Source organism: Ptychodera flava, chromosome 1, assembly GCF_041260155.1.
Source record: "Ptychodera flava strain L36383 chromosome 1, AS_Pfla_20210202, whole genome shotgun sequence".
Taxonomy (NCBI): domain Eukaryota; kingdom Metazoa; phylum Hemichordata; class Enteropneusta; family Ptychoderidae; genus Ptychodera; species Ptychodera flava.
In genome coordinates, this window is record NC_091928.1 from 61262273 (window position 1) to 61334361 (window position 72089).

Below are 72089 nucleotides of genomic sequence, written 5' to 3' on the forward strand. Positions count from 1 at the left end.
ACAGCCAGTGTACTGGTACATTGTGATGTCATAGTGGCCATTGTGAATGCGTCACATCACAATGTGCACTGTGACATCACAATGTACTGGTACGCTGTGGCTGTGACATCGTTTAAAGAGTCGGATATATGATCAAATTATGACATGAAGTTACAAAGAAGAAGTTAAATGCAGAATTCACTTCTCAATAATTGCCTGATGACTGCAGCATTGAGATGCTGACAGACTCTTGTTTTAATCTGTAAACATGCAATGTAAGTTTCTTTGAAAGAGTAACGTAATGTTAGTGTCAAGACTGTCTGCCCAGGGTTACTATACAACATTTCTTTATTTTATTAAACGTATAGTTTGCTTTAAATTTATTGTTAAGTTTTCAGAGTTTAACTGGAAACATTTACTTGTAACAACAAGTCAAACTGTTTTCTGCATTTTTTTGTTTTCTCGAGGTATTTCTAGGGAGTGTTTGGTCTAATTTGAAACTGATAGACTGTCACCAGAATGTGTTCACAGCAATGATCTGTGTTCCAAAGTTAGACATACCCAGAAGTCTTTCAAAAATTTCACAAAGATGGTATACTGGTGTTTTGATACACAGATATCTAGTCCTTTAGTTGATGAACGTAAATATTAAATATTCCTGGCAACTATTCTTCAGCTGTTTTACAGTGTCTAGAGCTGTTTTACAATGTCTAGAGCTGTTTTACAGTGTCCAGAGCTGTCTTGCTGTGTCCAAAGCCAAAGCAAGATTTTTAACCCTTTCACCACCATGGTTTCTCCCAAATCCATTGTTTTCTATGGTAAAGTTGGACCTGTATACAGGGAACTGGGGGTGAAAGGGTTAAACCACTCTGTGCAAACTTAGTGCAAAGAAAATACATATCAGATAATTTGGTAAAAGAAAAATGGTACTGACTGAAGACAAAATTCCTGCTCCCCTTTTTGAAAAAAAATTTGTCAGAGCCTCAAAGTCTACACACACCTCAAAATGACTATTGCTCAAAGTTAGATACAAACACATATATGAAACATTCCTTGGAACTACCACCACTAATATTAACAGTGGCACCCACAATGCTTTGCACCTAGTGCTATGCACATACTGCCTTGGTACAGCTACTCATACAAGGCATTACAGTCAGGCTATAGTTACCACTGATAGAAATTATCTCCAAATATTAAAATAATAGTTCATTAGCACAGAGTCTGTGCTTCATGGTAGCTTAGCTGTTGACTATGTAATTTGCATAATTGATTTTGATACACCGTGATGACATTGTAGTTCACAGTGTTTAGATGATAGAAGAACCACATTTAAAGCTAATCATCTGTGTGCACAGGGTACCATAGGGAAGCTAGCCATCTGGGAGATTCCATATGTGAATAAGACTTGCATGTTGAAATAGTGACACTCTGGTAAAGGCAAGAAAAATCTGCAACATCATAAATGATGATATTTATTTGTCAGGTCTTGTAGAGTGATTTTAAAATTTGACATAGGCACAATAATATTTTGAATAAAGGTCAAAGATACGATGGAACTGTCATGGTCGGTATGAGTGTACATACACAACTTCAATTGAAATATCTAGATTGAGGTACCCCATGGAAACTTGTATGACTGTAACTCACAGACATGTCTAACATTTTGCACCTCAGTAGCAATAGTAACAGTATGTTCCCAATTACTGCCTTGCTACACTATCATACCTTGTATTATGTATGATGGCTATTAACCAGACTGGTGAATTTTTGGCACAACGCAAAGCATGGAATTTTATTTTTTTACAAACCATTACATTTTTTCAAATGATTTTAAACCATTGACTGGCAAGACACTGCCCATATTAAATGGGGTAGAATCAAATACAAAATTTCATTTCAAACAAATTTTACAGTATTCACTGTACAAGGAAAGTGATCACTGATTAAGCAATGATTATTAGGTTTTAAAAATCCAGACAAGTAGACTTTGTGATCCTGTCGACCAGTTCTGAAACTCTGTCTGGCTATTTCATCTATCTGTGATATTTTATCTTTGCATTTCATTTTGTTTCATTTTCCATTTCAATAATAAGTTTATCATGAGTAAACAATTTCAAATTTGAAATGTAGCAACAGAAAGTTAATCAGCAGCAGTTACGGTGGTCAGATAGTAGCTTATCCCAAGATGTTTGGTTTTGGCAGAAATTTCTCTGACATGCTAGGTAATAAGGCCAATAACAGCAAATGGTGACAAATTTCCCAAATGTGACTGGAATGTCAGTCATTGTTCTGTATTCCCAGTAAATTAAAAATCTATGTTAACTCTTTTCCTGCCAAGTTCATATTGCACCATCAGGTCAAGTTGGTTTAAACTAATGAAGCAAAATATGTCCCATATGGTGCAATTTAACAAAGATTTGAAGATTTGAAAGTCCCTGAAGACAGAATACTATAAACATGATTTTTACAGACTAAAGCTCCTTTAACACACTTTTGAAGCCAAGTGGATGAAAATACATATGGTTTTGGCTCAATACCACTTTTTACTGACTTGGCAGATGGGGAAGTGATACTGTCTGGCAGGTAAAGGGTTAATGGCTTTTGAGGTAATAGGTGACAATTTTTAGTTGTCTTGTCACTGTCAGACATTGTTGATAGATATTAATGTCCATGTTCAAATATAGTACCAATAGAATAGAAGACAGTGACGTGAAGACATGCAGTGTGGGTGCCGTCATTTTGGAATGGAGTGAAACAGTTGGATACCTTACAGTCTATGAGTACAACAGACACTTATGGAAAATGTTTCCGTCTCCAAAAGTCATCCTGTGTTTTGCAATAAATATTTGTAAACAGTAGGGTGTAGTTAAATTTCTTTTCCCTTGGACCTCAATTTTTTCAATAAAAATATTGATATTTTTGTCAGATATCTGGGTGAGACCTGTCATTTCATTTGTAACAAAAAGCTGTGTTAGGTCTTTTCTCAAGTACATGTACTTGTCCACAATAAAATTTCTTTCAAAATAATGTCAGAGATGATTTTTTTGAGTTATATACTAGTAGCTATGATGATTTCTGCCAAATTTAATCAGTAAAGTATGAAATCTCACAGCCTATCAACTTTCATGTCAACATTTCAAAAGTTTTGCCACGAATGACAAAACAAGGAGACATTATTTTGAATAAATATAGAATGTTCTGGGATGTGTCATAGTGTCTGTCTGTGTGTCTGTCGATCTGTATGTGCGTCCATGAATTCGTGGAAAGAAAGTTGAAAATGACATACATTGGTGTGAAAATGACAATTGTAGTATCGGTATGTTGGCTTTCTGATGAAAATCAGTTTGTCACAGTATTCATATTCATATTATCATAAAATTTTACATAAACTTAGAGTAATGTTCAAATTTAAACTTGAAGACATGCTAGCAGCAATTAAATTACATGTGAATACAAATTATTATATTATTATGACAATATTACAAGACAGACTCTTAGAAAGCTATTCCTGGTACAATATATCCAGACTGATTATCATCACAGAAGTAGCAAATTACAATTATTTATGTGAATAAATATATGAAAGACAGAAAACAAAATTGTCACCAACCTGGAATTACATGTACTCATCTGGTACTACTGACATTTTTATTGGAAAACCATCAATGCAGACAATATTTTACAACGTGTGCAAAAGTGATTATCTTGGTACCTATGGGTATAGTATACAGTAAAATGTCAGACACTATCAAAAATGAAATGTGGTTAGAAACTGGTAATTGGAATATTGCATTTTAATCACACTGATAGTGATCTTCCTCAGTGCACAGGTGCATTGCCTCAGACATTTACAACTTCATCACAGTGATTTTCTGTCAAGCCTTACCTTATAGCGCCCTCAGTAGGTGAGATCTCAGTCTGACAGGCCAAGGAGGACAGTGTTGCATTGCTGTGTTTCGAGCATTAAACCAAACAATAGTTTTAAAGCCCTCTTCAAGTTCATACCTACTAATAGCTTACCTGAAATTACTGAATTCATGGCTTTTTCAATTTCTGTGAATTGAAACAACTTTTTGCTTCAACCCATGCAAAGATGAATTTTTTCCCCTTTTTATCTTTTTGCTTGTCCTATGGTCTCCTTCTTCATTTTTTTTTCAGATAATTCAAATGATGCATCAGAAAGCCATTCTTGTGAGCCAGAGTTTTTTTCTGCTCCATGAACCTATGCAATAGTCAGTGAACAGTATAGTCAGTGAACAGTATAGTCAGTGAACAGTGTAGTCAGTGAACAGTATAGTCAGTGAACAGTATAGTCAGTGAACAGTGTAGTCAGTGAACAGTGTAGTCAGTGAACAGTATACCGTAGTCAGTGAACAGTATAGTCAGTGAACAGTGTGTAGTCAGTGAACAGTGTAGTCAGTGAACAGTATAGTCAGTGAACAGTGTGTAGTCAGTGAACAGTATAGTCAGTGAACAGTATAGTCAGTGAACAGTGTAGTCAGTGAACAGTATAGTCAGTGAACAGTATAGTCAGTGAACAGTATAGTCAGTGAACAGTATAGTCAGTGAACAGTATACCGTAGTCAGTGAACAGTATAGTCAGTGAACAGTATAGTCAGTGAACAGTGTGTAGTCAGTGAACAGTATAGTCAGTGAACAGTATAGTCAGTGAACAGTATAGTCAGTGACAGTATGTAGTCAGTGAACAGTATAGTCAGTGAACAGTATAGTCAGTGAACAGTGTAGTCAGTGAACAGTATACATGAGTAGCAGTCGTTGTAGAGAGGCCTGTGATTTATGAAGATATAGAAAGCAGTTTTTGTAACAATAACATCCATTTTGTAAAGTCTGTCATCTTGAAAAGAAATTTTCCATGTAATTGTACCGATGTACTAGAGAGATCTACAATTGTTACCAAAGATCTCAACATATTGACACCATTGAGCATTTGTTGGACAGCAAACAGATATATGTAAATTTGTGTTACATGAATACATTTAACGATGTATGTTGATTCAGAAACTTTGAGACAGATAAAGAACAATTTCACAAAATTGATTTTAAAGTAATGGTTTGAAAATTGAAGGTTTTATGGCACTGCAGCAGAAAAAGTGGAGAATTTCTCAATTGTTGTTAGATCATTTAGGACCACAGTTTGGCAGATGTTTGCTTCAATAGAACTGAAGTTACTGTCCTTCCAAAATACAACTCTGTGTGTGTGTGTGTGTGTGTGTGTGTGTGTGTTACGATTGTGGCCCAACAAGTTTTATGTTGTAGGAATGATTTGGTATAGTAGTACGCACCTCAGAAGTGAAAGACTTAAACTTTTTCTCAAATTTTCCTCAAGGAATCTTTCAACCATACTCTTTCAAAATCAAGAATACAAGAATACAAGTCGAGGGTCTCCGCACAAATTTTGGCCCTTGACAAACAAATTACCCATGATATAACCTATATTTCAAATTCAAACTTGCCGCAAACTCTGTGTTCACTCTATGGAGAAAAATAAAATTTTCGATTTTTGAAAAACAAAGACTGTGAAAAGTTTTTATACACAAAGAGCTTTAATATGAACCCCTTCAAGTGGTTAATCAGAAAAGAATTGTAAAAGTTTGAGAGTCAGAATATCTGTGCCTGAGGTGTGTTCTACCTCACGTAGTCTCTACATTCTCTGTCCAAGAATTGTTGTAAAGATAATTAGCAACATAAGCATGGTCTGAAGCATCATGGTCTTTGGAATAACATCGACTGTAATAATTAAGATTTCATGAGAAGCTTTGGACAAAATCACTATCTTTTCAAATTATTTTAGTTGTTTTTGTTTCATATCAGCAATATTTTTCTACTAACAGAAACATGCTTAATTGTCAATCGTCCAATTATTAAATTCACTGAAACATGCTAAATTGTCATGCAGCCAATTAAGGTAGTATGCACTTCTGAAATGAAGGACTTAAACTTTTGCTCAATGAATCTTTCAACCATTCTCTTTCAAAATCAAGATTAAAAATCGGGGGTCACCTTGCAAATTTTGGTACAAGAGAAACAAATTACCCAAAATTAATCAATATTTGAAATTAAAAATGGCCACCATCTCTGTGTTAACTCTATGCAGAAAAATAAAATTTTTGATTTTCTAAAAACTAAGATGGTAAAAAGTTTTCTTACACCAAGAGCTTTAAAATGAACCCCTGCAAGTAGTAGATGAGAAAAGAATTGTAAAACTTTGAGAGTCAAAGTATCTTTTCCTGAGGTGTGTTCTACCTTCAATCCACTGAAACATGCTAAATTGTCAGCCATCAGATATTAATCCTTCCTACTTGCAGATAAAAAAAATGCTTTCATGATATAATTTGAGGTAAATACAACAAATTAATCATAAGCATAGATGTATACGTCATGTTTATATGCAAGGTATGAGTAAAGCTCTGGTGATTGATAATTCAACAGGTTTCAGTGAGTAGAGCATCATGAAACAAAAGATTATTGAAATACTTTGAAAAGATAGTTTGTCCCTTTACTGTAATTGGGTGCAAACTTGTTCCTAGTCAAATAAGTAAATAAATAAATAAATAAATAAATGTCATGCTTGCATTTTGTTAATAAGCATTGTGTTGATGTTCAGAGTAGATCACAGAAATGGTCACACATCTGAAGACCGCTCACATTCCCTCAGACAATTGTGCATGGGTATAAAACCAAGGACAGCTCTCACCACTCATACCTGTCATCTGTACACAGCCTCTTTTAATGTTAAGTAAGAACAAAAGCACTGAATATTCAGAGACAAAAAATACAAAACTTTATTTCCACTTGGTAGAACATCATATATTTGTGAAAAAAATAGAAAGCTAAAGACAACTTGACACCATGCTTCTAAATACCTGACAGCCAGGTACAGGATGTAGACAACTTGACACCATACTGAAAACCAAAGATACATCTTGATGCCATACTCTGCTAAACACCTTACAGTCAGGTACAGGGGTAAACAAAAAGATCCTCTTAACAATTTGATTGTTGATTGTACCTGTTTGAAACACCTGCTACATCTTGATGATATCTATAAATACAAACTTTTGTTTCTTCATCAATATCTCGTCTTAATATTTTCTATAAAATGCTGTACCGTGCAAAGATATAATGGCAGAGAAACAAGACTGACGGCATTTGTACTGCAAGGGAACTAGACGGACAGAATACATAGTCTGCAAGTCAAGGTTGTAATTGTGTACTTTTTACAATTTACCCAACTTAAAATACTTTTTGCTCTCACTCCAGTGACTCATGTACAGTACTACAATGCATGTTCACATACACGTTGTAAAAAATATAACAAAACTTCCAATGGTTGAACTAAGCTTTGCTTCTGGGATAGCAAACTTTGATACTGTGCTTCATAACACAGCAAATCTTTCCTCAGATTACCATCAGGATCTAAAATGAAATATAAATCACTAAATCTAGCCAGGTTGTCTGAGTTTTATCACGGCTGCAGAATTGCCAGCCATGTGCTAGCTGTTAAACACTGAAGGGGCTGACGGTAAGCTATGCCCTACCTATCAAATACTGAAGGGGGCTGACGGTAAGCTATGCCCTACCTATCAAACACTGAAGGGGGCTGACGGTAAGCTATGCCCTACCTATCAAACACTGAAGGGGGCTGACGGTAAGCTATGCCCTACCTATCAAATACTGAAGGGGCTGACGGTAAGCGATGCCTACTATCAAATACTGAAGGGGGCTGACGGTAAGCTATGCCCTACCTATCAAATACTGAAGGGGGCTGACGGTAAGCTATGCCCTACCTATCAAACACTGAAGGGGGCTGATGGTAAGCTATGCCCTACCTATCAAATACGAAGGGGGCTGACGGTAAGCTATGCCCTACCTATCAAACACTGAAGGGGCTGATGGTAAGCTATGCCCTACCTATCAAACACTGAATTGGCTATTCCCCTGATGGAACATTATCCCATCATGCAACTGCCCAATTATATTACAATTATTGTCTTTGCCCTTAATTATTCCAAAGCTTCCTTGAAATTAGGATATAAATAACGTTTCTGCAGCAAACTAGATGAAATGGTTTCTCTGCAAACTTCTTGATATAAAATATCTATAACACATGATTGCATTTCCAATATGTATGACAATGAGAAAACTTTCCTTGGAAAACTATGAGCAGAAATACCACACAAAGAAGATAATAGAACCTATACTTCTGTGCTACACAGCAGCACAGACTGCTAAGCTATGTTGGAAATACATGTACTACAAATTCAAAACTGAATATATGCAAAATGCCTATTCAAAATGTCAGTTTTCCAAGTCACAAACAGACATCATAGAGACAAGAGTCATGAACAATGATGACAAGGAGAATTTTGAAAGAAGTTGAGAATAAGCTGAAACATGCAATATACTGAGAAATGTTTGTGTACTTGATTTACAAATGTTGACAGTTAAAGAAAGGACACAATATCAAGATCAAAATTGTAAAAATAAAGATCATGTACAATTAACTGTCTGATGTTGCTTTCCTTTTTTTAAGACGCTGTCTCCAATTACCATGAATCTCAGTAAAGTTAGGATTGTGTGCAGATATTCCACTGAAAACAAACAAAAGAATGAAACGGTTAAGATTGCATGAAATTATTGACAGAAAATATTGGAATTTTTATCAGATCATATATACAATAAATGTTACATACTGTATTTTCAATAATAATTAGTTACAAGGTGAAAGGTTTCATAAAATAAGGTATATTATAAGTGAAGCAGTACTGCTATCACATCTACATTTATTGTAAATCATCATTTGTCACTGATTTAAATTAGTTGATATTAGTTACAGTTTCAGTTCATGATAATCATTGATAGCTAAAATCAGATTGATAACTCATCAAGCCATTCATTCTTACCTCATCAACTGTTCTTTTTTCCATTCTTCAATTTGTCTCTGTGCAATAACACCTTTATCTTCCTCTTCCGATGAGCTAGCTTCATCTTTTTCAACTTCTTCTTTGATTTGTTGCCATTTCTTCACTAACTGTGGCATCTTTTTACTTGTCAGACCTTTCTTGATCTGGAATCAAACCATTTGTCAACAACCCATGAATTCTCATGCAACTAGGTACATTTGGCAGCAATACATTTATGACATGGCTTGTCACAGACATCAATACAGGATTGCCCTATTGACCAACAGTTGTTATGCAAACTACAAAAATCAGCTGTTTAGGGGGTCTTGGTGTAATTGACCATTGTTGTTCAAAGACAGTATGTGCCTCTAAAGTCTTAGACTTTTGTTCAAACTTTCCTCAAGTAATCTTTCAACCATTCTTTTTCAAAATCAAGAATACAAATCGGGGGCCACCATGCAAATTTTGCTACTAGAGGTATAAAATACCAAAGAATTACTGATATTTGAAATGACTGCCATCCGTGAGTCAACTCTATGGAGAAAAATAAAATTTTGGATTTTCTGAAAATCTGAGAAAGTATAAATTTTTCTTACACAAAGATCTTTAATATGAGCACCCCCCCCCCCCCCCCCCCCCCCCCCCGAGTGGTACATCAGAAAAGAATTGAGAAAGTTTGAGAGTCTGACTCTGTCCCCAAGGCATATTCTACTATCTTAAACACTTATCAAATGCTGTTCTTGGTCTATCACATGATGCAGCAATCAACACAATGAACTTCAGAAATTTGTCATAATTTTGTTGGCAGTAGTAACTAAAGATTATGTGTGTGTGACTAGTCTATACATTTAGATACAATCACTGATAGTCCTTTTCCATTGTTTTGAACAATGAATGACACGGTAATTTGAAGGTAATATAGTGTGTACATATAAGAGTGGTGAATATTCAAATTGGTCGTACTGGATTTACTTACCTTCTTTGTCTTTTTTGTTTTGGAAGTTGTTACAACTGTTGATGGTTGTGATGTCTCACTACTTAATGCAATATTTTGTAGAGTAGTAAATCGTATTCCAGGGTCCACAGCAGGGAATGTTTGCTGTGGTTGACTCACACTGGACCCTGCATTGCTACTATCTCCAGATGCACTGACTGCTGGTACAGACCTCACTGGAGGTGCTGATATGACAACGGACGTTGTGCTGTGAGGTGGTGATGTACCAGGTGGAGGAGGAGGTGGTGAATTTGGTGGTGGTGGTGGGGTTCCAACATCTATGTTCACATCGCAAATATCCATTTCAACATCTACTATTTCACCATCTTCAGGAGACTCTGGGGTGGGGGGTGGTGGTGTGTCTGGAGGTGGGGGTGGAGGTGGTGGGGGAGGTTCCAAATCACCGTTGGGTGGCAATGGAGGTACATCCATGGGTGGCAATGGGGGTACCTCTGTACCAGGAACTGGTGGTAATGAGAATTCAACAACAGGGTCTTGTTTTAGGCACACTGGGAATATATCCTGCATCAAAGAGACAAGAAAAACATAAACTGTCTATAAGCTTCTTAAAAGAGCTATTATGAAAGGTTCTTTCTATCAGACATCTACACACGTCATCACTGTCTTTCCAGAATAGTTAGTACATGATTTTTACAAGAGATTTTGTTATAATTGTAAGCTTGGCACAACAATATTATTGTTATTTGACATTTCATTACATTTTTAGAACTTGATAGAAAACATAGTCATAGCACCTGTAAACTTGAACAAACTGGGCCCAGTCTTCACTAAGAAAGCAATCAGATTTCTAAGGGGCCCTTTATAAACTAACTTGACACTCTAGGATTATGGTGATATGTACATTTTTTTAGAGAAGGCCACTATTCTTTAGTCTCACCATTTCAATGTTTTGAGCTGTCCACATTTTAAGTTATGTAAATCAACCCAATTGCTTCAATCTGTGGATATTTAAGTATATAAAATCAGAACAATCACGTTTTTATTCAAAATTTAGAAATTTTGTTAAACAAATTTCATATTGCCAAGTCTATGAAACAGTAAGAATCTTGGAGAAAATAAATGACTTTCAACTCTGACCTATTGTCTTAAAAAGGATTACATAATGTGGAATCTTGATGTGAATATCAATGATGAATAAATCAAATTTACATGCCATGTCACTAACATAGATTTATTGTCACTGTTACTAATGACCCTACAAAGGTTATCTATACACCAAATACTAAGATGGTTGGTGCTGTGGTTTTTGAGTTTTTCATGTGGACGTACAGACCGAACAATTATACATACATACATACTTACTTACATATATACGTATGTATGTACATACATACATACATACACACATACAGTGTTCTCCCCAGGATTTTGTTAAAAGAGGGCGAAGACGTGGTGCGAAGCACCACAAGCGACCGCGTAAGCGGTCGCGGGGGGGAGGTCAGGAGGGGGGTGTCCCCCCTCCTGCCATTGGAGCTTTTGAAAAACAGAGATTAAAATAGTGTTATTTGGTGGCACTTGGGGAGTATTTTTTCAGATTTTTTTCATATAAAAAAGCTCAAAGGAAAAGAAATCTGAGACAGTGTTCCATAACTTTTATTCCAGTTCACTGATTTCAATGAAGATTATATTTTTTGAAAACGAAAACATAGCGACAGACATACATTTATTCATCGATGTCAAAATTATCACCATAACACTTACGCTTATGTGTTCTCAGCCTGATACATGTACACGTCCGACCCAGCCTAAAAATAGGTAGTTTTGCTTTGGGAAGGAATACACAAGCAAAATTCTAACCTATAAAAACTTCAGAGTACTCTGCTGTCCTTGGTTACCCTCAAGTTCCTAGGCATGTTTATACAGCTAAGTCGGTTACCTAATGCACGGCCCCTATGGAGGGACCGACCGTGGCTAACGTTACGGCCTGTGCCATGCAAATATGGCTGCCATCAATCACCGTCCCTCCTCCCTCACGGTGCATCAATGAATGAGTTGCAATTGGGCATATGGTCTCGGATGACATCACAAACTCAGATTTGCAAGATCGATGAGAATTATGTTTGCAGCCTGCAGGATCGACGCTCAAGCTTGCATTTTGCTTGTAAATCACTGTCAACTTTTTTCCCCCGTACATTTTATTGTTTTATTTTTCAAAAAAATAAATCTTTTTCATTTCTGGCAAGGGGGCGCTCGGAATTTACAAGAGGGCGCCACGCCCCTGTTACCTTATTCAGGGAGAACACTGTACATACATACCGTGTTCCTCCGATTCTAAGACCCCCAGGATTATTTTATCAATTCGCAATTAGCTGTTAGTTCGTTTATAAGACCCCCCAGGGGGTACACCCGAATTTTGACTGGAACAATAGAGCCATTGTCATGTAATGAGACCAGAATATCCACAACACCTACGCTGCTTATCAAAGTCACAAACAAGTGTCAAAGTGAAGTATCAAACCTCACACACACACACACTATTTTTTGGGGTTTGGAACATGTCAATCGGGAACAGTTCTATAATTTCCTGGCGATAAAACTACACTTGGATTTCACTACCTAAATGAACAATATAAAAGAGTTGGATTTTTTAGCGTCTCGATCTAGTACAATATCGTCTTTTCGTTACTGTCATTTTGCTACCATCAAAATAAGCAGATTTTTCAACATCTGATTATGTACGAATCGAACATTTCGATGCAATTTGGCTACCACGAAATGAACATTTAGGATCATCGGGTTTGCGGACTTGTCGATCAAGTACGATTCGCTCATTTCATCACGATCAAACAAACACAATTTACACTCATACAAACACAAAAAAGTTTGGGTATCAGTTCTCTTTTTGGAGACTGTTGTGGCCCTTAAAAGGACAGTTTCATTTTTTTTGTCAGCGGCATGATTTGGTCTGTTTTAGTGAATATGTACAGTGAAAACAGTACCTCGGACTGATTGCTTTAGCAGAGGTACAGCCGCATTATTTGCCAAAACACCAACGTGACATTTCTCTGCCATGCCAACTCTTGGAGAATGGATGAATGCTTTCTTCTTTGCCTTCAAGTAGTATTTTTGTTGACTGACACGTCACGATCGATGATATTCGAAAGTAACCGTGCCGGTATGAGTGCTGCATCTCGCTTCAAACTTTCAACTTAATTTGCAACCATCTTGAACAACGGCTACAGCATTTCGATCGTGTATGTTGTCTGCATCTCGGCGAAGTTCATACGGCAAACCAAGTTCTAGCTGATTGCGACGGTAGTTAGGCATGCCGACAGCGAGAATGTTTTTAATAATTACTTTTTTTCTTGCCCATGACGACCGTGCACTGTCTTATGACTTTTCAGAAAATAAAGTCTACGATAAATCGACGCATTTTTATAGGATCTTGTAATGATGTCGGGAAATCCTTTTGTTGCCGTTATCGATAGAAAATTTGGGACGTGTGAATGACACGAGCTTTGAACTTGCTTCGCTCAACTTTTACACTTTGTTTTCATACTACTGAGGCAAAAGACTACGGCACATGAAAAAGTTGCTATTTAAATGGTGTGCTTATAAAGATTTTTTCAACAGTTTTCTATCAGGTAAGGTATCTTTTGTGATCATTGTGAATAGCTGCACGTTTTCTCTTACGTTCAAATTTACCATTAAAGTATAAATAGATTTTTTCAACAGTTTTCTATCACGTAAGTTTCCTTTGTGATCATTGTGAAGCGCTGCAAGTTTTCTCTTACGTTCAACTTTACCGTATAAGCAACCAGTGAAAATAGAAATATCATTGGCATCGTAAAATCTTTCAAAAAGACAATGACGACGATATCGACTTCGACTGGTTTGACTTAGATGAAGAGGGCAATTATTGTGTTGACAATGAAACGCGATATCCAAAGTTTCTTCCGCGCATGACCTGAAAATTCTTTGAATTTCTTCCGTTTATGTTTCATCAATTTTGTAGTTTTTCTCATATAATGAAGGTATTTATTGTTGGACGGCATTTGTTTGTGTCCTTTCCTGAACTAGTCCCAGCAATGAGTAGAACGATAGTGTAACAGATTTTCAAGATTATGCACGCTTTCGAAGTCTTGCGAGGGAAAAAATACCCAACTTCATAAGCTTAAACCACAGTTGCGAGTGGAGTGATACGTACCGGCCGCCGCGTACTATGCATAGAATGCATAGTACGCGGCGGCCGGTACGTATCACTCCACTCGCAACTGTGGCTTAACGGCCTATACACTTACACAAGTTACAGTTAGAACAAAAACGTGCATGATCGTACGATATCCGAACAGTTGATCATAAATGACTGAATTCCACATCAGGAGATATTTCGGTCATCGATACAAGTAATAAAAAAACTTCAGGGTGTATTGCCAAAAAATCAACACACATCAAATATAAAGCAGATTGGCCCAGCAATCTTTCGTCTCGGCCAGCCGATGCCTCAACATACGGTACTGTTCGAGCCTGCCTGTTCGTAAGATCACATTTCGTTTCGAGATACGGTTAGACTTTTTGAAACTAGGAGCAAAATAATAAAACTCACGACGTGTAATTGATTGTTTATTTTAAGGAGTACAGTAAATGAAAATCGTACATAGAAAACATCGGACGGACACCAGCCCACTGAACAGAATTTTACCTTGACCTCATGCACTGACACTTTTGACCTATTGCGTAAATTGACCAATTACAGCCAGCGGAACTTTAGGGACTTTCCCTTTACTCATTGTCTGACCTTGTGGCCATGCTATGGGGAGCTAGCTGCTGCTGAGGAACGTACTTGTTGTACAAAGTTTCGTGGTGATTATCTATTCACGAAATACAAAGATTTATTGCTATCGAATTGTTTAGTAAAAGAAGGTATGGCAAATACGTTATATTTCAAGACTTGTGGATCTCCATTAATTTATATTTGTACAGATTCGACTGCCAGTATCTACACAGCATGGCCATGAGTCGATATCACAAAGTATGAGTTGTCTGTAGCGTGAATCAAAAATACCGCAATTATACGGTGTCGCTCACATTTTATCAGAATTGGTACATATTACCAGTATGGGTACCAAAGATCAACCAGAAAAACAAGAATGACAAAAGCAAATAAGGTCTGCAACTTAGGTACTGGAGGTCATCTTTAGGAACATGCATATCAACTTCTATAGCAATGGGACAAGCAGATCCTACATACATAAGCAAATGTCAACAAAAAATTAGCCAGAGAAGCTTGACAAAAAGAAAAGGTGGGAGAGTGGGGGAAAAAAGAGTACATGTAGGAAAAAATATAAAAGGGATCTTTTAAAAAGGAATGCTACCTCATCAATCTTCTATCCCCTACTCCCTCCTGAATGTCAAATGTTCCACCCTTGATTATGTTTACATAAGACCAGCTGGCAGTATATTTACAACTTTGCAGATGTTTTAATTAATACTACGAGTGCTATCATTCAAATGTAAACAGCACTTAAATCAGTTACAGATAGTGAAATTCCTTCCACTGTGGGGAGGATTACGACATCTGGAATTATCCTGGATCCAAATTTCTCATCAGTTTTTGTGTGTCTTACATGCGAAAGTTGCAAAAATTGATTCGCAATGAAAAAATTTACCTCAGCTCTGTTTTCAGGATCAAATTTTACTACAAATTGATATTAAACAAGACAAAATTATGTTCACAGCCTTCGAAACTGTCTCACAACAAATCTATGGTTGGTGTAGGTCATTTAAGGTCACAAAAAGAAAATTACCTAAAATATAAATATTTGGGGGTTTCACAACACTTTGAGCAGAAAATTTATCTAATAACATCCCTTGGGACTTTTGTACCAAATTACAAAGCTATCAGACAAGTAATTTTGAGAACAAGTTTTCTTGACCAAATATGACAAAATTGTCTTAAAAATACAAATTTGTATATTCACGACAATTTCCACATATCTTACTATTGTCATTCCTGGACATCTGTACACCAGATGTAAAAGCCGTCTGTCCAGGGGCTTTAAAATGAAAATATTTTTTACGATTTTTTGACCAAAAATAATAACAAAATTGCCCCAAAACAGTTACATTCCAATTTTGTCGTAATTTCAACAATTAGAAGGGTAACACCCTTGCAAACATCCAATCCAAGTTTGAGAGCATTGGGCTAGCGGTTTCAGAGAAGAAGAAATTTTACTTGTATTGAGAAAAATAACCAAAAAATTCAGCAAAAATATAAAATTCAAGATATCTTCACGATATTCATCAAACTGATTTGGATCAACCTTAGTAACCTGTATACCAAATATCAAAGCTATCAGATTAATTCTTCTTGAATAAAAAAAATTTTGACCAAAAATTCAGAAAATTGCCCCAAAATTACAAATATAAAAATTTCAATTCAATTTGTATACACTTGACTGATGTCATCCTGAGGAACATGTATAACAACTTTCAGAGCAATCAGATGAATGGTTTCAGAGTTAAACATTTTTTACTAAAAACTGAAAAAATTACCTGAAAAATAGGAACATGCAAATTTCATCCTAAATTTTACACACCTGCTTTAGAATACCTAAAGGAACCTGCACACCAAGTTTCAACCCTATCTGACCAACGGTTACAGAGTTTTAGCAATTTGCAGGGTTTTTCCTTTTTTCCCCCTCATTTGCATATTTTTGACACTGACAAGTTCATTTGAACAAATTCACATCTCCACCCCTAGGTGCACCTGTACACCAAATACTAAGACAGTAGGTTCTGCCGTTTAGCTGTTTTTGATGTGGACGGACATACATACATACATACATACATACAGACATGCAAATGGGATGCAATGAACTGATTCAGCTTATACGATTACCTCACATTGGTATACCAAATGTGAGCTAAAAATCATTGGCATAAAAATTTGCATAACATTGCTTAAATTAGCATAAATTAACTTCGATGTTCGATTTCGCGGTGACATCCGTTTATTAGACCCCCCATATCTTTTTCGTCATCTTGGTTCTGAAAAGGGGGTCTTAGAATCGGAGGAATACGGTACATACGTACGTACATACATACATATACATACATACATACATACATACATACATACATACATACATACATACATACATACATACATACATACATACATACATACATACGTACATATGTACATATATACATCTGACATACGCAATACTTACATATATATGTACATACAGACACTGCTAACCTACCAAATATGCTCTTTTTGGTATATAGACATACCGGTATACCTAATGTGAGCTAAAAACACAGATAGAGGAGAGAATGAATACCTTGTGTTTGCAATGATGTAACAGTAGAGTTTGTCACTTTGCTGGTCTGAAGTCCGATAAATGATTTACTTGTGTCTTCATATTGCCTGCTATCCTTTCCTGATTCTCCAAGTTTTTCCTTGTGCTTTTCTAGCTCTTCCATCGGATAATCCCATTGTGACTCTCCGGTAGAATTGTTTGTGTAGTAATACTGCTTGTGTGTCCTACAGGTCACGCCACACAGGGAATAAAAACACAAACAAAAAACACATGATAAGAAACAACTAATATATCATTGACTGAAGTCGTATATTAACGACTGAGGTGGGCTCTTGATGACATCTTATATCTTCTCTATAAACTTGGTTTCTGAAATAAAGTGTGAGCCAGACATCAAGGATTTACCAGGCACAGAGTCTGATATACTTTATGTGCAGCAATGCAGCACACAACTAGTTTGACTGTGCCTGGAGTGTCAAAGACAGACCAACTACCAGTCCTTTTGATAAGACACTGTAGATACACTCAAAGTATAATGTATGTATGTATGATTATTATATATCAAATAATGACAACCATTTTGAAATGACTATTTTGACTGTAATCCAAAAGGAAACTGTTGTGTAGAGTACTGACAAATAAGGGTTGTACTAAATGTAAGCATAAGATGGTTTTAATGCAAACAGTAAGACTAGATTTGATTATGTAATTTGATGACACACAATACCGTGGTGTTCTACAGTGTCTTATCACAAGTTACAGAACCAGCAGCTCTTGTCCTGAAAGGGAGAAAACATGTCAATGATTGAAATTTGTGTCAAGTTTGTAACATCATTGAATCATGCACCCAACAATATCAATATGCTTTCAAAATATAAATAAAAGAACCACACAGAAAATAGGTTTCACTAACCGCACCATAGCCCTTGTTTCTTCACCATGTTCCAGAGGCTCATCTCAACCAATCCCATCATTCTTCTTCTGCATGGCATGTTGGGAAGATTCCACATTTTGAAGAGCAGCATGGTACATTTCTTCTCAAGCACTTTGTTTTTGAATAAAGTCTCTTGCAATGTTCTCTCAGCATTTTTATGGTGAAACTGCATTTTTTTTCTTTTATTTTTTTTTCATTTTGTGTTGGCAATTTGGGAATGTTTTTATCCTCATATCAGAATGAGCAAACATAAAGCAGTAAAATTTTTTCTGAACCCAAATGGAATTTTAGTTTACACAAATTCAAGGAATTGCACTTTTTGACAGAAGATTGGCATTGTGTCATCGGCAATTAAGATGACGCAGATGAGTTTCTGCAGATAAACTAGATTCAGTGGGACATATAAACACCATTCATTATCACATTGTATACAATTCATTACATTGTATACAATTCATTAAAAGTCACCAGGTGAATTGTACGGTCATGAAATTAGAGGAAAAGATAAAAAGAGAATGACCGTACCTGTCCCAATGACAAGACCAACCACGTGGCATTGATCTCATTTCATGTTGTTGTAATTCCCATTCTGCATCTTGTAGTTTACGGATCAGGTATTTGCTATCCAAGGCTCCTTTTTTCCAATCAAGAATACGGGTCTGCAAAAACAAACATAAAAGAGTTTTGTCAAGTAAAATACTTTATTACCACATTTCAAGATGTTACATTCTCAGCAAGATCACCAAATCATTATTTCATTCAATTTTACATAACAAAATTTCTATAAAAATAGCACCAATGACATTTTGCTAACATTGCATTCGATGTGGTAGGCCCGAGTGAGTGTACATACAATATTTAATAGCTTCTAAGGGACTTTGTTCGTAATGCTAAAGATGCTACTGCCTTGATGGACGCCACCTTGCACAAAACAGTTTAAAGTCTGCTGTTATTAATAACATACATATACTGATTCTCATCACTGTGTTTGAGTCTGTGGCATCAGATATCTATTTTATGGCCCTGCAAAGCAACTTTACAAGCATCAAACCAGGGATTGGAGTGAAAGACATTGTTTGACCTGAAATTCCATAAAATTACTGTATGAAACCGGAAAATACCAAAAACCCTGCAAAACCATGATAGAAGCACTGTCAGCATTTTTTCTAAACAAAATTGACATATCTACATCCACAGATGTAAGATTTGATGATTTATAGACTGACCTTGCTGGATTAAGGGGCAAAGTTTGCTATCTGTACAGATGACATTTTTATTTGTGTGTACATATTCATGTCATCATCCATATTTGTAAATGATAAAAAGTTGGCTTTTTACAAGATCTGTACCCCACAACTTCTTGTAAAATAAAATACATGTGTGTCTACTTGCATGCTACACTTTTTGTTAAAAATGGTGAGTCAGCTGCCCCGGTTACAATTCCAGATATCAGCTAATAAATGGCCAATACGACTGAGAGGTCTATATTAAAGGCACTTGAAATTATCTTCAAGGCACTCTGACCGGCACTTATTTAGATTTCCACAAATTTTACACTTTTCCTGCTTATCAGCATACTTTTGGTAAATGATAACTTCATCTGAACAAATGCCCATTTAAAGTTGACATGCATTTACACAAATAATACACGGGTACAATGTGCAGCCGTTAGCTATTATTTTGATATTTGAGACTGGAGTTAATAATGAACTATTTCCTCTAAATTCACATAGCAACACTTGCAGTATTAGTTGATGGAATAAACTTGTACAGTAAACACAAACAGCAGTAAAGTTCAATTGCATTATTTACCTCTGTTTCTAGTAACATGATTTGAAATTTTGTAAGGGACGTCTTCTTGATGTCCAAAAATTCCAGTTTATTGGTGATCAGCAAAGATAGTTCCACAATTTCATTCTGTGGAAAAAGACAAGAGTCAATGTCAATAATAATGATAACCAGAAAATGCAAATATGAACAAAGTGCATGTGTGATAAAATGAACGTACAGGATGTCATCATCAACACATTTGACGGTAATATGAACGCAGTGCAGGATGATATGAATACATGTGGGGTGATATGAACACAGTGTAGGGTGATATGAATACATGTGGGGTGATATAAACACAGTGCAGGATGATATGAATACATGTGGGGTGATATGAACACAGTGTAGGGTGATATGAATACATGTGGGGTGATATGAACACAGTGTAGGGTGATATGAATACATGTGGGGTGATATGAACACAGTGTAGGGTGATATGAACTCTGTCTACGGTGAATCAACCCAGTGCAAGGTGATATGAATACAGTAAGAGGGATATAAACAATACAGCACAGACTGATATGAACACAGAATACAAGGCAGGGTGATATTAACTCTGTTTAGGGTGAATCAACCCAGGGCAGGGTGATATGAATACAGTACAGAGGGATATGAACAATACAGCACAGACTGATATGACCACAGAATGCAAAGCAGGCTGATAATAACTCTATTTAGGGTGAATCAACCCAGGGCAGGGTGATAATAACTCTATTTAGGGTGAATCAACCCAGGGCAGGGTGATATGAATACATGTGGGGTGATATGAGCACACTATATTACAAATGTGTTTCCTGCTTTCTTTTCACTGTCACTAAGTATAGGCTGACAAATGATTCAGTCAAAAGCCTGTTATTTTCCAATAAAAATGTTCTCAAAATCATGTACGTTGATTAGAGTTAAATGAAATCAGTCAGCATTCCAACCTTCATGTCTTCTTCTTCATTTGCTTTCTGTTTTTCTCTCATTTTATTTTCTTCTTCAGCAGATCTGTCAAGGTCATCATCAACTTGTGTTTCAGCATTGACATACTTGCATACTTTCTGTCGTTTGAAAGGGATAATGGACACTTCTCTCTTTGTCTCTGAAATTATTACACATAAAAACTGTTTACGTAAGTTTTAGTCAAATTTAATGCCTCTGCTTCATAGATTATGATAGATTTCTTAAGATGAAGTGTTATAAACCGGACCAACTATTTTCAATTACTGTATTTCTTCGCGTCACCACCCTTCCCCTTTTGTGATTTATGTCTATTGGGGTCATATCCAGTGAACCACCTAGCTCAGTTTTATCAGGTTGCTGTATTTCTGTATCTTGTGGTTTGGCTTTGAAACTCTTGTTAACTGTTATTTCAAATTGAAATAAAGATGTTGAAATAAAGATGGCAGATTTCCACGTACACAGCAATACAAAACCATTTTTTGTGTGATACCACATTGGTGAACAATCTCTCCGCTTGCACATTCAAAGTTCATGAGAAAGATATAGCACACCATAGCTGCATAGGTCTCTTCCGTATGCCCATGGCTACGCCTGGAGACATTAGCAACACCCGAAAGGTCATGAATATTGAAGCAAAATTCTGCACTGTCATTATTTTTTCAGCTTGCAACAACAATATTTCAAACAGCTTATAAAATTTGGTACAACAATATTTGAATAATGGTTTTGATGAAAACATTTTTGACCAAAAATGACAAAAATTGCCTTTAAAATTTCATTAAATATATTTTATCACAATTTGAACAAATCTTAACAAGGTCATCCCTAAGGATGTTTTGAAGAAGCAGCTGAGCTAAAAAGTACCTATTCATTGTTGGATGAAACTTGCAATAAATAACATGGTATCAGTTCAATATCTGTCTACATTATTTCCTCTCTTTGACATTGGAAGTTTTTCAATATAAAAAGGCACAATTTTCATGCTGGTGATACCATCAATCAACAAAATATGAATCATAGTGCATACTTTGAATGACAACACCTTACCTTTGTCTTCCGTTTCATCGCCAGATCCTATTGGTGTAGCAGTGGTTGATGATGGTAATGAAAGCATCTTTCTCTTTATACTATCACCATCTGTTACCTGAAAGTCATGATGCAAAATGCTTGGTAAATATATTGGTAGAGTAATTACACTTTTTAATTGTCCGTGTTTGGGAAGAATAAAATTCTTCTGAATTATTGAATTGAATTAATTTCATTTTGCATCTAACTACTGCAAGGATGACATACGATCAAGAGTTCAGTTTGCTTTGCACCATTCAATTGTCAAAAGTTTTATATCGTTTTTGAACGACAAGAATCAATTTCAACCTCCTCCCAAGACTAGAATCACTCAAAAATCTTTCAGAGAACGTGTCAGAGTGGAACCAGACACAACACTGCGATCAATGTCAACAAGTTGTTAAACATGGCGGCCAACATGGCCAGCATGGCTGCCGCCATATTGGAATGCAACGTGAACTCGATCGCGATCGTACTCGGTCCAAAAAAAGATCATCATTGTAAAATCACAATCAACCTCACAAATCAACCACTTCTCTTCTTTCTTTTGCAGCCCATTCTGTTGATCAAAGCACGGGAATGTGATCAAAGGCCTTGCTTGTACACCATCTAACTCTGTGTATACTTATCGGCGATGTATACTGACTATCAAAAGGCCCTGTCTTTGTTGGTCGTAATAGTCATTGTAGAATGAAAACTTGTGAACAACCCAGCTGATTCTTCTATTGTTTCAACGTTCCTCTCAACACTTATGGACAATTTATCTGACGCATACCATACTTCACACCTTCCACTCTTTCACAAGGTGGAAAGTTGCAGTGTGCGCTGATGTGTAGAAAAACTGTACTTTGCATGCAACGGCTGGTAGCTATGCAGAGTGTGTGAACTAAGGATGGCGGGAATATTTTAAAGCATAGCAGGGAGAATTAAAGCGTAGTGGGGAGAGGCGAAAGCGTAGCGGGACCGCTATGCTAAAATGGCCTGGGGGGAACACTGTATGTCCTTGTAAGCTGTAGCACCTTTGAAACAAATCCAGTCCTTGCATGCTCTGTCACATCTTTTGGCATGAAAAACAACAACAAAAATATCCACATGGCAGCCATATTGGATTATATTGCAAGACAAATCATCATTCACATATATGACATATGGCCATATCATTTTACCACTTTTGAGACAAATTGGTCCGTACATGTGAAACAAATCTACATGCGTATGTATGACATTAAGTTATTTCCCTGTATGAACTTCGAGAGAATAAGCTTGTGGCTAGCAGGTCATCTGCAATCACTAATTAGTGAGTTTATCTGACATTCCATCTGCCAAATTTGTTGATTTGTGATCGCACTTTGATATGAGATATTTTAAGATTTAAAGTGCACACTGTTGAATCAATGACAACCTTGAATTTGCAATTTGCCCTCAGTTACAGTGTAAGTCAAGAACATACAGTTAGTTGCATTACAGGACTTACGGTTTTTCTCTCCAGTGCAAGCTCCAACTGTTGATCAATGTCGAAATCTTCATCGTCAATATTAGTGTCCATTTCAAAACCAGCTGAACCTGAACTTGTTACCATTTGCAGAGACATTCCACTGATGTTATTGTCTGTACTACTGACTCTACTAGACAATCCTGTATCAGCAGAACTTTCCGTCTCATTCTGACTGGATTCTGATGTTCCTGGTAACTTGTCTCCTTTCACAAATTTCTGTATCTGCATTTTAAACTTTGCTCTCCGGCGTTGCTGTTCATTTAACTCATTGTCAATATCATCAAGACTAGGGTCTTTCTTTTCAGCAAATGGATTGCTAGGACCAAATACTGGCAACTTGTCAGGTTCACTGGTCAGCTTTGTTTTCCCAAACACAGGAATTTCAATCCCATCACCCTCAGCCGGTAACTCTCTTTCCATTGGATCTTCACTTACTTGGGTCAACTCTGGAAGCATATGAGGGCCAATCACGGTTTGTCCTTCATCTTCTGTACTGGTGACAGCTGCAGTCTGCCTACCATTGCTGTCACAACTAAACATTTTATAAAAATATTAAATGAATTTTAATTGACTCATTCACGGACACAATCTCACACAAAAGCAATCCTGGGAGAAAGATTTTGTCACAAATGATTGTTTCATCCAGGATGCCATAGTAAATGGTGTTGTGTCCTGTTGCCCCATATTTAGGGAGAGGAGGGTTGACATGATTCAATGGGCTGAAATTCTCTGTCTCATCATGACACATGCCCTGTTTGATAATTTAGTGAAAGTGCACGGAGTGAAATAATGTGTTACCACTTTAGGTTCAAAATAGTACCTGACAAATGTCATCTACAAAAATATTGCGAAATAGCCAAGACAACAAAGTTGGTTTCAATCAGAGGTATAGCAGACTTTGTAGTGGCACATCATAAAACTTGACTAAAATATTTATGTTTGGTTAAGGCTTTTTAAAATGTGAATTTAATAATATTGATAATAGGCACCAGCAAATTTAGATGATAAGGGAGTAGCTTCCAATGGTGTTACAGCCAGGGTATACCTTGTCACATTTCAGGGATCACATGATGTACCAGCCTGCATGAAACACTCATTGTAATGATATTTTCTTGAATAATGGAAAGGTTTACAGTTTCAGCTGATTAGTAAGAAAGTACTGTACAATCATGAAATTAATAAGGGAGCATAGTACCTGGAATCACTGTCTGCAGCAACTATTGGTCCTGCCATTGGTCCTACAGTGGGTCCCATAGTGGGTCCTACAGTGGGTTCCATGATAGTGGGTCCCATAGTAGGTCCCATAGTAGGTCCTATTGTAGGTCCTATAGTGGGTCCTTCTGCAGGTCCTATAGCAGGCCCAATGGTAGGTTCTTCCATAGGTCCTACCAGGGGTTGTTGTGGTCCGTATGTCTTATCATCATTGCTGTATTCTGTGACTACTTCAGTGGTTGATGTAGATTGTTTTATAGACTGTGGTATATCCCATGATACTTCATTAGTGACTGTGTTCCAATAGTAGGTACAATTTGTATTGGCATCAAAGACTTCCTGCCACTCACTGCTTCCTGTAACCAAGGTGATTAAGCCATCATACAAACTCCCTTTAAATGCATGGCTAGATCAATTAATCATTTGAGCGCGAAAGTCCATTTAATCGCCTTCACAAAATATGCCCAGGCAATTTTTCCCCAATGAAATGTGATGTCCATTTGGTCCAAAATTGTCAAAAAATGACAGAAAAATTCACAAAAATTGGTAAAATTTTACACAAAAATTATGTTGGGAAAAATTATAGCACTCAAAGGGTAATAAGGTTGTACTGATGATGGGCAGGGCCTATAGAATACACATAATGAACAGATTCATCATATAGCTTCTTTTCCTACATGTTTACATTCACTGCAAATGGAAGTTAACGTCTTGGAATAGTGCTGTTCATGGTTACAGGTTTGTTACTTAATATAGCTGCAGGTGTGCAACATCAGACACTACTGTTTGACATGCACACAATTTTATCAATGTTGCATGCATGGCTGACATTACAGCTTGTACTCTGAGTCCTCAATATGTCTTTTAGTATTCATTGTTGCACTAGCAATTGCCTACTAAGATGCATTTTCCTCATTCTTCTGTACATAATTTTCAAAAGCATGATTTAAAAATGCAGACAAATGGTTTTTTTTGCATATTAATAAGATAACAATGACACCAATCATGAGCAGCCCTATTTGGAAGAATGACAGTTACAGACAGGTTTGGTTTTACCATAAAATGTTTAGTATATTCTTTCACATACCTGAGATAGAATCATTAGTGTCCTCAGTAGTGGAATCTGCTGAACTCTGTGGTATGACTGTACTTTCCTTGTCATTTGTCTCTTCATCTTGTGGTGCCAATGCATCTATTTCCTGTATCAAACACAAATACACCAGACAATGAAAGCAGAATCTTGTTGTTCTGTGAACAAACTCATAGAAAACGTTAGCAGGCTCGTGTGAGACAAAATATCCCCAACTTGTGTGAGAAATCTGATTCTTTTTCTCACATGACCAAAAAATGTGTTAAATTCACACTGGAAACCTTGAATGTTTAACTGTATCAGCGACTATCCTACTTCAAGGCCATCTAGAATTCCATGTCATTAACTGAATTGAGTGGCTAGTTCCAGTTGTGAGTCTGTCATCAACGACGTACAGCATTATCCAAAATCGCGACAACGCTGTCATCTGCCCCCGTACTCTGACCCGCTTACTCTGTACTCAGTGTGTTACGGTACTCATCGTGCTATTGAATGATATTTTGTATGCGGGACGAAAAGCTGTTTATCATCCCATCAGAGCTTGTGTAATATTTCTGAGATTTCTGATTTCGGAAAAAATTGAGCCACCGTCGATCCCACACTCCCAGTGGCCAGGAATGTGAGAAAAAGCACTGACATACATTGTAACATGCCCAAGAATAAAAGAGATCAGTAGATCTGAAGACTTGACATGATTGAGTTGTAAAACTCCAAAGGAATGCATGCACTGTAACCTCCATCATTAAGTGTCTACTTACAGCCAGGAAATCTGCAACTTTTGAATCCAAATCACCAGTTTGTTTTGTTGATGACTTGACTGTCGAAGTTGATATATTAGAATGTCCTGCTGAAACATCGCCTGAGCTTTGATAGGACGTGCTATCTCTATTGACATTATCTTCTTCATCGCTGTCAGCATAGGCACCAAGAAGACCAATACCTACATGTATGCAAAACACAGAATTTCAAAATCAATACATTTCTTACAGAGAATCAGAAAGACTATCTGAAAGTTTGTTTTTGACAGCATGTGTGAGACGTACTGTATGAACTATAGGGAGTTCACTGGTAACTACGGTTTTTATCACATTATATTAATTCAGAGATTTCTAGCACATACTCTGGTATATTGCACAAACGTATTTGACCAAAAGATGGATTTTTACAAAATCTGGAATATCTAAACCTTTGCATAATTTCTTGAAAAATGATACATTTTCCTTGCTTTAAGTTTGCTACATGGTTGAAACAACATTGGCAATATTGAGTTAGATAAGTAAAAAAGAAAATTTGGTAATAAATATGTTTGTAACGTACCGGTTGTTGGCTTTGTTCCTGTTGACTTCAATGACCAATGTTGGATATTTTCACTTCTACCGGAGCTGTGAGGTGAATTATCACCTAAAAATAAAAAAAAAAACAGATTTAAAAAAAAGGAATATCTTCTGCTCACAACATGACAATAGTAAATCATACTAAGTTAATATCATAAAAGCAGAGCCATAATGCATTTTGAAGATGCTAAATTTCCAGGTTTTGTCTGCGGAGCTTTTATACTTGATTTCTACAGCCACAAAATCACACATCCCTTTATTTTCATCAAAACAATGTAATAATAAAATGAAGCCATAATATACTTTATAGTTAGTGTCTACCAAAAGGAAGATATCACAGGAGTTAAATTTTCTCTGCAATATATAGCTAAGTACGTCATTCAAATTTTGTATTGTTTTTTCCGTATATGAGAATTTGCCATAGTAATTTGACAATACAAGGTATACCATGGACGTACAGTAAGTGGTATGTCCATGGTATAACGATACCTGAAGGTTACACTATGTCGTGAACAATCAGCAACAACCTTTCAAGATGCTAGTCCCTACAAGAAATAACATGCAGAAAAGGAATTTCAGAGTACAAAACTGACCCTAAATTCGACCCTTGGATTCACCATGGAACTACCATAGATTCACGAACTTTTTCCCTTGCTCTGCAAAACATGCATTTACGTTGAGGGTAGAGGACCTTAACCACGAATATTAAGAGAATTAGTTACTTCGATGAGGGCTCTGTCTTACCTGCACCATCCTTTTCTTTACTAAGACTTGTACTTCCAATTTGAAGAACCGTTCGTCGTTTCCCAGCCTGAGCAAGGCCTTTGTCTCGACGTCGACCCATCGTCGTAGTACTACTACAACAACCCAAGTGATTTTCTACTGTTTAAGAATATTTGAAAGAATCGATGATACGAACATTTTATCGGTAAAGAGTCCGTAAGGCTTGAGTGGTAGCAAAAAACATACGAGTAGCTGGTATTTCTAGATAATGTTGATTACTAGTGGTGGAAATTAGGCCCACTCGTACTCCGGGCACTCGTACTCCGTAACTAACTCTCTTCGATGATATTCCGATGTCAGTCAGATACGTAAAAAGACGCGTAAATTCTGGGTAATGTGATACCTCTAAATGCACTTTTCGCGCCAGTTGAATATCTGGTGTAAATAGATGAAGACAATGACAATAATGTCGGCGATAAGTCAAATTTTGTCCAATGAGCTTAGTTTTTTTGCTTCTTGAGAAAACCACTTAAAGTAGAGCAGCCATTTTGTCGCAAAGCATTGTGGAAGCAAGCATGGGCAAAAATGTTAAATTAATCCTGATTGGTTCATATTTCTGAATCGTTGAATGATTAGCCAATCAACTACACCCATGTAACACCTAAACAATACGCTATGCTCATAACATAGAACAAGCTCATGACATCAGTGGAGTAGAGAGCAAGGTGTGTTTTGTCGTCTTTTTGTAAATTTCAGGACGAAGATCGTGTGCTAAAAACCTAAAAGTTACTTAAATATCAAAAACCGCGTGTAAGACGAATTTGTGTGTTCCATAGTAGTCTATAGCAACCGATCGGCGCAGTACATGATAAATCATGGAGGAACTAGTCCGTTCCATGTTATCTGTGATGCAGACTGGAAACGAAGAAGATATCAGCGCCAAATTCCAGGAATTCAATAAAGAGGTAAGGTCATCGATGCGTCGATTCGAGCGGCAGAAAGCCTGCATTACAATTACTGTATAAATTAAATACTGTGTTTATCATTATTTTTTCAACCATTATCCAAAGCAAACAGTCTGTGGATCGGTGACGATGCATCTTTGACGATGATGATGATGATGATGCCGATGATGGGTGGTGATGGTGGTGATCCCGTTGAACGACGAAGCGATGATGATGATGATGATGATGATGATGATGATGATGATGATGATGATGATGATGATGATATGCATTTCCAGTGTACAGATCCTGTCAGAAAGTACACGCGAGTCTACCGGTATAACAAAGGCCTAGATACAATCTCGGTTTACCGACACAGAAACACACCCACTGTACTTTACCGAAAGCAGTAATTCTTTTTTGATACTCTTAACTGGGGAATTATCTGTTCTGTTGATTTTTTTCTGAATTCTATGTGTCATTCCTGCTAAATAAAAACAGCATTGACATTTGTAATGCTGGCAGATGTTGCCAACTTGTGTGATACACTGAGCTGTTTACATCTGAAGTTATTAAAGCATAAAGTTGGCATCATCCTCATCCTCAGCTGCATGTCTGGCAAAAATTATTCTGAGAATAATAGTACTAGTGACTACAGCATAAGTTTCACCAGTTTCAGATCAGACTATTCCTGACTGTGTCTGATGACATTTTTCCTGAAGCATACATTTCCAGCACCTGTAAGAAATGCATTTTACCTTTTTTGTCACTTCAGACATTAACTGAAACACCATGGCCGTTGTCTATACAGCAAGACACACTAGACCAAAAGGGGGATTTTCTCCCTATCGGGAGACAATCTCCTGATCAGGAGAAAAGTTGACCTCCTGATCAGGAGAATTTCTCCCGATATAGAGACTTTTTTGATAGAGTTTAACTCTATCACAGTAATTCTGCGCAATTTTATAGAGATTTGCGCATTTAGAAAAGTGTACTGTTCATTATCAACTTTGACAGTGGGTTCATCATTGTTCCAAAAAAGTTCACCATTGCTTTCTTTGTATATTTTCACATTTATTCAATAGTAATGATACCCTCTTTAGAAAAGGCATACAGCAGTGGATCAACTCCATTTGTACTTGTCAATGTCGAAGTCATGTCCCAGAATTCATTCATTAACATTTTGAAACTGTTACACATTTTGACAAAGTCTCCCAATCAGGAGATTTCTGTCATTTTTGAGAAAAACTGCCATCAAATAGCTGTATCTAAATTCATGTAACATCTCTTGGAAGTCTCCCGATCGGGAGATTTTCTCCCGACTGGGAGAGAATCCCCACTTTGATCTAGTGTGCCTTGCTGTATAGCAATATTGGATAATTTCAGATATTTATTGTCTGTGTATTACGATGCATTTACAACACAACATTCTTAGCCATATATTTGAATGCTGTATGTTTGTTGTTCCTTGAAGCCTAAATAACGTTGGTTTTTCTGGTTGTAGGTTACATTTATTGAGTGTATGGTTTTTACGTATAATTAATGGTCAGTAAGGTGATTGTGAAATGAAGCAATTTACCTTGGCACACTGTCATATTGATGTTTGCATGCAGGGTTGATATTGCCTAAATATGTGTTAAAGGGCAGATAGTTTTCCAAGGAGTTTTATCGATGATAGAATGACATGCTATTGTTCTGATCACATTCCCTCCGTATGGAGGACTGTATTCTGATTTTACTGATTATGGAAGTTTTATTTAAAAATATTCCATTTGGCAACTTGAACTCTTGTTTTTCAAGTTGTGGGTAAATTATCAACTTGCTCAATTTGAATCAGGGCCCATAGTAGAGGCCTACTTATTATACTGCAGTAATGAGTGTATATCATTGCCAGTCTACTTTCCCGATCATTTTCTGAATGCTAATGCTATGTCACCAAAACAAGAAAACCACCTTAATCAAGTTTGGAGAACTATTGGTGCAATTTTATTCCTTGTGATAGAACTGATTGCATTGTAGGTCTTTGTCAATAATTTACATACCTACCCATAGTATGGTGTAATTGCTTATGGTCTTTTGTCTCCGTATTTTGTCGTCATTCTGTTCTTGATGAACGCAAAGGTAGTATTGCGTTCTCGCTGCAAAGTTGCACTTCGAAAACAATAGACAAAAATCCTTGTGCGATTTTGACGCACACAAAACAAAATGAGTTTTTACCCTCTCCCCCCTAAACGAAAGAATTACGTTTGTCGTGCGTCAGCTTTTATTATTGACGGCCCCTTAAGACAGACCTGTGAAGTCCCACCTTATAGTATTCATCTTTAATGCTGAGGTCACTGCTTACAAATTACTTTAAGTGCTTACAGTACTCATTGTTACTGTCTTTCAGAATGCAAGTACTTTCACCTTTGATTTCAATGAAGATCTTAAGAAGGTAATGAACTCAATAGGAATTGTGTTTCTTTATGTGGAGATTGTTGTTTAAATTTGGATTGCAATATTGAAGGATCATTTAATGTGAAGTATTTCTACCGGTATACAGTGCCTTGTATCTGCTTCATTTAAATATGCCAGTAATGTACACCTGCTGAACCTGTATCCAATTACAATATCTGTCGGATGTCTCTATCGTTCAAGATCTCTCTGTTCATTTTCACAGACGTTCTCAATATTAGTTAAGATAAACAAACAGTAAAACGATATCAATATTTGAATGTGTAAAGGCATTCCACAGAAAGAAGTAAAAAATCTCCAGCTTGGTTTTTTAGTCAAAGATAGCCTAAGTCTATAGAAATTGAAGAATACAAAAGTCTTCAATAGTTTACCATTCACTGAATTGAAGTTATGTTAAAAAAATACATGATTTCAATCCTTGATGGAAAACCGTTCATACAAGTATTAACTCCTTTGATGACATTGAATTCTATTCTATTTGTAAATTCAATTCTCAATTTGACAGGGTTTAATTCAAGGCATTTTAGACAGTCTAACCTTACAAAGAAGCAGTGAATGTCATGCCCAGTGTTTGGAGACATTACGGATTTTCAGTCGGGATAAATTCAGACTTCATCAAATGACTCAAAGAGAGGGAGTCTCCATATTGTTAGGACACGCTGGTTTGGATCAAGACGGAGTCGCTGAAGTTGAAGATAAAGGTGAGTGTTGGCCGGCTGTCAAGATGACAACAGCCTACCCCGGTAGATATGAGATATCTCCAGTCACAGAAACATGTAAAGTTTGTCCTGACTAAAACTGACATTGAGATATGAGATATCTACAGTCACAGAAACATTTAAAATTTGTCAGGGACTAAAATTGAAATTGAGATTCTCAAACGGAAAATTTTGATCAAAATAAATGATAACACAGTATATATGACAATTTTGAATGGGGAGTTGAAAAACTGCAAATCAGATTGATTTGAAAGTTTCTTTCCATGTTTACTTGCTGTGCAACTAGTATGTCATAACTTACTGTATTCATGTTATTTTTTCAAAAAGCTTAATGTTATGTTTTCATAAAGCTTACATGATATACACACATATACCATAGATTGTGATTTTCACAGGGACATGTTGTAGTTTTGCAAAGCTTGAATTTTTCAAATGGTGAAAGTTTCTCATGATTAATGAACTGAACAGTTCTGTCTACTGCAGTGTTAGTCTGAGTATGAGTCCCCAGTGTGACAATACAAATTCCATTACCCAAGGGCAGGGGCTCAGTTTGGCAACACAATATCCATTACCCAAGGGGAAGGGTTTATACCCAAGCAACCCAATGCTTTCTACCCTACATGCTTAATTCATGCCAACTTATGCAGTAGTACTAGACCACTTGAAACTTCAATCTACCGGTATGCTTTCAAACATCCATTTACGTCTAATATGCTGACAAGATTTCATCCACTATTTCTCACAATCTCCTGACCTGGAATGACACGATCACCTTGATACTGATTGACAACCAAAGTCAAAGGTCAATAAAAGTCAGCATCAATTTGCAAGCTTAACTGACATGGTATTTTATATTGCTGTTCCAAATCTAACCGATAATACATTGCCTAGATTCACAAGTGACTATTTGGTAACATTTCAGTGTGAATTAGTTCTTGAAATATGAAGAAAACTCAGAGCAAAGACATCATTTATGCTGTCGCTAAGCATTGATTAACACTAAACATGCATAAACTACAGTACATGTAAAAGCCACTGAACTTCCAAGATCAAACAATCAGTTTCTTGTAAAGAACTGACATAGCAGTAAAATTCAGAATATTAATAAACCTAAACTTCAAAGATAAAAAACAATTGCTTCAAACGATGAAATTGCACATGGGGTGAAAACCGATGTCATGAATCTGAATAAACAAATAGGGGTGTGTAGTGTCAGAGTTGGACTGTTCTTTTAGGTAATAGGAGCCATGGAGGTGTGTGTGAGATCAGAGTTGGACTGTTCTATCTAATCATGGAGGGGTGTGTGATATCAGAGTTGGACTGTTCTATTAGGTAATAGGAGCCATGGAGGTGTGTGTGAGATCAGAGTTGGACTGTTCTATCTAATCATCGAGGGTGTGTGTGATATCAGAGTTGGACTGTTCTTTTAGGTAATAGGAGCCATGGAGGTGTGTGTGAGATCAGAGTTGGACTGTTCTATCTAATCATGGAGGGGTGTGTGATATCAGAGTTGGACTGTTCTATCTAATCATGGAGGGGTGTGTGATATCAGAGTTGGACTGTTCTATTAGGTATTAGGAGCCATGGAGGGTCACACAATCATAAGTAATGGAAAAATGTGCAATTTTCCAGACTCTATCAAAATTGTAACTTCAATATATGTCGCATTGTTTTAATACCTTGTCCTAGTTTTGTGGGTGTGAAAAGTCATAGAACTGACTGGAAAGACTTTACTTTCCTAATCCTTCCTGTATTTGAATTAAACAAGGGTAGGACTGTACAGATGAATGTACAGCATTTTCAAACATCCTCTAAAAGTAGTGAAGGGGCTCACACATGGACAGGGATTATACTTGGATGAGTATGGTATTATCAAAACAATACACAAAATCAGTGTAGATATGGTAAATTTCCTAGCACTATCCTTAGTCTTTCAAAAAATTATGTGATTTTAACTTCTACATGTATTTGCATCTATTCACAGTCAAAATTGAAGCTCAGAAGTGTTTGTGTAATTTAGTTTACAATAGTTCACAAGTACAGAAACTTTGTAGGTAAGTCATGTTTGCTGTGTTTACTGGAGTTGATGTCTGTTGCTGATATAGTGTACTTGATAATATAGTTATTAGAGTTGTGCCAACTTGATAATATAGATTGTGGCTGGAAAAGTGTCAACATGAGAGAATACTGTAGATCTGTAGATTGTAGGGTAATGATGAAACTATTTCTACACATCATACCTTCCATTCATATTTTCCTGTCAAAATTCCAACTATACTGTTGAATACATTTGCACAACTCCAAAGCATAACTATATATATGAGTAACTGTCACAAAAGAAAACACTAAGAATGAAACCACGTAACTTGACACAGATTTGCTTTCTTTGTTACAGCAGTAGTATGTGTATTGATGCTATCTTGAGAAGGATGACGTCATATAAAGATCCAAAAATTAACCAGCAGATAAAGGTATGTGTTAGTAATGGCAGAGCCAGACTGATTCTGCAGTTTTTGTAGCACCAGACTGATTCTGCAATAATTGTACAGCCAGACTGATTCTGCAATAATGGTAGAGCCAGACTGATTCTGCAATAATGGTAGAGCCAGACTGATTCTGCAATTATGGTAGAGCCAGACTGATTCTGCAATAATTGTACAGCCAGACTGATTCTGCAATAATGGTAGAGCCAGACTGATTCTGCAATAATGGTAGAGCCAGACTGATTTTGCAATTATGGTAGAGCGGGACTGATTCTGCAATAATGGTAGAGCCAGACTGTTTCTGCAATTATGGTAGAGCCAGACTGATTCTGCAATTATGGTAGAGCGGGACTGATTCTGCAATAATGGTAGAGCCAGACTGATTCTGCAAGAGTCAGACTGATTCTGCAATAATGGTAGAGCCAGACTGTTTCTGCAATTATGGTAGAGCCAGACTGATTTTGCAATTATGGTAGAGCCAGACTGTTTCTGCAATTATGGTAGAGCCAGACTGATTCTGCAATGATGGTAGAGCCAGACTGAATCTGCAATTATGGTAGAGCCAGACTGAATCTGCAATTATGGTAGAGCCAGACTGATTCTGCAATTATGGTAGAGCCAGACTGATTCTGCAATTATGGTAGAGCCAGACTGATTTTGCAATAATGGTAGAGCCAGACTGAATCTGCAATTATGGTAGAGCCAGACTGATTCTGCAATAATGGTAGAGCCAGACTGATTCTGCAATAATGGTAGAGTCAGACTGATTCTGCAATTATGGTACAGCCAGACTGATTCTGCAATAATGGTAGAGCCAGACTGATTCTGCAATAATGGTAGAGTCAGACTGATTCAGCAAAGAAACACTACATCCAATAATAATATCTATTGTACCGGTATATAATCAGCAAAGAAACACTACATCCAATAATAATATCTATTGTACCAGTATATAATCAACAAAGAAACACTACATCCAATAATAATATCTATTGTACCGGTATATAATCAGCAAAGAAACACTACATCCAATAATAATATCTATTGTACCGGTATATAATCAGCAAAGAAACACTACATCCAATAATAATATTAATTGTACAGGTATATAATCAGCAAAGAAACACTACATCCAATAATAATATCTATTGTACCGGTATATACATCCATTGGCTGAAAATATCTATCGTATCTTATTCATACCCAATATGATTTCAAGTTGGTATAAACAAAACATTGCTCATCTAATTGTTAATTCAATTATTTTTCTTTCAGTTTTTTGACATGAGAATGTTATTTCTTCTGACAGCTCTTTGTCCAGAGACAAGGTAAGAATTTATCACTCTGATCAAATTGTTTATATCGTATCTTTCTGTCTGTTTGATGAAATGCTTGTCCACCATGCCTATAACAGCAATTACAGTTTCTTAAACCAAGTGACATATCCATCCTGTCATGTTCTCTAATACTCCATTCAGTATTGTTTTATTGTCTTAGTTATTCATAAACATACCGGTATCTCTTGTCAAATAGTTTCCCTTCCATTCAATTCCAATTATTCATCTTGACAATACACTATAATGTGACATTTATATCAGGGTGCTTAGACCTTTTCAAGGAGTAGGCTTAGGTCAAATATTACTGTTAGAGTCAGGACAAATATGACTCTAAGGGTTAGGTCAATGACTGCTGTCAGGGTTAGTTCAAATATTAGGGTTTGGTCAAATACTGCTGTTTGGGTATCGTGAAGTACAGATGCATGTCAATTGTTGTGTGTGGTATGATCCAATATGGCTGCCTGATGGCCATTTTCTTTTAGTGTTGTCAGACTGGCTGAATTATTCAGACATGGCAAGACGAATTTCATTTAAACTTTGTACAAAGACAAGGTGCCATAACAGAAAGCCAAGATTGTATAAACCTATGCTTATCAGTCACATATTCTAGTTGGTGCAAACTTCAATTCAGTTACATCAAATCACTACAAGACAGTTGGGGACTGTGTCATTTAAAATGACTGGTTTTCTTGCAGGAATCAATTCAAACAGACATTGTCATCATTAAGATTACTAGTTGATGCATTGGATGCTACTGTCCATGGTGATGGCGTCGCCAATGACAACATTACAGAAACAGAGAGTGATACAGTGTACATAGCTATTGATGATAGTGATGCAGATTTAGCCATGGAAATTCTCAAGACATTGTTCAATGTAACAATGACAGCAAAGAAAGGAAACTTGGATCAGGTAAGTTTGATGTGAGGTATTTCGGAGTATCAAAAACTGATAAGTGAGGGACCAAGTGCGGGACACGCAAACTGCAATATATACGGCACTCTGAGGGACATCCCGCACTGTGTAAAATAAAGGACTTTGACGGAACGTCCCGCAGAGAGTCCAATATCAGACTCTGCGGGACGTACGGGGCGCCCCCAACGATGTGAATGGTAATAGCACAAAATCACAATATCTAACGTAACAAATCACGATGTTTTAGTACGATCGGGCCCATGCAGATTAGGCCATTGATTCAAGAGTTACTCTGCTGGTTTTACCCTGACTGTATAGTGTTTTCAAACACTCACAACATATATGAGGAAAAGAAATAAGTGAGACGCCTCTGGTTTTACCAGACATAGTCCGATGTTCTCAGTACTTTTTTTCATAACATGCACATAACTTCAAAGTAAACATAAAGACGTGACGATAAACCCCATCACATCCATAAACCTGTCAGTCAAAATCATGTCAACACCTCGTCGAAGAAACCCGACAACAATGTTACAGTTTATCAACGAAATCAACGTCTTCGAGTGCCATGGTTACATCGCAGAAATGTTAGCGGTGACTAAGTTATTTTACGCCTTGTATTGTAAAGAAAAGTATGCCAGGCTCTCAGAGTTCCAGAGAGCATCACCTATGGGCCTGTTTACGCTTAATACTATTAAATTCTGGACAAATCATCAAAACGCGGTGAGTCTAATAACGTAGAAACAGAGTCTGCCTGCAACCATGCAACGTACACAAATGAAGCCTACTATTTACTGTTCGGTAACTGCCCTGGGCATATCAATAGTCGTTTTCACTGTTTCTAAGAATAAAACAGTGGTTATATCTATGTCATAAGCGTCTTCAGACAGATTTTACAAGCATTTTGATCATGGGTGTCTTTTTTTATGTCCATGTTTCGATCAACTTCGACGCACGATATGCTCTTGATGTTGTACCATTTCTCGCCATATCGACAGTGGTGGCAATTTTAGCGCCATGTCAGACAGGACCCGTGAAGAATTGACTGTAAAGAAATTTATTTTTCCTTATCATTATTTTGCTCAAAACGAAATATAGAATATTCGTAAAATACAGCTGAATATTCATAAAGTAAGGCCCATTCACGTCGTTGGGGGTGCCCAGTCCCTCAGAATCCTGTATCCTGTATATTTTTATTGCGGGACTTTCCCTTAGAGTCCCATATTTTACACAGTGCGGGATGTCCCTCACAGTGCCGTATATTGCAGTTTGCGTGTCCCACACTTGGTCCCTCACTTGTCAGTTTTTGACACTTCAAAATACCTCTGTGAGGGCGCTGTTCAATGGCATCAGACAAGTTTGATGTGAGGACGTTGTTCAAAGTCATCAGGTGATTTTGATGTGAGGGCATAATTCAATGGCATCAGGTGAGTTCAATGTTAAGGCGTTACGTTGTTCAATGGCATCAGATAAGTTTGATGTGAGGGCGTTGTTCAATAGCATCAGATAAGTTTGATGTGAGGGCGTTGTTCAATGGCATCATGCAGGTGAGTTTGATGTTAGGTTCGGGAATTATACAGATTTTGCATAAGTGTTGGTTGTCCTACAATCTAAACAGAAGCCTATAGGACACCCTACACGTTTTAAAGGACAATGTATGCCCTATAAGATGCCCTACATAACTGATATAGTAAAGCCTATCCTACAATTATCTGATATCAGTCCTATATAGAGATTTTGTATGTGTAACAATTGCTCATATAATTTCATAATTTATAAGAAGGTCATTCATATTTCAGCAGTAAACCACACCCAGTGATGAGATTTTTACCAGTTCATGACATATATTCATTAGGCTGAAGTGATTAAATTCTTTGTTTTGCGTCCCCACCGCTTAGGTTTTTAAGGTTTTCATGGAAAACACACACAGTGTATTTGAATAGGAAATTTTAGGACATAACCGCTTAGCTTTTCTGAACTAAAATTTTGTCACAATTTTTTATTTGCTGCAATCAAATTACATTGTGTTAATTTTCTTGTGTGTGTTTTTCAGCCGCTTAGACGCGTACCTTTTCCCATTTAGAGTGGACGCAAAACAAAGAATTTAATTACTTTGGCCTTAGTGAAGTGAGTACATAATGTGACATGGAACTGTTCAAAACCAAGTGGTTTGCTCATTGCATTGGTGGTTTATTGGTATTATAATGATAACGGCATGTATGCTGATATTTTGGATTGAAAAGTTAAAAAGAGGGTTTTGTGTGATGAGAGCTTGCACCTCCTCCAACTATGTGCTACAAATATAGCATTGTTATTTTCACATCTTGACCTATCAGATTACAGTGTTTGTACCAGCAATTTACTGGTACAACATAATTTCCTTATAGAGCAGGGGTTCATTAACAGCCGGCAGCCGGCGAAATTGACCGGTTACTCTCATGATTTCGCCGGCTACTTTTTCGGAAATTCGAGCTCTTTCATAGCTAAAATATTTTTCACCTTCTGAAATGATACGGACAAGTTTCACAAGCTGTGTAATCAAACTTTTTAATGGCTTTTATGTGAAACAAAATTTAGAAGACGAGCGACTACTATGATCGCCTTGTACTACGATGCAGCACGGTCTTGCGTATACTGCCTCAATAAAAATCGGAATTGCAACGGACGATTCTATTGGTTACCTGAATTGCTGATTCCTATGTGGTGACCTTTATATACGCCAATGAAAACGGGCATACTTCACCTGTCGCCGTTTAGCTTAATCAAAATGGTCGATGAACAAATGAAGACGGAAGCGATCGCAAGGTCAGGCTTCGCTGTACGATCCTCGGTTTTGAAGTTGACCAAGAAACAAGAGAAGGATAATTACGTGGATTTAAACTGTTTTTGAAGGCAGTGACCTGATTTTTTTCTCACGTAAAAACTTCCCGATTACAGTTCGAACTTTAGTAAGCCGACGTGCGTTGCACTGCGGTACGCTTAAATGTGAAGGTATATAACCAGCTGGACGTATGATATGTACTGCTTTTCGGTCTATCGACGCCAATAAGAATGTCGCCCAGAGTGGTTTAAACACGATCAGCTCTAAATTCACTTCAAAAACGGTCGTCAGGTTAAATCCAAATGTGAGTTTCTGAACGTACAAATTTTCATATCCTATATCAAGGTTCTTGCTTAGCATACCCATAGGCCTATAGTCAAATAACCTTGAGGGTCTTTGATTCTATTTGCGAAATATGGTAATCACTGTCAGTTTTTATCATTATCGTTATATAAATTATCCTTTTTACCTCCCCAGTGGTATAAAAGTTCTTCATCTGCAGATTTTCATACCAAACATCATGGCTCTTAATTTTAAGCATAACATTATACATTAATGAAAAGTTTCTCATTTACTGTGCTTAAAATATGAGTTTTCATCCAGGATGGCATCAACAAGGGGGATTTTTCCCCTTCACCAGAAAATTTCGGGGGCATTTCACCAGTTCATGTGTTCTACTTGTACCTCTAAGGTGTGACTGGCACCATTTCATTGGGGGAGTGGTCCCCCTTGACAAATAAATTGGGGGTGCCAACATTTCAACAGAGCTAGAGGGGAATCCCCTATCCCCCCTGTCTAGATGTAACACTGTATAATATCATCTACACATCAAATTTATATCATTTATAATGATGAATTATTATAGTTTACCTCCTAAAAGCATAGAGGCTCTAAAAACGTCATTTTCTTTGTTCAAAATATCGTCAACATTACCACATTTTATCATTTTTAAGTATGAATTATGATATTTAGGCCTTATCTTCCAGGTAAAATGGCTTTTATGATATGAACACAAATTGCCCTGGAACACTGCTGATAATTCTCCTGAAAAAAACTAGAAATTCAAGTGACTGTAAGCTGTAAAAAGTGAATTTTAGCTCATTTTGCAGAGTTTCCGGCCTTTGGCCGGGAGGGGGAACACCGCAAGCCGCCTACTTTTCCATCATGGCCCCCTACTTCAAAACTTAATGAACCCCTGTAGAGCCTAATAACTATCTCTGCGGGCGACTTGATATTTTGTTATCATGATATTTGTGTTTGTAATGCAGTATGCTATGTGCCTTTCCTGTCTGTCTGTTTTAAATGTATTCATATCTGCTTTGATCAGTGTCATACAAATTAGGATGTGATGTCACATCAAAGGCATTATCAAGATAAGTGTTTTTTGACAGAAATCCCCATCTCCTAATTAAGCTTTATTTGATAAACTAACATTATGATATCATAATTGGTTTATGTTTAGTAGCGCTGGAAGCATGGCATATGTACCGGGGGTATACTTGGGATTTTAAAACAATCCTTTTTTTCTGATATCAATCATGGATGTACATGTAAATTCCCTAATATTATTGATATCATTTTGATATGATCAAATCAGTTCTCACTCAAGAGTACAACTCAATGAATTTGAAGTGACATGAATTAAAAGCAGAGTACATTGTCTTGTATTATTGCCACACAGGGAGAAGAAATGCTCTATGTTGACCTGGGTGCAATTATCAGAAGATTATTATTAAGTAAAACATCAACCGAAGATAAAACAGAAACTCTACACAGGTAGATGTCGAGGTTTTTAGGTATACAAAGATTATAGATGGACTGTTGATGGTGCAAGTGTTATAGATGTACTCTGTATACTACACAGGGATGGTGGCCATTTTGTATATTCTTGATTGTAAAAGAGAATGGTTTACAGTTTTCTTGAGGAAAGTTAGAGTGAAAGTTTTAAGACTTTGCAATTCAAGGCACATACTCCCTCAAACAGTCCTGGTTATTTAATTTCATGAATAGAGCGTAGTTACACTTTACAACTGTAGATTGTTTTTAATTGTCATCGGACTCTCTATCATAGCCATACAGTTAACCTGCTGACAAATATGCCAATGTGTGCAGCACTGGAACTTACACCAAAATGTCCTGAAGAGGGCGCTGTTGGTGGCAAAGATATCCATGAGACATACAAAGGTCATTACATCGATACAGCCGTTGTTCTCAAACAGTTTCTTGTGAAAAGAGTTGAAAAGGTGAGTCACAAATCTTTTCTTTTTTGAAAAATATTAAAGCTGTCAAACTTATGAGATAGGTTGAATTTTGTACTGGAAATGACAAGATGAAACTTTTCTTTGCAAAACCTAAAACACCAAATATGAAGTCCCTTCCCATGAGATTTGATGGAAATTACTTTAACATGAAGTATTGCATTGTCTTCTGAGTGAATTGATAGTCTTGTAAGAATCTAGTGTCAGTTCATTTATTTAATATGTCATCCTATTGTTTACATTTTGTTGTTTGATTGACAGGGTGGCAAAGGTGGTTATTTGGTGGAAAGTTTATCACCAGTGTTAAGTGCATTGCATACAGTTTGTAAATACAACAGGATTATAAGGAAATATCTTCGGTCAGAGGTCAGTATCAGTAGAATGATGCTTTAAATAGCATTATCAAACTACAGCATGACACAAAAATTAATTGATATAAAGTTTTAAAAAAGTGAATTTATTATTTTATGTGATGCCCTTATGTTGACAATATTCTTTAGTAATATGTACCAGGTATTTCTTTGTGTGTGTGTGTGTGTGTGTGTGTGTGCGTTTCCTGCTATTCACTGACATGACAGTGCATTGATGTACCATTGAGTACTGCCTTTAAGAAACATACTGAAGCAGATCTTGATAATTATTTGCACCGCAATCTTAGCTGTAGCTTTACTTTAATGGGTTGTTAAAAATTTCCATGCCACGGTACCTAACATGGATATAGAAGTTTACCAAAAAAATTTAGCGAGAATGTCAATCATTCATCTTTGCATGGTATGCTAGAACTTGAATTTTAAAGCTCATCGTTACTGAAAGTCTTCTAACAATGTTAGAGATAAGAGAGTAATTATTGTCTGTTCTGATGACTTGACAGATTTTACCTCCTCTGAGAGATGCATCTACACTACCTGAAGAGGGAGAAACCATCAGGAATAAGTGAGTAACTATCTGTAATACACAGAGTGATAAACAATGTCAGATCTAGATGACAGATTAACTGGTATCCCATTTGTTTCAGAGCATTCTCATTTCTGTTAAAGCACAAATGCTACTCTGACAAAAATTGGATTCAAACTTCCTCCAGTATGAGTGAGTAATCTAATTTGACCTTTTTACTGAGCAAAAGATGTAATTTTGCATTTGTTGTTGGTACTATTGCAGGTTAGTTCGCCTGATGACAAATCCATCGACAGAAATCAAGGACTTAGTTGCTGATTTTCTCTTTGTACTCTGTAAAGAAAACGGTGAGTCTTGATGCATTGAATAAAACAACTTTTTGTCATTAATAGAATGTACAGTAGTTAATATTGATTCTTCAAGATTTGGACTGTCACTGTTTTCTTGTTTTAGAATTCAATTCATTCACAGGGAAATATCCGTACAGTTTGGAAGGAATTGTCAGAACAGGTGGTCAGGATAAATGTTCTGTCAAATTTGTTCAAATGATATGCAAAATTGTATCAACATTGTATGAATCAATCACAAACAACATGCATTTTTTGTTTTCTTTTCATTTTTGTTTGATTAGATAAATGTACCTGACTGTTTGTGTGCTGTATTTCCATCATGAAATTTAACCGCACTTTTTCCGTGAAGTTTTACAATATTTGACCATGAACTTTAACCATATTTCAACCACAAAATTTAACCATACTTCAATCATGAAGATTAACCGCATTGAAACTATGAAGTTTATATTGCAACCATGAAGTTTAACCAGATTGCAACCATGAAGTTTTATCATATTGCTTGCTATTGGTCAGCTCTATTCTCTGCTGAAAAACTTTGATACATTTACAGTGGACCGATTGATCAAGTACACTGGCTATGGTAATGCTGCTGGTTTATTGTGTCAGCGTGGTTTAATGGGAGGTGCTTATACACAGAATGCAACAAGTATTGGAGGTAATACAGATGAAAGCAGCTCAGATGATAGTGACACTGAGGAGTATATGGAAGTCAGACACAAGTAAGATGTCTTATAAACGGAATACTAACTGTCTACTGTGTCTTGCAATCAGGGTAATGATTGTCTGCATTAATAGATATGTGCCTAGACTTTCTCCAAGTCCTGTGACATACAAGTATCCAAACAGTAAATTTGAAGGAATACTGTAAATGTCAGCACTTTGTTGTGTTAGTGGTTAGACAATGGCATAAGTGAAGCAGTATATACTTGGGCGGTCTGTTGTGTAGATGGTGAGGTGATTGTGACGGCCCATAGACTTGTGAACTTTGAAAGGTTTGAGTTGCTGTAAATAATTCATCATGATGTCAGGCCATAGATATGCAAGAAGGGACAGGCAGATTATCAGCTTAGCAGGAACAGTGTTTCACGTCAATTCACAATTATAACTGTTTTGTTGGTCATTTACCGTGTCAATTCACAATTATAACTGTTTTGTTGGTCATTTACCGTGTCAATTCACAATTATAACTGTTTTGTTGGTCATTTACCGTGTCAATTCACAATTATAACTGTTTTGTTGGTCATTTACCGTGTCAATTCACAATTATAACTGTTTTGTTGGTCATTTACCGTGTCAATTCACAATTATAACTGTTTTGTTGGTCATTTACCGTGTCAATTCACAATTATAACTGTTTTGTTGGTCATTTACCGTGTCAATTCACAATTATAACTGTTTTGTTAGTCATTTACCGTGTCAATTCACAATTATAACTGTTTTGTTGGTCATTTACCGTGTCAATTCACAATTATAACTGTTTTGTTGGTCATTTACCGTGTCAATTAATGATTACAGAATTAACCCTATCACTGGACGTGTTGAGGATGAGAAACCCAATCCTACTGAAGGTTGGACAGAAGAACAAAAGGAATTCCATGCCAATCAATTAGCCAACATGTTTGATAAATTATCAAGGTACATGTATCTTTTTCATAGATTCAATTAGTTCCTTTGATTGTGATGACAGACGTTTGCATGAATGATGAGGCATTTAAATCCTGTAGTAAATTAAAGTGCTTCATTGGTAACCCCCAAAAACAAGCAACTTACTAGTATTTACTCTTGCTAAATCTACAAAAGTATTTGATTTTAATACTCATTACTGTTCACAGAAAAAAATTTGATGGCATTACTGTTGTGCATACATTAACTTGGCAGCACATTCTTCTTTTCAAAGGATTAACAATGAGGTTGTAAGTCCTGCAATACGTCGGTTTCGAGTTATAAGACCATGCGGTAATTCAAGGATTTTAAGCTTTCGCCACTAAGGGCGCTATTCCTTTGACCGGAAGTGAGGGCTACTTTCTGGACCCCATTCTGCATATATTGCGATAACACAGACTCCATTTCCATAAACTAAGTTTAGTCTACTTTCATCTGCTCTGTTGTCACCTTAAGCGTTTGACTATGCCAAACTTTTACTGCAAAGCCGGCAAACTCGACAAATACCCATGGATGAATGGCGTGACCTTCCACTATTTCCATGATGTTAAGAAAGAGAAACGCCTGAGATCGACATTGATAAGGATGATACGACGTGAACTTAGCTGGGTATCTAACAGTTTCCAAATGTTTGTGATCTATTCCACTCTCGGACTATGCGCCCCATAGACGTGTGTCCATATGCCTGAGAAAAAGAAAGTCAGGAAACCAAATGACTATTTCCTATAGGGATTATGCCACCATGTCATCTTCGACGTTCGATTTTACTGTGAAAAGCAGCAAGTTTGTCTATCATGAAACCGTCGCGTCGATCGTTCCCTATCATTCTCAAAATTCATATGTGGTACTTAATTTGCTTCAAAAATGCTCGTTTCGTGTGATTTTCGGCCGAATTCGATGGACACATTGGCAAAACATAAGCATGAACGACATTATTCGACATTATTCGAGTACAACAACTGGGGCAATAATTCTTCCAGATCAACCAACGTACTCGCTAAACGAAACAGCAACAGTCTCGATGTTGGCGTTTTGCCAACGCATGTAAAAGGGGAACTTGCCTCGCTACTCGAAGAGCAAGATCACTAAAATGCATTAAAATAAATTTTTACAAACACAAACTAAGGAAAGAATCTACACTGCGACTGATGAGAAACCACACTCTGGTTCCGAAAATGCAAGCGTCAAAGGGCCACTCTATCAAAATTTGTCACACCATAGGCCCGGCTGCGTCTCGCCATTAAAGCTTTCTCCACATGAACAAAACATTACCGCACACACAAATCCAAACTTCCCTGCAAATATCCAAAGCGAAACAAACATTTTTATTAACACAAACAATCGGATAAGAATGTAGGAACATAAAAACAACAGAAAAGACCTGAGGGAAAAGAAAGACAACACAGAAAGAAGAAAAGCTAACCATCAAAAAAGTTCACAAAATCTCCCCACTTTTCAACATGTATCCTTTGCCTATCTTTTGACATTGCTACATACTTTTCTGTTTTGTAAACAGAATTCACGTAAAAAAAAATTAAAAAAAATAATTTTTTCCAATACAAAAAAAGGTAAAAAAAGAATGTAGGAACACATATTCGAAACGAATCAAACACAAACTCGACACAAAAAAACATTTTGGATAGTAAGGTGGGGAGTCTCTTTCACATTATTTACATTAGTTTCTAATCCAAGGTCTATGGATTTCTCAGCAAGCTCTACCAACTCAGCCTTTTTAGCTTTGGAAGGAGGAATCTTCCTTGCTTTTAAAAATTCTGGTAGCTCTTTCATGTTCATATTGCGGACGTCTTCACGCGTGATGTTGTGACCTCCCCATGACTGAAATTTTGGCCCCCACTTTTGCGAAATCTCGAGCAGCCCCATGTAACCGATGTTAAAAATTCATGCGTTTTCTGACTTGATTATTAAGGTATCATTTCCAAATGGGTAACTTGAACACATTGATACCTTGTAGCTTTGAAGGCATTGTCAGAAAATTGTAGACTCCTCCTGTAAGGAGGATATGGTACTGTATTATTAATGCATGGTATGTCTGTAAAACTCATTGACTATTTTTGTATTTCAGAGAGGGTGTTATAAAACCAATGACAGTGGGTCCAGATGGCAGACCAATTCCACTGGAAGAAGCCGTCAGTCAAATTGAAATTCAAGAACACAACTCTGATAGTGAACTCAGTGACTAGAATGAACAAATCTTAACCAAAATATTATCAACAAATTCCTATTTATTGAGGTTTCTGATGTGATTCAGACACAAAGTCAATTCACATCGGCTGATGGATTTTATTTATATTGAGAGGAAAAAACCACTGCTTACTCTCTGTGGATGAAGAATTTCCACGACTCTGACAAATATGGAATATCTTTACATGCAAATAATTGAATTGGTATTTATTTATTTAGTGTCTATTGCATGTCCATTGCCTAGTGCTTAGAATCAGAGTCTGTGAAATCAAAAATCATGATAAGTTGATTGTAATGCAAAACAAGTATGTATTTATTGTAGTATGTTGATAGTATTTCACAATGAAAATAAAAATCAAGAATTTTAATCAGTGTTAGCGTCGTTGTTTATTCCTGTGTAAACTTCAATCACATCAGAGTCACCTGTGTACCCAACACTCATACTGGTACCTAAATTATAAACTGACAGTGACAAATTGTATCCCATAATCCAGTGTTGCAGCCAGGAATTTTAAACTAGGGGACACTATGTTCCACTACCGTTTATATTCGGGGATATTTTGCACATTTTTGGGACACAAGTCAGTTGTCAATCACATTTTGCATTATAAATTAGTTTCACAAATACAATTCAAGCTACTTGGACTGTGTCACTATGCATGAATATCAGGCAATTGTAGCAGTATACCATATCTGCCTCCAATCAGAGCTCAGTCGGACTACAAGCAAGTATTATAACGAAGTGCAGCGTTTTAATTACTTTTAATCACGGCTTTGATAGTACATAAATATAAGCCTCAAAACAATCATGCAAAAGAAAGGTCTTCATCAGTAACAGATGTCATTTAGACTACATGTACACTCATTAAACACAGTTCACTCATGAATGCGTCTGTGGTGGCCCGTAGTACTTGAGAATGCGGGACAATGGGTTCTGTTTTAGGGACATTCAAGGGTGTGTCATGGCTGCAACACTGATAATCCCACCACCAACTGCCTTTCCAAGGAATTTATAGGTACACACTCTATCCCAAAATTCACCAACAACTGCCTTTCCAAGGACTCTCTAGGTACACTCTCTATCCCATAATCCCACATCTAACAACTGCCTTTCAATGGAACCTATAGGTACACACTCTATCCCATAATCCTCCCTCCTCTAACAACTGTCTTTCCAAGGAGTCTATAGGTACACACGCTATCCCATAATCCTCCCACCTCTAACAACTGCCTTTCAATGGAACCTATAGGTACACACGCTATCCCATAATCCTCCCACCTCTAACATCTGTCTTTCCAAGGAGTCTATAGGTACACACGCTATCCCATAATCCTCCCACCTCTAACAACTGCCTTTCCAAGGAGTCTATAGGTACACACGCTATCCCATAATCCTCCCACCTCTAACAACTGCCTTTCCAAGGAGTCTATAGGTACACACGCTATCCCATAATCCTCCCACCTCTAACAACTGTCTTTCCAAGGAGTCTATAGGTACACACGCTATCCCATAATCCTCCCACCTCTAACAACTGCCTTTCCAAGGAGTCTATAGGTACACACGCTATCCCATAATCCTCCCACCTCTAACAACTGCCTTTCCAAGGAGTCTATAGGTACACACGCTATCCCATAATCCTCCCACCTCTAACAACTGCCTTTCCAAGGAGTCTATAGGTACACACGCTATCCCATAATCCTCCCACCTCTAACAACATTCTGACAGGTGATTAATGAAGTTCTTGGTATATTAACAATCTATGATCAGTGGATACAAAATACAAATGGGTATATTATCTCATCAGACAATTTGACACAAACTTGTGGACATATCAACCCATAATATTACCATCCTTTACAAGAGCAACACTCACTGACAGAGCAAAACAAGTAATGCTGGGACATCAAAGACAAGTCAAAATGGCAAGGTTTGAAATCTCTGAGAGGCAAGAATACAAAATTCACTTGTTGACAAAAGTGATAACCAGATTGAGAAGATATATATTTCCTAAAATTTATTGTCATTGTCAATATTAATTGTCACAAGGATTACAATCAATATTGTTCAAGTGAAAGTGTTGCCATGGATACCTACTAATTAGCGTAAGTAATGTTTATTATCTGTAAAAGACGTGATGTTAAGTTTTAAGTGTTTGTGATTGTCTGGATCTCAAAAACATCTAGTGGAAAATACCAAAGTACAAGGCAATTAGTGGAAAAATGTTGATATGAGGACACCAGGTTAACGGTGTTCTTGGTCATTTGTAACACTTATCTGAGATGTTTACTAATCTGCTCTTCTTATTAGAAACATTGTCTTCAATTTTCACTTTTTACAAGATTTTAGAACAATCCTCTCTCACAATGTTAGAAGTGTGGCTGAGTTCAAAGTGTATGAGGATGGGCACATACTACCCTCTATGTGGCTGAGCACAAAGTGTATGAGGATGGGCACATACTACCCTCTATGTGGCTGAGCACAAAGTGTATGAGGATGGGCACATACTACCCTCTATGTGGCTGAGCACAAAGTGTATGAGGATGGGCACATACTACCCTCTATGTGGCTGAGCACAAAGTGTATGAGGATGGGCACATACTACGCTCTATGTGGCTGAGCACAAAGTGTATGAGGATGGGCACATACTACACTCTATGTGGCTGAGCACAAAGTGTATGAGGATGGGCACATACTACCCTCTATGTGGCTGAGCACAAAGTGTATGAGGATGGGCACATACTACCCTCTATGTGGCTGAGCACAAAGTGTATGAGGATGGGCACATACTACCCTCTATGTGGCTGAGCTCAAAGTGTATGAGGATGGGCACATACTGCACTCTATGTGAATGGGCACCAAGGACCCTCTATGTCCAAGGTACATTGTAGATATGTACTTTCTATGACCCTACCAATGACTGGCTGATCAGCAGTAATTTCATCATATTCATTCTCAGTTTGTCTAGATTTCATATTTTTCTTGTTTCTTAATATAAATCATCAAATAGGTATCTAACGTAAAAATTATAGAAATACTCAAATCAAATCTGATGACTTCAGAAACCTCAAACAGTCTGACAGAAAATAACAATGTGCATTTCAAAAGTGATTAACAGTCACATGTCAATCAAATTCTGGCATTGCATGCTGATTAAAACACTTTAACAATGACTTTGTCAATTTGCAAAATATCAAGAAATCTTCATAGAAGCTATATTTTGGATCAAATAATGTCAGTACCAATACTGCTGAAATTGGCAGTGCCTGTCTCTCTGAAATTCATGAAGGACATCGCATGTGAACAAATTAAATAAAAAAGACACAGCAAGTTCCTTGTTTTGGCAAACATCCTAAGTGGTGCATTGTTAAGACTGACAAGCTACTCACAGAAAATAATGACATTTTTTCATGAAGTCCGTCAATTCATATGAAGCAATGATTTATCAAATTAAAGGAATGCAGTCCGCTCTATCCAGGGTAGCCAATCACAGATTTTCACTTGGGTGGCCACACAAAAAGCAACTGTGCACAACCAATTGTGTACGATGCTAATGTAGTCATATTCTGAGGGTCATGGCTGACACTCCTCTGTTACTTGAACTCAATGTGAAATAGTGTTATCACTTTCACTTCAATACATAAACACTCACCAAAAAAACTTTTTCTGTCAAAATGTACAGTTTGCATCATAAAAGTGTTTGTTTTCATTTCAAAATAATAGAAATGCTGGTATCTCTAGCTATACTGGTATCTCAAGCTATGCCGGTATCTCTAGCTATACTGGTATCCCTAGCTATGCTGGCATCTTCAGCTATGCTGGTATCCCCAGCTCACTGATAATTTGTCAGAATGATTTACAAATAAATCTATGAGCAAGTTATTTACAAGGTAGACTTGTTTAGTTATTTACTCTTTTAGATACTTTGTCAAAAAAATTGGAAGAAAACTATTTACATATACCTAATAATAAATTACATATCATATAATAAAACAGTCCAAGATAATCTTTTAACAAATTCCATTTCTCACTAACACTCATTTATTAAATTTCATCCTGATTGGGTTTGAAGGCAGTGCCTCTGTCATCGTATCTTCCATTTCATTTTATGAGGGACATTGCATTCATTGATCTGAACAGGTCTTTGTAACAATACAAACTTACTGACAATATCATGATGTAAACTTTATCAACAGTTACGTAGACTAGTAGTGTTAATGTTCTGCCAGACAGAATACATTTGTAGTTAACTTGCTCTGATAATAAAATCTTTAAGAGATGAGTCCTAAACAACTATTCTTTTGCTGTCACTGAAATAGTACAATCACTAGTAATAGAGAATTGATTTTGGACTCTCAATGACAAATACATATAAATCCTTCAATAAGATTTCATTTCAGATTGCTCTATATTATAATATATGAATCCTTAAATGATATTTAAATTCATTTCAGTCCTCAATAAAAGACAAATCCTTCAGATAGATTTCAATTCACTTCAGACTCCTCAATAAAAGAAGAACCCTTCCCTTAGATTTCAATTCATTTCAGATTCCTCAATAAAAGACGAATCCTTCAGATAGATTTCAATTCACTTCAGACTCCTCAATAAAAGAAGAACCCTTCCCTTAGATTTCAGTTCATTTCAGATTCCTCAATAAAGGACGAATCCTTCACTAAAAGTTCATTTCAATCTGAATCACTGGTCGAGTCTGACGTTTCATCACTACTATCTTCACTGCTAGATGATATCTGTCTTTGTCTGCTGACCACTCTTCTGTTATAATTTCTAGATTGGTAATTTGGTATCCTTGGTAACCGCAGGTTGTCTCTGCTAACAGCTGGTTTACTTGATGGGTAGACAGATTTTCCTAGTTTAAGGTCAGCTATGCTTTCATTTCTGAAAGCAGTAGGGTTCTTATTAGTTGTGCTGTATGATCTATTTGATGTCGCTGACGGTGCTGATCTTGGTAATGGTTTCTTTCCATAACGATTATTATCAAGTGTAGATTTTGATTGTGTTGTTTTATCATTTGATTTTGTTGTTTGTTTACAATTCTCAGATTTCCCTGGATTGTCATTGTCCTTGATCTCTGATTGAATTTCTCCTCTTGCTTGTTGATTGTCATGGCAACCGTTTTCACTTGATTTGGTGTCATGTTCATTTTCATCATTGTTGACATCATCTCCAGTCTTTGATTCTGCCTGACTCTCTCCATTCTGAGAAAATAAATATGCAGAATGATGTCTTAGCAATTGAAAATGCACAGCCATCCTCTGCCTAGGTGAGTGAGTATTGATGAAAATAGCTGCAAGGAATAGCAAGTAACAGTATTTGGAGGCAATATCTGCTGTAAAAGCTGTTACTTTCTATGACATTTAACCCACTTTATCATTCTTGCTTTAGAAAACAACTTCCGGTATATTGCCTTTTCACTCTTATGTCGTATGTTGAAATACATTTGACATCGCTATCAGCAATACACTTTTCTTACCAAAAACCATTGAAAGTTATAATCAACGTTTTCAAGTAAACCAATTTGTCTATGATGGTGAACAGTTGGAATCTGTCGGTATTTTGACAGAAGAATTGGTCGGAGAAGCCATGACGGACATACAAATTGTCAAGTGCTTCCAGCTAGCAACATGAAAACCCCTAATGAGTGTAAACTGACAACACATATGTGTGTAATTATGGGTCCTAATGGCCACTGAGGGCGCCCTTCAGGTTCCCATGTTGTTATGGCATTGAAAAAGGGACTTCATAATTTCAAACCATCAGCTCATTTCAACAGTCCTATGAATAAGAAACAACTATGCATCCATGTGATTCTTAGGTTGGGAATGAAATGAACTCACTGTACCTGTTTCCAAGTGTATAAAATCAACTTACCGTTTTGCCTTCACTTTCTTCAATGAGATCCTCCATGGCTTTTTTCCATCCCAAAACTCTGGCAAATTTCTTAACACTTTCCACAATATCTCCAATCTCACTAACATCATTAAATCTGGCCTTTCTGACAAATGGACCCACCACTTGTCTGTTTATAAGAAGTCTTGGTATATATGTCCTGGTTGAATCAACAATTCCTGCAAATGGGTAAACCTACACATGAAAGAAATAGAAAATAGAGAAGATATTGAATATTCCATCAAATACTTTCTGTACAAATATCACAAAGAGCAACAGCAAAGAATACAGAATTTGATTCACCTGATCTAGTCTTTGTCTTAGCTACAATGAATTGCCATCTTGGTTCATCACATAAATTCAAGAGGAACAGTTCAAACCCAGATACTGAACTCACTCATAATTATACTTGTTCCTTATTGTCTGATATTAAGATCATCAGTCAAATCAACTCTTTCTCCCTTTCTGTTTCACAGCTAAATACTGACATTAACTTCAGTCACCAGAAGACAAACATTTGCTATACAGTGGCATTCAAAACGCCATGATTCTTTTGTTAACTTTATCTTAACAGCAAAATATTGAACTGAATTTCACAGATATCAGTGAACTGAACTGAAAGTAAATTTCATTGATGTGACTGTGTGAAGTAACCAATGGATGGTTACCAAGGTGAATTCGGCTAAGAATGGTTACCATGGTGACTTATGCCATGGGTGGTTACCACAGTGAATTATGTGATGGATGGTTACCATGGTGAATTATGCTATGGATGGTTACCATATGAAGAACTGATCTTGTTGCACAATCATATGAATTGATTGAAGATAAATTTGTTATTTTATGAAATGTGTATTTTCACAATGTTTCACAAAATAGAGCCATTTTTTCTTGTTTCAGATTGCTTACTGTTTCTCACCATCTCATTATTAATGTTTGTACTAATGGACATTTCACATAGACTGAAAGATTCCGTCGCGTGCGGGCGCTCCGGCGCACAGCGACCTACGACCCTTTACCACGACTGAAGGCACACTGTACCTAGCCGCGGCAAACTCAAAGAAAAAAAGTACCGCCCACACAACTGACTTCACAGACTTTTCAAATATGTAAATCATGGTAGTGTAATTTGAATATTGCTCACGTGGGCTGTTTACGGGCTAAATGAACACGCGGTAGTCAAGACAACAATGTCAATCAACTGCATCGGCAGCGCCGACATTGCATAATCGCTCTACTCGGCAGATGAAAACAACGACACGTGTGTGTAAGCTTAGGCTAGCCGCATGTCGGAGAAAAAACTTACATGTAGATACAGTTGTCTGTATGGCTCAATTGACGCCTATAAAAAAACTCCATAGCGTCTTTCGCGCTGAGCGCAGCAGAATGTGCAGTCTGCGGGGAGACTGTAGACTCTCGGAAGAAAAGGTCGATCTTTTCGAAAACGACCGATATCGCCGAGAAACTGAAGCAACTCTACAGTGGAACTGACGTACATCACAGCGGAGCCTTGCTCTCTTTTCAACATAATATTATATACATCAGAACATTTACTGACTGCCTCGGCAATGCGAGTGGGCGATTGTCGGATCGGCCATTAATTAATGATCAAATCGGAACGCTAGACACAGACGTCAACATGAGTATAGCTTCGGCCGTTTGATTTTCAATACTTTGAGTTTGAAAAAACACGTTGTGTTTGTTGACAAACGAGACATGATATAAACTTAGGCGGGACAAAAGCCGGGCGACAGTTTTGAATATGCTAATCACGATCACGCGATGAGTGAACGATGTGGGCGGTCTTGTTACCCTACATACTGTCAATTAACTCGTTTCTGTAATATGATTGGTTCCAACAAAATTTTGTTGGAGAACAGGATTTCAACAGTGTGCCTTCAGTCATGGTAAAGGGTCGTAGGTCGCAGTGCGCCGGAGCGCCCGCTCGCGACGGAATCTTTCAGTCTACATTTCACATTGCATCAACATTGAACACTGACTCAATGAACACTGACTCATCATTGAACACTGACCCAACACTGACTCCATGAACACTGATCATTGGTATTAAACAAAGTATTAACACTTACCTCTAATGAAGTTCCCATCACAATAAGAAGATCACACTGAGGAAAGTCTTTTAAATAATAATAGAATCTCCGAGGTAAATCTTCTCCAAAAAATACAATATCTGGTTTGACAATTCCCTGAAATGTTAGTGAATAATGTGTTGAGATTTAATTGTACAAAGCCCTACGATAACAACTCCCATTTACATGCATTTTCTATTCACACAGATCACCCTACAGACCTCATGGATCTGGTATATCAAAATGTTTTATCATTCCATTCAAATGAAACAGAAATTTTCACAATCAAGATTGTTGCTAAGAACATAGGTTAATTACAAAATGGTGTACTGCACAATGTTATTGTCAAAAGTTGGCCTATACTGACAGGAATTTGAGACAAATTTTGTATCATTTTGTTTTTTAAGCCTCAAGCATGAGGTATTTTGTATCAAAACAGTGGCACTAATAAGAACTATTATCATTAATCTTGTGCTAGTTGTTTGTCAAGATTTGGTGAAAAAAATTTGGTTGAATTTCTGTTTTTGAATATTAGAGATGGGGCAGTGATATCATTCCAAATTTGGACAATCAAACATCATAATAACCACAACAAACATCATAACTACCGTAGCGAACTCTACAACTGCTAAATCATGTATCAAATTCACTTATTAATGTTGAAGGCTTACTCTTCATGACTTAAAAAGCTCTTAACAGTACCAGTCTACTTCTGTATAGAAAAATAATTTACTTTCTAATTTTCTCTTATCATACATACAAAGCAGACCATATGAAATACAAATGGCCTGCACACTGAACTAAGTGGTCTAATAGTACACACTCCCCAGACTGAACTAAGTGGTTCTAATAGCACACACTCCCAGACTGAACTAAGTGGTCTAATAGTACACACTCCCAGACTGAACTAAGTGGTCTAATAGCACACACTCCCAGACTGAACTAAGTGGTCTAATAGTACACACTCCCAGACTGAACTAAGTGGTCTAATAGCACACACTCCCAGACTGAACTAAGTGGTCTAATAGTACACACTCCCAGACTGAACTAAGTGGTCTAATAGCACACACTCCCAGACTGAACTAAGTGGTCTAATAGTACACACTCCCAGACTGAACTATGTGGTCTAATAGTACACTGTCACACTCCCAGACTGAACTAAGTGGTCTACTATGTAGTACATATTCTGCTCACCAAACTGACTAATTAGTCAATATAGAGTACAAATTCCCATAGGATGTCATTGCCAGTACACCACTTTGCAAGAATCACGATTGTGCTCTGAATTCTCAACTCTAATTCAGATCTAGAAATCAACTACTCACTGTACAGGTTGCTGATTTACATCTTGGAATCTTGCCAGTAAATATCTTATCTTTAATATCTTCTGTGTTGTGTTTGAGATTGCATCGTATACAAGATGAGGTAGCAAATGTGCCATGGGCTTCCACTAACTTACTGGCGGGAATACCTGCCACTGGAACATTACAAAATAACATTGTTGGTGAAAACAATGAACAAGCTGTATGGTGTGCATCTAGCTTCTGCAGAAAGAACTATTTTAGAATTCTGAAATTATAACTCAATATCTAGATAGCGTTGGTGAATTGATGACCATGGCTTGATGAAAGATGAAATGCTTCTCTGTCAAGATTAATTCATTTAGCTCAAGGTAGAATGCGCCTCTGGGACAGACATTTGGACTCTCAAACTTTTACAATTCTTTTCTGATCTACCACTTGAGGGGGCTCATTTTGAAGCCCTTTGAATAAGAAAAACTTTCACCGTTTTACTTTTCGAAAATAAAAAATCTTACTTTTCTCCATGATATAGTTAACACAGGGATTGTTTTTATCTAAAGGAAACACTGAAAGGATTGTCCGAGATGTTGGTAAACAAGACTTGCCATTTTTGAATACAAATAATTTGATGAAAACATTTGACAGATGAAACCAACATTGAATATTGTACTTACATCTTTCTAAGCCATCAATATTCTGTGTGTACATTCTTAGCAACAATCCTTTCTCGTGCAACAGTCTCACAAAAAAATGGACATAATTTGGGCGATAATTCCCTGGAAATAACTCCTTGGCTATTGTGAAAAATGGTCTTGCATCTCGTTGTAAATAATCAATATCAAATATGGCCTCTGGATATGGAATCCTGTATTTCTGTAAATTATCATAGAGTCCGGTACCTGGGGACCTGTAAGATAACCATCATAGCACAAACCACTGTCAGTGTGATACATTTTGTGAAACTACAAGTCATCACATGCAAGGAATGGATCGCTATCAATGGTCTGATGGTCAGAGATAAGGTATTTCTGCCGCTGGATATTAGTATTCAGTGCCCTAAGATGGTCTGAGGGGCAGATATAAACAATTGTTATACCGGTACATCTACCATCTAGAACAATAGAATTTTGCGTGCGCTAAAAAGGCTGTACGGAAAATAAAATGTACGGTTTCCAGACACCCAATCTCCTGCATCTGTGTCTGCGCATTCACTGTTGAACGGTTTCAAGGGACTCATTAGACGAGTGCCAAAACAGGTCTTGTGCGCGCTCTGTACGTTCGTGTATAGTGCACACACACACACACACTATCCAGAACTTGCAGAAGCATGTCCGAGATAGCGTTTCACACTTGCGCTATAAATCAGAAGAAAAATTGTTGATATTGCACGAAAACGATCATTACCGGTACTCTGACAATTTGATGCCCCAGTCACAAATATATGATGTATAACAATAAGGTTATTACGAAAATAGCGCAAAGGATACACTCGAACATTGGCGCCGCGCATCGCCCTCTGCTTCGCGTCGGGCGATACGCTGCAATGCAAATGTCCTCTTGCATCCTTTGCGGTATTTTTGTAATAACCTCATACTATATTATATCATACAAGCAGGGCTCCCGCTACCTATTCGCCAATTCACCAAATGCGAAAGAAAGTTAAAAATGGCTACAAAATTCTGTTTGGCTAATGTAGTGGCTATTGAATTCTTAGACCTCCCCAACAGAAAACTACACCTAACAATAAAATGTTGTAAGATGTTGAAACAGTTTACCCTCCTTCCTACAAAGTTGCAATGTATTGAAACAGTTTAATCTCCTTTCTACAAAGTTACAAATTCCCTGGTACGTAAAACAAACACTGTTGCTGTTCGATACTACAATACATCATGAACGTATTAAACGTCCGTGAATACACTGAGGCCTGCTTTGCTTCTGTGAGTCCTGGGTCGTCCTTGAGTCTATCAAAAGTTTTACCTTCTTTGCTGAATCAAAATTTGGCCTGCAACTACCGTACTCAGTTTGATAGTAAAAACCATAATTTCAAAGGAAACTTTCACAAACGGAGCCATAATACAAAGGAAAAGGAGAAAATCTGAGGTTTTCTGAAAAGGTCAAGTCTAGGTCATCTCATCATGTGATGTCATGCATGAAGACCCCCTAATTACACAATTATGGTTCCCAAGAAACCACCTAGGGTGGTCCAATAGGTGAAAGGTAATTTTGCTGCCTTCCAATTTAAATGGCATTCAGCTTGACTGACTCCCATTCGGCCTACTTTCAGACTGCTATAACTTATACAAGAAATTATGTGATTCTGAATGATTTTAATATTTTTGTAGATTCCACCAGTTTAATGATCTAGAAGTGAACATCATCAGACATTTCTTGATGATATCAAAATATCAAATGAAAATATATCTGGGCTAAAATGTTATCATAATCATTAAAACAATGAATGCCCTCAAACAGTGAGTAATTTAAATGAACATATATCGTTGTGTCTTGTTTTACAAGAGTTTTGTTTGGCCCAGCCCTTTTTGTCTCAAGAAAAGTACTTATACTCAAGATGCTATTTCAGCCTGCTTGATCACAACTATGACATACAAGTAAAACCGGGGCCTTAAATACCACAATAATCGTATCTACACTGCCATTGTGCTATACCATAAATGCTGTCTTCTGCATGGAAAATTGTTTTACTTGTGTGGCTCAAACATTTAGTTACAGAAGACTGCATAAATTTGCCACATGAGAAGCCTGTAACTTATGACAAGCTATCATACTGTGAATACTAACTGAATGTGGCAGAAATATTCAATCTGTACCTCTTGTAATATACACTTAACATTGCTACCAGATTTTTAGAATTCAATTGCTACCTAATTTTATTTCTGGTGTTTAAAGTTTACCACCAAAAAGGATTTCTATCCCTGAAAAGTCATAAAAACACAGATTATAAATGCAAAAACTAAACACATATTTCTTTAATGTAAAAACCATCATGAACATCATACAAAACATCTTGATTTGTAAAATTAGGGATCCTGAATGACGAGAAAGCTGTTGCCACACTTGAGATCTTAAACTGGCTAAAAGTTACTCAAAATGGCTAAAAGATTTTTGATTTGGCTGATGAGTTGGCTAATCATTTGGTGACTTAGGGGGAGCCCTGACAAGTATATTGATGGCGCAAATACAGCAAACTGAAAATAACCATGCTATATTCCTGATACGGCACAGTTGGCACATACACGAGCTCTTGTCGTGAGCAAAAATCCTTTTTTGCGTCCCACGCCAAAATATCAACATACTGCTATGATTAGACTGAAAGATCTGTCACTCGAGGGCGCTCTCTACGCTCCCCCTTAACCAGCGATGGTAGGCCAATTGGTTTTGACCAGTTCACTTCATATAAGCGCTTACTTTAAACATATTTCTGATGGATAACACTATTCAGTGCCCTCAACATATGATGGTTAATGTATCAAATCTAAAAGGACAATGGGGTACATGTCATCTTTGGGCTGTTTTGATGCAATGTGATTTTTTGGCTATCATTATTATTACTATATCTTTGATTCATATCACATTATTTCAGACTAACATGAGTCCATAGTAACCTATGTACTAGTTATAATGACTCTACAAAGGACAACATGAAAAGGAAAACAAAGGAAAGAAAGAGAGAGTGTGTAACACACAGAGAAAAGATAAACTCCATGTAACATGTCCAGACAACAAGATTGGAATCAGGGTTTAGGAAAGCACATAGGTGACTGATCAGTACATTCAGACTGTTTTGGAAACATGTGAAAGTTGTATTAAGTAGATTTACATCTGTGAACAGAGAGAGAATTAGCATAATATTGACTAACATTTCAGATGGGCTAGTATATCTTGGGTAGTTAAATAGCCTGTGAAATGTGTGATTATGGAAAACAACAATACTCCAATTGACATCAAGTTTAAAATCACACCAAAAATAAGAAAAGGATGACAGAGATGAGATTAAACATCAACAGAACATGAATGAAGCATTCAAAGAAGCAAATAAGCTGTGCCATACAAAGCAGAGTAAGCTGTGCCATACAAAGCAGAGTAAGCTGTGCCATACAAAGCAGAGTAAGCTGTGCCATACGGAGCAGAGTAAGCTGTGCCATACAAAGCAGAGTAAGCTGTGCCATACAAAGCAGAGTAAGCTGTGCCATACAAAGCAGAGTAAGCTGTGCCATACAAAGCAGAGTAAGCTGTGCCATACAAAGCAGAGTAAGCTGTGCCATACAAAGCAGAGTAAGCTGTGCCATACAAAGCAGAGTAAGCTGTGCCATACAAAGCAGAGTAAGCTGTGCCATACAAAGCAGAGTAAGCTGTGCCATACAAAGCAGAGTAAGCTGTGCCATACAAAGCAGAGTAAGCTATGCCATACAAGCAGAGTAAGCTGTGCCATACAAAGCAGAGTAAGCTGTGCCATACAAAGCAGAGTAAGCTGTGCCATACAAAGCAGAGTAAGCTGTGCCATACAAAGCAGAGTAAGCTGTGCCATACGGAGCAGAGTAAGCTGTGCCATACAAAGCAGAGTAAGCTGTGCCATACAAAGCAGAGTAAGCTGTGCCATACAAAGCAGAGTAAGCTGTGCCATACAATGCAGAGTAAGCTGTGCCATACAATGCAGAGTAAGCTGTGCCATACAAAGCAGAGTAAGCTGTGCCATACAAAGCAGAGTAAGCTGTGCCATACAAGCAGAGTAGCTGTGCCATACGAAGCAGAGTAAGCTGTGCCATACAAAGCAGAGTAAGCTGTGCCATACAAGCAGAGTAAGCTGTGCCATTCGAAGCAGAGTAAGCTGTGCCATACGAAGCAGAGTAAGCTGTGCCATACAAAGCAGAGTAAGCTGTGCCATACGAAGCAGAGTAAGCTGTGCCATACAAAGCAGAGTAAGCTGTGCCATACAAGCAGAGTAAGCTGTGCCATACAAAGCAGAGTAAGCTGTGCCATACAAAGCAGAGAAGCTGTGCCATACAAGCAGAGTAAGCTGTGCCATACAATGCAGAGTAAGCTGTGCCATACAAGCAGAGTAAGCTGTGCCATACCAAGCAGAGTAAGCTGTGCCATACCAAGCAGAGTAAGCTGTGCCATACGAAGCAGAGTAAGCTGTGCCATATCGAAGCAGAGTAAGCTGTGCCATTCGAAGCAGAGTAAGCTGTGCCATACAAGCAGAGTAAGCTGTGCCATACAAAGCAGAGTAAGCTGTGCCATACAAAGCAGAGTAAGCTGTGCCATACAAAGCAGAGTAAGCTGTGCCATACAAAGCAGAGTAAGCTGTGCCATACGAAGCAGAGTAAGCTGTGCCATACGAAAGCAGAGTAAGCTGTGCCATACAAGCAGAGTAAGCTGTGCCATACAAAGCAGAGTAAGCTGTGCCATACAAAGCAGAGTAAGCTGTGCCATACAAAGCAGAGTAAGCTGTGCCATACAAAGCAGAGTAAGCTGTGCCATACCAAGCAGAGTAAGCTGTGCCATACCAAGCAGAGTAAGCTGTGCCATACCAAGCAGAGTAAGCTGTGCCATACAAAGCAGAGTAAGCTGTGCCATACAAGCAGAGTAAGCTGTGCCATACGAAGCAGAGTAAGCTGTGCCATACGAAGCAGAGAAAGCTGTGCCATACAAAGCAGAGTAAGCTGTGCCATACAATGCAGAGTAAGCTGTGCCATACAATGCAGAGTAAGCTGTGCCATACAAAGCAGAGTAAGCTGTGCCATACAAAGCAGAGTAAGCTGTGCCATACAATGCAGAGTAAGCTGTGCCATACAAAGCAGAGTAAGCTGTGCCATACAATGCAGAGTAAGCTGTGCCATACAAAGCAGAGTAAGCTGTGCCATACAAAGCAGAGTAAGCTGTGCCATACAAAGCAGAGTAAGCTGTGCCATACAAAGCAGAGTAAGCTGTGCCATACAAAGCAGAGTAAGCTGTGCCATACAAAGCAGAGTAAGCTGTGCCATACAAAGCAGAGTAAGCTGTGCCATACGGAGCAGAGTAAGCTGTGCCATACGGAGCAGAGTAAGCTGTGCCATACAAAGCAGAGTAAGCTGTGCCATACGAAGCAGAGTAAGCTCTGCCATACAAAGCAGAGTAAGCTGTGCCATACGAAACAGAGTAAGATGTGCCATACAAAGCAATGTAAGTTGTGCCAGTAAGCTGTGCCATACAAAGCAGAGTAAGCTGTGCCATACGAAGCAGAGTAAGCTGTGCCATACAAAGCAGAGTAAGCTGTGCCATACAAAGCAGAGTAAGCTGTGCCATACAAAGCAGAGTAAGCTGTGCCATACAAAGCAGAGTAAGCTGTGCCATACAAAGCAGAGTAAGCTGTGCCATACAAAGCAATGTAAGTTGTGCCAGTAAGCTGTGCCATACAAAGCAGAGTAAGCTGTGCCATACAAAGCAGAGTAAGCTGTGCCATACAAAGCAATGTAAGTTGTGCCAGTAAGCTGTGCCATACAAAGCAGAGTAAGCTGTGCCATACAAAGCAGAGTGTTGATGTAGGATGTCATCACGATCTGATAAGTCAGGAGTGAAAGTATGACTTAAGAATCCTGACCTCCAAACATACGGTGTTCAAGAGAAATGTTATACAATGTTACTGACAGCTTGGTCGATAATTTTATAGAGCACATTTCATTTTTAGCACTGTGCAATGCAAATGTTACTGTGCTGTGCAATGCTCATTTCATCCTTGGACACTGAAATGGGCATGATGTTTGATTAATTTCACCTATGATATATTTGGCACAAAATATATTAGAATGCAGAGAGTCAAAGACAAGAGTAATATATGGTTTGTACGTCTTCATCTTTTGATTTATCACCGCTGTAAAATCAAGGGTCTTGAGTTGTTGTGAAAAATGATTTTGTTATCACACATATTTTTTGCCCTTTATTATATATGTAATAAAATGTTAAAATTTATACCAGATACTCAATATTACACTGTGATAATGTACTCAATATTACACTGGGACTACCGTATATACTCAATATTACACTGGTGACAACAGACTCAATATTACACTGGTGACAATATAGTCAATATTACACTGGTGACAATATAGTCAATATTACACTGGTGACAATATAGTCAATATTACACTGGTGACAATATAGTCAATATTACACTGGTGACAATATAGTCAATATTACACTGGTGACAATATACTTAATATTACACTGGTGACAATATTTTAGAATATATCGCTATTTCAAGATTACCTAAAATCTGGAATTCCACTTGGTGTGCTGATACCAGCTCCAGCCATTACCACAATATTTTTGGCTTTTTTGTTTAAAATGACTCTGGCAATGTCTTCAATAGTTTCGCATTCTGTTTTCTTAGTTGAGCTAGTTGAAAACTTCCGTGATTGAGATACACTGAAATAAAGAAAGAAATGTTTATGAGATTAAAAAGGATACGAACAGCAAACTTTTGTCCTGGCTTTTTAGTCCCCACGGACACCGTCCGGGGGGACTTATAGGTTTGGTCATGTCCGTGCGTGCGTCCGTGCGTCCGTGCGTCCGTCCGTCCGTGCGTCGTCCGTTCACGCAGATATCTCAGAGATGCAAGGAGCGATTTCATTCAAACTTGGTACAAGGATTACTTCATATGTCATACAGATGCACGTCGATTTGTTTTGTGATATGATCCAATATGGCCGCCAGGCGGCCATTTTATTACGATATTTTCATGTACAGAGCCATAACTCAGACATGTTTCAACCGATTTTATTCAAAGTTGGTACAAGGACATTGACCAGTGTCATAGATATGCATGTCGATTTGTTTTGTGATACGATCCAATATGGCCGCCAGGCGGCCATTTTATTACAATTTTTTCATGTACAGAGCCATAACTCAGACATGTCTCAACCAATTTTATTCAAAGTTGGTACAAGGACATTGACCAATGTCATAGATATGCAAGTCTATTTGTTTTGTGATACGATCCAATATGGCCGCCTGGCGGCCATTTTATTACGATTTTTTCATGTACAGAGCCATAACTCAGACATGTTTCAACCGATTTTATTCAAAGTTGGTACAAGGACATTGACCAATGTCATAGATATGCTTGTCAATTTGTTTTGTGATACGATCCAATATGGCCGCCAGACGGCCATTTTATTACAATTTTTTCATGTACAAAGCCATAACTCAGACATGTTTCAACCAATTTTATTCAAAGTTGGTACAAGGACATTGACCAATGTCATAGATATGCATGTCGATTTGTTTTGTGATACGATCCAATATGGTCGCCAGGCGGCCATTTTATTACAATTTTTTCATGTATAGAGCCAAAACTCAGGCATATCTCAACCGATTTTATTCCAAGTTGGTACAAGGACATTGACCTATGTCATACATATGTACGTCTATTTGGTTTGTGATACGATCCAATATGGCCGCTAGGCAGCCATTTTATTACAATGTTTTCATGTACAGAGCCATAATACTCAGACATGTATCAAGCGAATTTATTCAAAGTTGGTACAAGGAGATTGACTACTGTCATACATATGCATGTCAATTTGTTATGTGATACGATCCAATATGGCTGCCGTGCGGCCATTTTGTTACGATTTTTTCATGTACAGAGCCATAATACTCAGGCATATCTCAAACGATTTTATTCAAAGTTGGTACAAGGACATTAACCTATGTCATACATATGTAGGTCTTTCTTGTATGTAGGTCATTCTTGGCCATTGAGCGCTATCTGTATCAAAGTATTTTTATCACAGACCTAATTAATGAAGAGGACTCTATCCTCTCTGAGGACATAATCAAAGTACCCATTAACAAGTGGGGACTGTGTCATCAACGATGACTTGTTAATAAAAGCCTGTAATTAATCCAAAATTAACAAAAACGTTCAGAGATAATGACTGTGTATTTAATTGTCTGCATGCCCTAGAGACAACTTACACACTCCATCTGGTATATGCCCTAGAGACAACTTACACACTTCATCTGGTACATGATTACAAGAAGTCATCACACAATCCTGTTTCTCCAGTTCTTACAGATTACTATTAACAGACAGTAGAATGAATTTAATTCAAAGTGTGCTCAATTTTGGACAAACTTGCCGATCAAACTATCTTGCCAATCAAACTATCTACCTCAATTTCCAAATTGATATAACATCTGCTCAATACTCATAAATAGCTTGAATAATCACAATTTTTTTGAAATATCAAAATTCTACTTAAAAGTTTTTGGCCATTTTGAGCTTGAATTCCTCACATTGATAATTATAGAACAAAAGTACAAGCTTCAGAGAAACTTTCTTGAAACTTAGACTTGCTGGTAAATGTTTTCCATCAAGTTTTTGAATTTGGGCAATGTTTTCCGTGGGCGATGTTTTCCATGGGCAATGTTTTCCATGGGCAATGTTTTCCATGAAATTTCTGCATGAGGTGACTTACCATAAAATGTGTACATTAATGTGACACTTTACATGAACGTTGTGCGTTTTGGCAATTTCCCTAAGCATTTGTTTATTTTTGTGACATTTTCCATTTGTTTATTAAGGAAGAATACACCTCGGGGACAGATATTTGGACTCACAACTTTTTACAATTCTCTTTCGTATTAGCCCTTGTGAGGGCTCATTTTAAAGCTCTTGGTGTAAGAAAACTTTTCAGAGTTTTTTTTTGGAAAATCAAACATCTTATTTTTCTCCACAGAGTTAACACACTAATGGCGGCCATTTTGAATTTCAAATACTAGTATTAAAATTTTGGGTGACTTGTTTCTCTAGTACCAAAATTTGCATGGTGACCTCAAATTTTATTCTTGATTTTGAAAGACAATGATCGAATATTCATGTAGGAAAGTTTGAGCAAAAGTTTAAGTCTTTCACTTCCGAGGCAGATACCCTTTTTCGTGACATTTGTAGATGAAGATGACATTTTCCATGACATTTTGGCTTACCTAACACCTCGCTGATTGTTCTCGTGTAATTTTAATTTTTGAAATGCTGCAGCAATATTACTGTCTGACTTGCTGTGTGGAGTATTTTTCTTGTTGGTTGGAGTTGAAGCAGTTGATCTCACTTCTCTCGTCACTGGTTTGTTTTGTCTCACCACACTGGACTTGGGACGTCTTGGAGGTACAGGAACTCGGGCTGCTATAAAATAATGAAATCATACTACATTTATTTTCATAGGAATTCCACACCCAATTGTGATAAATATCACAATCAATTAAATGAGCTGAGCAACTGGTTATTATAATTTCAGATAACTGCTGGATTGTTTCTCTTAGTTGTGATAGATTCACAGTGGCATTCTGCTTTACTATGACATTTTTTTCAATTAAATCATATATGCAAAAATGAAATTAAAATCTAGTGTATCATTTGTAAGAAAAATGCACAAACAGATTGTACCAGAATACTCATGTACTACAGGTAATTATATTCACACTCATTGTAAGAGTGCTGTTCGCAGGTACAGCTTTGTTGCTGACTATAGTTGCACATGCGTGACATTGGATACTGCTGCTTGAAATGCGGACAAATTTTATAAATGTTGTATGTGTCCCTGTTCTTGCTGCTTGTTGTAGTCAGAACCGTTCATGTGTACCGTATGCTAGCAGTTGCCTAATAAGTTGAATTTTTTTCCATTCTTGCAAGCATAATTTCCAAAAGTGTAATCCAAATATTTAAAATTTATCTTTTCATATTAATAAGAGAACATTGACATCATTTGAGAATAGGCCTATTGACATAGCACAACTAGCACAATTACCTATACAGAGTTGCAAAATCTATCGACTGTACATGTACCTACCCAGTGAGTTGGGAAATGAGTGAATCAAATCATTCGAAAATCAGTTATATATTGAGAATTATTTCAATGCGAAATGGTGAAGTGTGGTGAATGGACTAACTAGATGTGAAAAACTGAAAATGATTATATCATAAGGAATACCTACTATTGGAGCTCAAAGTCTCACGTCACTACCAGCCTCCTCCACGGACGGTTAAGAACACACCGGAAGTGTTTTTTGAAGGGTGCACATAAATTTCACTATGGCCCCCAAGCCATGTTACTGAGGCATATCAATGAAATTATGTTATGTGACATTACAATTAGTACTTTAAGGTTCTACAACTATGTATCTATTGTTCTCAACCCTGGCAAATACTGTAAGTGTAGGTGTTCTCAACCCTGGCAAATACTGTTAAAGTGTAGGTAGCTTGCAAAATATATCTCAAATGAAATTTCGACTGTAATTGTATTAAACAAATCCTTGACTACTACCTTAGAACATATATTTGAAAACAAGAAATCCAATGAAATGATAGGGTCGGCATCTCTGTATCACTCTACGTCCTTCCACATCAAAGGAACCACGAATCAATCAATGCAGTTTGTGATTGATTATGTAGTCCGACACCGCCATACATTTACGTGTAAGGTCAATCAAAATAAAAGACAGATAAAAACGTAACAAAGACTCCGGCCACAGAGATCTTCCGTTAAATTATTTCAGGGTCAATACTTTCGTACTAGTCTGTTTAAGCAGAGATGTAGTACTTTTATGACTACGGGGAGTGCGTTGTTGTAGCGATGCCCTATCCAATCATGCAATATATATGAAGTAAAACCGAGTCAAAGGATTTTCACATTATTTTCTGTTCATTAATCTTTAGAGAAGTGTTCGCAACTGAAAACCATAATAACTTCACAAGCAGTTATTCGTAGTAAACTTATTCTCAGACACAGTCCCTCCAACCAAACACCTGGCCTTGTGTGCAAACCGTTTTTATAGCAACCAGTACAGGAATTCTTACCTTTGCCGAGAGTAGCCATCGTCCCTTGAATTAACAACTTTAGCATCCGCATTTAAAGGTTTCAACACCCTGTCTTCGCATGAAGTTTGTTATTTGACAAACAACTTCAAAAAGAATATCCGCGGCACATCAGACGAGACAGGAGTAGGAAGAGTTTGTGTTTTGATACGCAAACAAACTCTACCGGTGACACATTGTCGGCCATCTTGAAAATGACCCTTCAGCATTGTCATCAAAATTAAGCAAACCCCCTATCTGAAAAAACATTTTACCTTGCCCCAAAAGATAAGCACGCACGCGCAGTGGGTGTTCGAGGTGTGTTCACTCGATAGATAGATAGATCTTTTATTGAACTGTATGCCAGTCTGACATATTAGCACATACAATACAGATATTGAACCTTGAAAATGGAAACTTCAAGTTGTACAAGTCAGAAAGAAAGAAAGAAAAACCTCAAAATTCATTTAGAAATAATATAACCCTTTCTCTTTTCAAAACCACAATAAATAAATTTTGCCAAAGAAACAACTGGTGTCATTGTTTGCCATTATTTCAATAAATGTTTCAGTTAAACTTTGTTTCTTGTCTTTTAAAGGCAGGATTTGTATTCTTTCTTTGATATATAATGGGCATTGGAGTAGAAAGTGTATTTCATATTCTATTTTGTTACTCTTGCAATATGGGCAGAAACGCTTTTCTGCTCCCATTTTACAATGTCTGCCTGTTTCTATGTTAAGTTGATATACACTTAGTCTAAATTGTGTTGGAGAAGCCCTTGTCTGTGGATTTTTCACAATGTCAAAGTAAATTTCATAGTGTTGGTGTGTAGTTTGAATAAACAGCATTTCTTTAATTTATTTTTCATATGTTTATTATCATTAATCAAATAATACATTATGTATTTTGTGTCTAAAATGTTCTTCTATTTTGAAACCTATGTTTTCAAATCTGTTTTGTCTACCTGTTGATTTTCCCAAATATTTTCAAAGCCAAAGCTTGACAGTAATTTATGTATATACGTAGTGTGTGTGTGATTTGATGCGAGAGGAAGAAGTCCCTCACGTGCTTCCCCCCCCCCCTTTGGGAGCATTAATTGTTACTGATAACAAAACAAATTGAAAATACCTCTGACAGATTGCACCATTCTGCGCCATTACACACATCAATCTCTTAAAGTTTTCACAGGATCTAGTACAAAACTGAATTGTTGTGAATTCATCCTTTATCACAGAAACATGTATTTAAATGTCTTCAGTTCAGTAACAATTTTGACATTTAACCAATACCATATTCAGGCTTTTCATTAGAAGCTGGCAACTGGAGAAATTGCATGGCTGGCGAGGTTGCAAAAAATAATGAATGGATTAAAAATATATACTGACTCTGACTAATGGTCCTCTAATATCGTTTACAGAAATACCGGTATAAGACTTTACAAATGACTCAAGGTCGCCAAATTTCATATTCTTTGCTCTTCAGTCTTTGGCAAACTGAGAACTGTTTTTTACAAAACGTATTGTCAGTTTGGTTGATTGTTGAATATTGTGACTCAAACACTGATCATGCAAAAAAATGTAATAAAAATATCAGTATCAGTGTTCATTGTCATTTTCAAACATTTTTACAGAGTGCAAAATAAATTGGAACACCTCTCATCACAGATTGCACCATTGCACACATCAATTTCTCAAAATTTTCCACACTTAGATAGAGGACATCCCTCTCTGACACTCTCAGCCTCTCGCTTGTTTTCTTTCTCCTATACTTTCAAATTCTGCCCAGTCAGATATCGTAGTGACAACCCTGTCATGATACTTATCTAAATTAAACAATACTTTACGGTTGGATACTGGTTAGGGTTATTATTTGCGGCGGCAGGGGGTGGGGGTTCAGAGGACTTATTTCAATGGAAACTTTGAAATTTTGAATACCCTGCCTGCCAACCATGATGGATTTGAGTATACCCCCCCCCCCCATAACACAGAAATTTCAACTGACCCCCTTCCCCCACAAAGAAAAGTAAAATATTGATATGTATTTGTAAAATTTACAAAAATACAGCAATAGTAAAGACCTTTCAAATCCTGATTACCCTGCTAGATTATCATCAGTTATTTCATGATGGTTGAAAAAGGTGAAACCAACAAAATGATATTCAAAGTGACAACAAAATACAAAATATGATGCGTGATTCTATCAGTCCTATCCACAACTGATTATACTTTATACCAATGTGGGAAAAAGAATGTATGCAGGAGTCAGCATTAACTAGACTGCAGAACCTGCAGACTTACATTCAACGCTAAGATACTTATTCATGGACCACCAGACACTAATTTAAAATGGATTTTTTCACCATTTCACATGTACACTGCAAAATTTGTGATCAACCTTTCACATTACCGGGTATAGTCATAAAAAAGTATTGCAGAGGGGGTACTGTATCTCAGCTAAGGACAAATTATATTCTCCTGAATCTTGACACATCTTTCATGGTATAACCAATGATTGCCAAAGTCTCCACAAGCAAAAAGTAGCATTACAGTGCATGAAGTATATTTCATGAGATTGTGTTACAGTTTTTAAGTCTCAACTTTGCCGATAGGTTGTTCATATTTACAGTACACTGTCAAAATATCCAATAGTTTATTAAGTTCTAAGGGATTTACAGTGGTATTTGTGCTATAACCATTATTCAAGTATACCGGTATAGTATTGTTTACTTTGGGATGGGTATATAATGACAGGGTTTTCACCAAGATATCTGACAGGGCAGAAAATTGAGCAACCCATCACCCCCCCCCCCCCCTTGCCCCTTTTTCCTTTCAATTTTTTGAGTCAGACCCCCCTCTGAATCCTCTGACCCCCCCCCCCAGGCCGTAAATAATAATAGCTCCCTTATAGCATGCGCTTCTCATTCTATATTTTGTTGTGATTTTCAATTTCGTTTTGTTGGTACGTTTTACCTTTTTTAACCGTCATGAGCCAATAATCTAGCAGGGTACACCAAGATAATTGAAAGGTCTTTACTCATTGTTTTATTTTTGTAAATTTTTCAAATACATGTACCGGTATTGATATGTAACTATTCTGAGGGCGGTATCACTCAAAATTTCTGCGTTAGAGGGGCCGGTTATATTTTTGAGGGGGGGGGGGAGTACGTGTTACTCGAAATTTCAGTTTTTCCGATATGAAATTCCTCCAAACCCTCCTCTTCAATGCTCCATTTTAAAGCCCCCTTCTTGACTTCTAATTCATTGTTGAAGCTCCAATTAAAGTCTCTGTGTCAATCATCTTAATCCTCAGAGAGATATATTTGTGAATGTATTCACCTCACAACTTTACATCTGTTGGTGAACCTCATTATCAATTCCAGTCACAACCCACATTGTGAACTGTGATATTAAATGGCTGCATCATGAGACTTAGATGTGGTACAGAGGTCAATCATGTGACATACTTTTGACCCCGGAAAAAAGACCAAACAAAACTGCACTGTAAGTTCTTCTAAATGTTAAGCTAGTCTTGCAGACTGGAAAACAAGAGATCTTTGACTACATGTTGATCGAGTTTCAATCAAAAACAATTTCCATAGCAACAAACAGGATTGAAACTGTGATGACCTTGACTTGATTTACTGTAACAGCTGCAGCGATATATAAGACACAGAGCAGTGAAACTTCGAAAAGCAAATAACTAAAAACCTCCAAATCCAACACTACTTGGACAGAGTAATTCTGTCAAGTCCAAAAACATTTATTCCACCATTAAGGCATCGACAACTGAGACGACAATAAAACTGCATCATGTCCGATTTGCACTGTGTATGTGTGTTATTCCACAGGCAACCCAATAAGTATTACTGAGTTTTTCACACTGTTTTCTCTATCATTTTCTCTTCTTTCTTCATGCTCTGAATGATCGGAATAAATAAAATAAATGGTTTATATAATCTAACCTAGCCTCTGTGACTCTTTATTTATTTTACACTCCATTACAAGGACGTATATCTCTCATACACACATGCTGTAATTAATTAGTCAACACAACTAATTATGCTAATCCGTGGACTTA

The 72089-nt window shown here is 37.1% G+C and overlaps 3 protein-coding genes across 10 annotated transcripts; 1 reads left to right on the forward strand and 2 right to left on the reverse strand.

The window, feature by feature from the left end:
* Nucleotides 1–6761: 6761 nt before the first annotated feature.
* Nucleotides 6762–28399, reverse strand: LOC139142399 (formin-binding protein 4-like). Of its 6 annotated transcripts, XR_011554397.1 has the most exons (16): nt 27839–28399; nt 27078–27161; nt 26519–26700; nt 25758–25869; nt 24654–25026; nt 23438–23990; nt 21946–22042; nt 20880–21037; nt 19936–20040; nt 18649–18782; nt 17211–17413; nt 9883–10364; nt 8907–9070; nt 7915–8594; nt 7749–7790; nt 6762–7667 (listed from the first exon to the last, which is right to left on the reverse strand). XR_011554397.1 is itself a non-coding variant. In XM_070712323.1 (14 exons), the coding sequence occupies exons 1-14, from the start codon at nt 27936–27938 to the stop codon at nt 8504–8506; spliced, it is 2838 nt and encodes a 945-aa protein (XP_070568424.1). In that variant the 5' UTR covers nt 27939–28399; the 3' UTR covers nt 6762–8503. The 6 variants fall into 6 exon arrangements, 1 of the variants encoding a protein (XP_070568424.1); XR_011554395.1 differs by having other exon boundaries at nt 6762–7790; XR_011554394.1 differs by having other exon boundaries at nt 6762–7832.
* Nucleotides 28400–28480: 81 nt separating this feature from the next.
* On the forward strand, nt 28481–47231 carry LOC139142420 (chaperone Ric-8A-like). Of its 2 annotated transcripts, none has more exons than XM_070712359.1 (15): nt 28481–28782; nt 31151–31195; nt 31721–31916; nt 33919–33988; nt 34333–34405; nt 35693–35745; nt 36450–36666; nt 41172–41266; nt 41562–41733; nt 42010–42114; nt 42620–42681; nt 42907–42989; nt 43546–43714; nt 44511–44630; nt 46741–47231. In XM_070712359.1, the coding sequence occupies exons 1-15, from the start codon at nt 28693–28695 to the stop codon at nt 46856–46858; spliced, it is 1668 nt and encodes a 555-aa protein (XP_070568460.1). In that variant the 5' UTR covers nt 28481–28692; the 3' UTR covers nt 46859–47231. The 2 variants fall into 2 exon arrangements, with proteins under 2 accessions (XP_070568460.1, XP_070568452.1); XM_070712351.1 differs by having other exon boundaries at nt 28482–28782; nt 34330–34405.
* A 1639-nt stretch (nt 47232–48870) lies between these two features.
* Nucleotides 48871–68247, reverse strand: LOC139142436 (NAD-dependent protein deacetylase sirtuin-3-like). 2 transcript variants are annotated; one of them, XM_070712381.1, is made up of 8 exons: nt 68016–68247; nt 66149–66341; nt 63425–63583; nt 56833–57065; nt 56183–56334; nt 54858–54974; nt 52750–52962; nt 48871–52076 (listed from the first exon to the last, which is right to left on the reverse strand). In XM_070712381.1, the coding sequence occupies exons 1-8, from the start codon at nt 68065–68067 to the stop codon at nt 51546–51548; spliced, it is 1650 nt and encodes a 549-aa protein (XP_070568482.1). In that variant the 5' UTR covers nt 68068–68247; the 3' UTR covers nt 48871–51545. The 2 variants fall into 2 exon arrangements, with proteins under 2 accessions (XP_070568482.1, XP_070568472.1); XM_070712371.1 differs by having other exon boundaries at nt 66149–66344.
* Nucleotides 68248–72089: the final 3842 nt, after the last annotated feature.

Excerpts from the sequence above, each read along its gene's own strand:
- LOC139142399 (XM_070712323.1), bottom strand. The coding sequence starts at position 27,938 with ATGGGTCGACGTCGAGACAAAGGCCTTGCTCAGGCTGGGAAACGACGA. Across the intron at positions 17,414-18,648 it reads TGGTCTTGTCATTGGGACAG|GACACACAAGCAGTATTACT; the intron begins GTACGGTCATTC and ends CGTGACCTGTAG. Across the intron at positions 10,365-17,210 it reads TACATCATTGCAAACACAAG|TTCCTGGTACAGAGGTACCC; the intron begins GTATTCATTCTC and ends CATTACCACCAG.
- LOC139142420 (XM_070712351.1), top strand. The coding sequence starts at position 28,693 with ATGGAGGAACTAGTCCGTTCCATGTTATCTGTGATGCAGACTGGAAAC. Across the intron at positions 35,746-36,449 it reads GCTCTTTGTCCAGAGACAAG|GAATCAATTCAAACAGACAT; the intron begins GTAAGAATTTAT and ends GTTTTCTTGCAG. Across the intron at positions 41,734-42,009 it reads TTGTGAAAAGAGTTGAAAAG|GGTGGCAAAGGTGGTTATTT; the intron begins GTGAGTCACAAA and ends TTTGATTGACAG.
- LOC139142436 (XM_070712371.1), bottom strand. The coding sequence starts at position 68,067 with ATGCGGATGCTAAAGTTGTTAATTCAAGGGACGATGGCTACTCTCGGC. Across the intron at positions 57,066-63,424 it reads AGTGGAATTCCAGATTTTAG|GTCCCCAGGTACCGGACTCT; the intron begins GTAATCTTGAAA and ends GTTATCTTACAG. Across the intron at positions 52,963-54,857 it reads TGATGGGAACTTCATTAGAG|GTTTACCCATTTGCAGGAAT; the intron begins GTAAGTGTTAAT and ends TTTCATGTGTAG.